This window comes from Cricetulus griseus, chromosome X (genome assembly GCF_003668045.3).
Source record: "Cricetulus griseus strain 17A/GY chromosome X, alternate assembly CriGri-PICRH-1.0, whole genome shotgun sequence".
Lineage (NCBI taxonomy): Eukaryota > Metazoa > Chordata > Mammalia > Rodentia > Cricetidae > Cricetulus > Cricetulus griseus.
The window spans coordinates 94,399,580-94,458,003 of record NC_048604.1 but is presented as its reverse complement, the minus strand read 5'-3'; the positions used below and the strand labels follow the sequence as shown (position 1 = coordinate 94,458,003).

The 58,424-nt window shown below is 39.3% G+C and overlaps 1 protein-coding gene and 1 non-coding gene across 2 annotated transcripts; one reads left to right on the top strand and one right to left on the bottom strand.

Moving 5' to 3' along the window:
- Positions 1–3,453: 3,453 nt before the first annotated feature.
- Map7d2 (MAP7 domain containing 2) lies at positions 3,454–49,763 on the bottom strand. Its single transcript, XM_035450258.1, has 13 exons — positions 49,390–49,763; positions 46,309–46,419; positions 38,319–38,473; positions 33,766–33,890; positions 20,421–20,719; positions 19,747–19,873; positions 13,449–13,653; positions 12,812–12,916; positions 11,480–11,536; positions 10,904–10,982; positions 10,219–10,405; positions 7,257–7,530; positions 3,454–4,673 (listed from the first exon to the last, which is right to left on the bottom strand). Exons 1-12 carry the CDS (start codon positions 49,484–49,486, stop codon positions 7,281–7,283), a joined length of 1,797 nt encoding a protein of 598 aa, XP_035306149.1. The 5' UTR covers positions 49,487–49,763; the 3' UTR covers positions 3,454–4,673; positions 7,257–7,280.
- LOC113837671 lies at positions 27,636–27,741 on the top strand. The gene has a single exon (XR_003488360.1). It is a non-coding gene; the product is annotated as a U6 spliceosomal RNA (small nuclear RNA).
- Positions 49,764–58,424: the final 8,661 nt, after the last annotated feature.

The following is a 58,424-nucleotide window of genomic DNA, read 5'->3' as shown; positions in this document are numbered from 1 at the left end:
TGTCTTGAAGCTACACAGACCACGCTAGCTCTCAACTGAAGAGATCTCACTGCCTCTGCTTCCTAAATGCTGGGATGAAAAGTATGTGCCATGGCCGGGTGGTGGTGGCACATGCTTTTAGTTCCAGAACTTGGGAGGCAGAGGCAGGAGGATGTCTTTGAGTTTGGGACCAGCCTAGTCTGCAAGAGCTAGTTTCAGGACCGCCTCCAAAGCCACAGAGAAAGCCTGGCTCAAAAAAAAAAAAAAAAAAAGGTATGTGCCATGATGCTCAGCTCAGTTTCTTAATAAAAGGTTTCAGGGAGAAGGCAGAAGTCCCTTTGTAACTAAGCATACTCAGAACTAGGACTCCCTACTTGCCATCAAAAACAGGGAAAAAGTGCTACTGGTGCCCTGGTCAGCTTTGCCTAGCTGGGTGGTGGTGGTGCACACCTTTAACCCTAGCACTTGGAAGGCAGTGACAGGCGGGATCTCTGTGACTTCAATGACAGCCTGGTCTACTGAATGAGTTCCAGGACAGGCTCCAAAACTACAGAGAAACCCCGTCTTGAAAAACCAAAACCAAACCAAAACAAAACAAAAAAACAAAACCAAACTAAACAACAACAACAACAAAAAACTGTCAGCTCTGCTGAATGCTACCTTTGGGGGGAAGTTACCATCTTATATCTAGCTCACAGCATGAACAAATCTTACCACCACATTGAACAACAAATCTTAGTTCATGCTGCGTGTCATTACAGCATATTAACACAGAATCCTAAAGCAGAGTGAACTTTTGTGCCCCACTTGCTTGATACAGCACATCCGAGAGCAATAGGCATCAGGATCGTCAGAAGAGGCCTACAAACTTTGTACCTAAATTTTGTTCCACTAAGCATTAAACGACAACTGGGATCCACATCTTAGATGCTGCTTTTTCATCTCTTCACTGTAACTTCTAGGCTCTCCTCCTACTCCATTCTAGAACCTAAACTTAGTTGACCCTCTGGAAGCACTAAGTCACCTATTACTTTTGTACAGGTATGAATGAGCAACTACCAGATTCATACAATATTAAATGCAAATGTACCTTCAGTCATGCTGGCTTCCACTATTTCCAATGCTATTCTAAATTCTCTATGAGACTATACTGTTTTTTTTTTTTTTAGAGCACTTAAAAAAAAAAGATTTATTTATTTATTTATTACGTATACAGTCTTCTGTCCGTATGCCAGCAGAGGGCACCAGATCTCATTCATGGTGGTTGTGAGCCACCATGTAGTTGCTGGAAATTGAACTCAGGCCCTCTGGAAGAGCAGTCAGTGCTCTTAACCGCTGAGCCATCTCTCCAGCCCCAGACTATACTGTTTTAAGTGACAAAAGTTTTATGCATTTTAAATTTTTCTGGGAGAAATCTCACTTAAGTTTCTTTCTTTGTTTTTTTGAGACAGGGTTTGTGTGTGTGTGTGTGTGTGTGTGTGTGTGTGTGTGTGTGTGTGTGGTGTAGTGTTTTAGACCAGGCTGGCTTTGAACTCACAGAGATCCACCTGCCTCTGCCACCCGAGTGCTGGGATTAAAGGTGTACCACCAATCCCTGGCTAAGTTTCTTAATTTTGTTTTCTTACATAAACTCTACAATTCTAGTTTTGTCCAAAAGAAATCCCTCTGAAAGGCCAAAATTCGAGTACCCCCTCCCAAAATTGATCATCTTCACATGCACAGATATTCCATCTATCCTAACATTCCTTGGTCAAGCTTCAGAAAGCTATTCCTTGGATATGTGGGCCATCGGATTGTAACATCTATCATCCTGATGACCCTCAGGGTTGATTCAGCTGATCTAGCTGCCTAGGCAGGTACCCTGTTCCTCTCTCACTAGTCCATGTTTCTCCCTCCTTAAGCTTCATGCTTGGATGACTGACGATAATGACTTTCCCTGATAGAGAACAGGTATAAAGCAGGGTATAGACCAGCTGTGCTTCTCTGGTAGAACGTCCAAATAAGTTCTCAAGAGGTATCTATTTCTAGGAATTTTATGGGATTTACAGGGATCCTTAAAAATTCTAACACATAAAAACCAAACTATTGAATTTTTCTTAATCATTTATTATTATTCAGTTGTTCCTTCCAGGGTTCTTGGGTGGAAGTTTATAGCAAAGGCTTCTTGTTTCTATTATTTCTAAAAAATTATCACTGTCTTTTGTGATCAGGACTCCTGAATAATGCTGAAAAGTGAATATTGGAGTTGCCTTGTGCTCTGCCCAAAATAAAGTGTATATACTTAAAAGCGGATTTATTTTTGTATTATTTCTAAATTTGATTTCTAAAAGCATTTAATAGGAAACATGTATATACACCATGAAAACAAGTAGAATATTCACAAACTAACAATTATTCTTAGGAATGACTGGTCACCACTGTCAGCCTCATAGCAGAGCTTCCCTTCATGGAGAGGAGACTTATAAGCTGGATGATGTAAACAAAAGTATCAGACTACAAGATTCACAAAGTTATACAAACAGTAAACAATTGCTGGTGAGAGCAGTCTCCTGATGGCTAACCTGTCTGCAACTGACTTGTAAGAACATTCTAAAACTCTAGGGATTGCATTTTTGAGAGTCATCACCATGCTGGGGTAGTTTTTTTATGTTATATACTTACCTTTCATTCTTCTGTGTGCCTGTAAATAACCTCTCACCCATACATCTGAAGGAACCCTAATAAACTCATTCATTCACCAAGAAAGACTTGGGTGTCTGTCATTGTCAGTGCTTATCTTGAGTAACCAGACACTTGTTCATGTCTCCCCAGGAAAAATCACACCACAAATACAAAAAATTCAGGTCTGTGTTTCCACATCCTTGAAAGTAAGAACCATTACAATCATCGGAATGCCAAACTGCTATGTCAAATTCTCATCAATTATACCACAATTAGCTATTTCTTCACTTAGCTAACAACTGCTTTCATCACTGCTTGTATGAAAGTACAGCAACCTAACCATTCTCTGATGTTCATCATGTTCTAGGGACAGGCCATCACCGAAACTGCATTGGGCTCCACTTGGCACTGACAACTGAGGAATTGTTAATGAATTTGACAGAGAAAGAACACCTACGAAGAAATCAATTGGCCTTTTTTCTCTACCTGGTTTCAGGTTTTAAAAATCTGAGTTGGTTTCAGTGAGTTTCTTTACTGAATGTACAGAAACAAAACACCAGCAAGTTATCAGACTCTTCAATGAAAATGTATTTAACATTAAACAGAATGTACACATCATGCAAATGAGGCATCATGTGATTACAATGGTGCTGTGAAGTACAATGGAGCTTAATGAAACAGACACTTAGCAAAATAAAGCTTTAAGAAAAAAGGACAGCTATTTTTTGGATGTCAGACCATGCTATCATCTGTGTGCTTGTCATAAAAGATATATATACTTTGATGTTCACCAATGTCAATAACACAATATTCTTAGAGGTATGCATTTTATTTAGACTATATCACATAAACATACATAGCTTTTGAGACTAATACATTCTTAAACAGTGCCAGCTTTAAAAGTACAGAACAAGATCACTACTGAGATTTGTTTATATCTCCTATTTGTAAACCTCAGAATTAACCATATTTTCAAAAGCTATAAGATACAAGTCAAAACAAAAAGTTCCAAAGAAAAGGTCATTTAATAGTAAAGCTATATTTCACCACAAGAAATGAAAATTTTAAATATAGCATTATATGGCATAAAATGTATGGAGTTATACATTCTAGTGTCATTTTTCCTTATTTAGACTTTTTAATGTTAAAGTCTATTAAAGTGACATACTGGGACCAACTTGGGGCCCCCTTTCAAAGCACTGTGACTCTTTCATTACAGTTAAGCAAACATAGGACCAAACAAAAGAAACATCCAAGATCCAATAGAAAAACAATAGCAAAACCATGAAAACAACCACCTGCAGGAGACTCGATTCATTCAGTTGAAAAGCCATTCAGTGGTTTTGGGCTGACAATTTGGAGATTTTAAAGGTATGACATGAAAGGGTCCTTGCTAGATTCAATTGCCCAAGTATGCATAAGGAGAATATGCATGAGGGGAAAGAAATAATTGCCACTGTTTAATTATTTATTCAATCAAACATTTCTTTAACGCCCAAAAAAGTAATGTGGGATAATGCTCTGCAGGTGATGAAGCTTAATAATAAAAATAAAATAACAGAAACCCGAGACGGGGAGAAAATGGCTAGATTTCTCTCCCACCAAAAAAGACAAGTATATAAGCAGCCCAGGTTGAGTACATGTTTAACTAGAGTGTGGATAAATAGAAGATTTTTATAGGAAGAGACATCTAAATGTTTATGTTTTCCAACTCTGGGAATGCAAGTGTCCTAAAGTGAGGTTCCCAGCCAGCATCACAAAGGTTATGATATTAGAGAAGGACAAGGAAGTGCTCTAGCAGCAGCTGAAGCTCATAAATAGAACCATAAAATGAAACTTTGCTAAAGCCCAACAAGGCAAAAATCTCAAGGTTTCTACCAAGAGAAGGCCAGTGTTTGCCAAACTACCTAGGAATACAGTTACATTCTGATCTAGTAATTTGGAATCCAGCGGTTAAGGGCGAAAGAAGCTTCTTCAAGTGGCCAGCAGCTCAGATTTAACTCCGACAGCTTCATGGGTAATCCAAACATCACCTGTGTCAATTCAAAAGCAAAACCAGGTAAAATTAAGGCAGAAACCAAGTATTTTGCACTCTTCTTTGGCTAATACACTATTTCTCAACAGAAATAGAGTAGCAGTTTTTACAGAATCATTCTTTTAGTATGGTCAAATGTTCCTCATATGGGAGATGTTTTGAGATTGTCTGCCCTTGAACGAAGAACAGTTCTTCACTGAGGAAGTAGGGCTAGTGCACAGTTTCAGGAAGGATGAGGTAGGAAAGAATGGGATATATTCCAAGCCATCAAGATTATCCTTACATCCAAACCTTAAAGTGTTTAATGTTTCAAGTACTGTGGCAAGCAATAAGCCACCTTTGGTTTAGAAGGATTTGGGAACTAGTCTAAAGCTCATTAGAATGCATAAGCAATGTCAATGAAGTGATTCAGTCAAGATTGTTTTTTTTTCTTTTGGCCATTTCTTTTAGCTAGGATATGGGAAAATATTAGAAGCCTTGAACCTGCTGTGCATAATGCATTTATTGGATAGTAAGGTAAGTGAATTGGATGGAAGTTAATTAAATCAAGGTATAGTAACAACAAAAGAAACCTCTTAATGAATATTAAACCATGTAACTGTCAAGGATACAGAATTCTCAGGTGAATTCGTGTTTTCAGTGTTCAAGAAAGTAGCCACTCTTTCAGAAGTTCAATATCATTCTAGTCTACATAGTGAGTTCAGTCTAGTCTATGTGAGATCTTCTCTCAAAATACTAAAAGTGGCTTGTCATGTGTTTCTTCTCCTGTGTCAAAGGGCTCCAGGGACTTTGCAGAGAACTGACTGAAGGAAGTTCTAGAGCTCACTGTCTAGACTACAGACTCTATAAGCAAGGACTGAGGTCAGGTGGAAATAAGCACACAGAATATAACTTTGTGGCCTTCCCACTCTATTACTGTATTTTATTTAAAAAAAACTAGACTAAACCAGTTTAGGCAACAAATTTTTGTTAGAATTCAGCACCATAAAAAATAAAGTGATGAAATTCTGAGAGCCTAAAAACTTTTTAAGAATCTATAATGGTGGGAGGGCTGGGAAGAAGACTTAGTAGGTAAAAGTGCTTGTTCTGTCAGCATCAGTATGAGTACAGACGCACAACACACACATAGAAGATGTACATGGCCATGGGCATCTGTAATCACAGAGTGGGTTAGGGGTGGAGCAGGAGGATTGCTGAAACTTATTGTTCAGATAGCCTAACCAAAAAAGGGGGGGGTGAGCTGCAGGTTTAGTGACAGACCCTGTCTCAGAGGAATAAGGTGGAGAGTAATAGATGAGGACATCTGTGCACACACAAGCAGGCACCATACACAAAAAATTAAAATAAAATGTCAGGAGCAATCAGAATTATGTACTTCTCCAAGAATGTGATTATAGATCCTAATTATGTTTGCATTGTTCAAATACACGTCCCAGGAGCTGGAGAGATGGCTCAATGATTAAGAGTGCTTAGTGCTATTGCACAGGACCTGAATTTGATTACCGTTACTCATGACAGCAGGTTTGCAACTGCCTGTAACTTCAGATCCAGGGGGAACATGATACCTCTGGCCTCCAAGGCCTTCACTCCTGTGTGTATGCACACACACAATTAAAAAAAAAACTCCTAAACTGAAGTAAATCAAATGTGAAATCTAAGTGTACACAACTGTGAAATGCATATAACTGATTAAAAACTGTCACATAAGAGTGACTGGTGTTGTTCAGTAGTAGAATATGAGCTTAGCATGTAAAATACATGAGGGAGAGGGAGGAAGAGAGAAAATGAAAAACCTCTAGGGGCCAAAAAGAGACTGAGCAATCAAGCAAGAGTGAGCATCAGAATGCCAGTGAGACAAAAGCTCTTTGGTGAACAACAACAACAACAAAAAGCTCAGTGGTGGGGGAAAACCTTCAGGACACAAAAATAAAGTTCTTTCCTCTCCCACCTCAACTGTGATCCCAAAACAGATGTCTGCTTGGAAGAATCCAGAATAGGTCAATAAAACAGCCGACCATTTGGCTCATCACTCAGTCTGTATGAGTGATTATAGGTAGAGTATAGGAAGTCACTTAAGAAAACTAAGAGGAGGGGCTGGAGAGATGGCTCAGCGGTTAAGAGGCCCTGAGTTCAATTCCCAGCAACCACATGGTGGCTCACAACCACCTTGAATGAAATCTGGTGCCCTCTGCTGGCCTGCAGGCAAAAGACTGTATACATAATAAATAAATAAATAAATAAATAAATAAATAAATCTTTAAAAAAAGAAAACTAAGAAGAGAGGTTCACTTTGGTAGAACTACCCTCAGCACTCATTCCTGGGCTCTAAAAAAGATTCTCCCTGAAATAGATTGGCCATCAAACCTTCTCAACAACAACATGAGTAGTATACTACATTAGAGACTCACTTAGAATATAAAGAAATTACTTAAAATCCTCACTATGTGTGTCTGGCAATAAATATTCATGTTTGTAATTTTCATATAAAATCAGTTGTCTAAGAGGCTAGGTGGCATTTATCCAATGTTTACAAATCTCAGCTGGGAAATTATAGATTTAGAGTATCATTAAAAAACTGTACCTTTCATTAAAGGAATGGTGTCTGTCAACAGAAGGTGTTCAGAGTAGTTTCTTGCCCAGGACTGTTAAATCCTTCGATGAGGTTTTTGTTACAGTCATCAAGGCTGAGATTTTCACTGGATTTCTTGGGGAACATGGGGGGTCCAGTAAAATCTAAAATATCCTGAAGCGCCCGTGCATTACCAGTTCCATTTTGGTCCAGAGACATCCCAGGAATCATTTCACTCACTGGTGAAAATTCTGGGATGGAGATAAGCTCTTCTTTGGAAACAGGACTAGAAGATATGAGGGAGACACAGAATGAGAGACAGAGAGGAGAGAGAACATGAGAATGAAACATGATGTGTTAATGTACTTCCTCGTTTTGTGTGGTTTTGCTATACTGCTCTTATGGAAAAGATGAGTTAAGAAAACAACAAGTGACTTCACATCTGGGAAGCTGGTAGACACAAGGTCCGTATAGATGAGAACAAGGAAAGTAGACCAGCAGGGCAGTGAAAAATAGAGCCCAGTACCTGAGGGCTGAAAGAAAAAAAAAAAACCTACAGGCACCACCACATTACTACAGAGAAGCAATGCCCTCCCAGAGCTTTTAGCTGGGATATTGCAAGAGCAAGTAAGGGCCAAAAGTCCAAAGTGAACTGAAAAGGGCCCTAATTTACACTGGATCCTTCTGGTGCTGCCCTTCCAGCAATGTTGTCTATGGTGAGCTGCTTTTCCTGTTCCTGGCCTCAGTTTCATCCCCCCTGTAACATGGAAAGAAGAGTTATTTCCTCCCACCACTCCTTTGAGATGTGAAGTAACTATGCTGAGAAGAGTTGATGCAGGGCCACATAAAGCATGTACTTAGTTAAGATTGGGAAATGGGAACATGGATCCCGCTGTCACCCTAGACAACTACAGACCCAATATTACCCACTGCCTCTTTTCTAAAACTAGGCTTCCAATTCACCCTGATTTATCTAGATGTACCCAGATGAGGCTTGCTTTTTTGTTATTTTCTTTCCCTAGAGTTGAGAGGAATTTCACTGCTGCTATCTTCTATAGGTCTAGCAAAGGAGCATATCCAGGTCCAGAAGACTAGCAGGTTAGGAATTAAGGGCCTTTCTCAGAAAGAATCTTAACATCTAAAGTAAGGCTGATGCCAGGCTCTTCTTACCTCATGAGATCTTAGAGAAGAATCTAGAAAAACCAGTAGATTTGTGTAAGCTCAAAGGATCCACTTCTCTCACACCTGAGCCAAGCTAAGGAACAGTAACTGACCTGGCAGCTTTGAGTATCTGGGCAAGCTGCCTTATTAAGTAGAAACATCTAGCCCCACCTACACCTTTCCCCACCATTCCCCTCATTTCAACTCCTCAAGAACACAGAGAAAATCTGGCATGTTGGCACATGCATAAAATATCATTAGTTAGGAGAATTAAAAGTTCAAGGTCACTGTGAGGTAAATAGTGACTTTTGAGGCCAGTCTGAGCTAAATGAAAAACCCACTGCTACCAGCATTAATGACAATAAAGAGCACGAGTAAGAGAATGCCACCATAAGCTTACATGTGGCTCCACTAGACACCTCTCTCTAAAGGAGAATTCAGTGTATAAATCCCATTCACTTTTATGAATCCTGGCTAATGGTGCCATGTCTTACCCCCTGAAAATCTCAAAACATAAAATAAACCTCACTTGGCTCCATATCGGTGTGTTAACCATTATGACTGCTTCAGTTTTACTCCGTTGGGAACAGAGTGGCACCAGTCAGGGGAAGGTTGTGAGGTGGTGTTGGGAGGTGTGGGGATATCCAGCTGACGGTTGGTGGGGAGCCTCACTATCAGTCTATACAGGATTTTCTATGCTGGTGATAGGGCTGTTGGAGCTTAGATTTTCATGTATTTGGTTAAAACCCAATGTGGATGAATGGGATATCAATTATCACTGTGTGTCACAGGCTGCTCATATCTACCCAAATAAAGCAGAGGGTTCATGGTTGATGAAAAAAGGATAATCTCTTAACAGGTAGGAGTTCTGGTAGAACTTCTATAAAATACTGCCCTACTCTTCTGACTTGAAGAGTCACCCTTTACTCCAACACCTCTACCTCAATCACAAGAAAATTATCTCTTTTTATCTCAGATTTATTTGCCATTTGGCAAACATACCAGTTTAAAAATATCTTAGGTTTTAGTAACTGAGAACAAATTAGTCCTTTTATTGGGTCTTTAATAACAAACTTGCCCCCCATTATCATTCTGTGGTAGAACCTTGCTATTCAGCACAGGCTGCTGTTGACCTGTTGGTTCTCCTGTCTTTGCCTCCAGAGTGTTTGGATTACAAGCATCTGCAACCATTCTCAGCATTAACTTAAAAGTTTACTTAAATGTGAGACCGTGGATACAGGAGACCCCATTTGTGGTTAGGCTACACCTCCTTTACTTGCAGGTGAACCTACTTCCCAGCTTCAGAGGGCTAGCTAGCCAAAGATTCACAGCTAGCCTTTCTATTGACAATTTCTTTTAACTGACAGGAGCCACTATGGCCACAATTACTCCTGCATCATCCAACATGCCCACACTGAATGACCAATATATATCACTATATAAAGTGATAAAAATGATGCCCTGGTGGAAAACCAGCCTGCAAATCTTCCAGGAGATTGAGAAGACATTTTTGCTTAGTGCCTTCCCTCCCTCCACAGTTGTCCTCCTGTAAATCATATGCCACAAAAACATTCTGCTTCTAGGATGCCAAACTCAAGACACTTATATTACACCAGTAACTGCTTTCCTGTATCAACAAAACCTGCTTTCGGGGTGATTTCATTATGGATGGGGGATATGGGTGAAGGGATAAAATAAAAAAGGTATATTGTAAAAAAAAAAACTAAAAGAAATGAAAAGGATGGAAAAAGATGGAGCAATTGCCAGTGATGGGCAAAGAGACCAAAATTAAATGCAAAATAAATGAACATACCTCACATCCATAGACTGAACTTCTTCAGTTGAATCATCAAGACTGTTTGATTTCCCATCAAGGCCCTCTAGATGAACAGGTGGCACAACTGGTTTAAGGCCATTAGAGAAAATGTCTTGGGGAAAGGTTTCTGGAGCAGCACGCTCTGAACTATTTACTTCCTGGCAGATGTTCAGTCCATTGATTTCTGTACAAGAACACAAAGTCTTCAGATGAATAAAAAATTTCAAATTTGATAAAGTGGCAGGGAACATATAACAAGGCAATTATTTTTCATCCTTTCTTACACCAGTAATACAATGGTTTTGTTGTTTTGTTTTGTTTGTGGAAAGAAGCATCAATAACTCCATTCAATCAGCTTCACAAAGGAGAAGAGAATATCATCTCATTATCAGTGTCTGCAGGGCCTCAGTTCAAGAGATAATCCAGGTCTTAGTAATACCTGATATACAGTCAAGGTCCCTTGAAAGCATCCTGAACCAATCAGTTATTAAAGCAGGTGAGGACGGCAGTGGCTTCCCAAATGGAGCCAATAGCACTTATACTGGAAAGATGTCTCAGCAAACAAAACTGCCAGCAGCCACTTCCTTGGGACCTAGATGCACTACCCTGACCCCCAGCCCCAGCAGAAAGGTTCACTAGTCCTCATCACCTAAAGGAACCAAACACCAGACTTCACACTTACCTATTTTGTTGGGGACAACTGGTTTTGTCTTATTTTCCACATCTGCCAGAGGCTCAATCTCCACTTTGGGGTCTTCCTTCTAGAAATAAACAGAAGGTGGATGATTAGGAAAGAGTGGGGAAAGGAAGAAAAAACAAAAAAGTAGCCAATAAAAATAACTATAGAAAGGAAACAAAAGTTAAAAAACAAGTCAATGGCAGTAACTGGAGAAGAAATTAGGAAGGTGATGAAGTTTGAAAGATTGACATTATACAGAAAAAAAAAACCTTTATAAAAAAGCACCAGGGAGTATTCAGAACCCTCTGTGACAGAGCAGGAAGTGATTTTTGATGCTCTATTTCTCTTAATAATTAAGTCACTTCAAACTACTCTGTCTTTCCTTGTATTACCACCCCAATGCTCTGAGGGAATCTCTGAAATTCCTCTTTCCTTTAAGGTCTCAGTTCCTTCCTGATCCTTGCCTTGAACAGAACAGGAAAAGTCTACTTTTTCTAGGCATTTGTCTCAAACCTTCAATGTCACTAAACATATTCTGCTGTTCTTCTCCACCGACATAATGGTTATCTGAATTCCTACCTTCACTTCTAGAGATGCATCACTCTTCCTTGTTCTCTTCATGATTTCATCTATTCTCTGTGTGGGAGATATAAGAGAATAAAAATATTTTAAGAATTAAGCAAATTAAGAATTAATTTTTTAAAAAGCTGGCTCCTAATACAGATCTAGAATTAACATATAGTTTGTATATCAGCTTTCTCCCTCTCTTTAAATAAAAAACTTACCATTTGCCATTCAAGGGGACTGCTATAGAAAGCTAAGTTGAACAGTAGTAACTCAGGAAGTGTCACAGATCTCTTAGCTCCTAGATCAACAGCAATATAAAGCCCACATTGGGCCTAGGACAGCACAAAAACAGGTCTTCATAGTCAGTCTCCTTAACTCAACTTGATATGTAAGTACATTAAGTTTAAAAGTAATAAATCATTCAATTGAAAGACAAAAACTGTTAAATTAGATTCACATAGCAAGTCCTGACTATATGTTGTTTACAAAGGACAATCATAAACACACATGTTCAAAGAAAATATGGAAAAAGATTTACCATCAAGACATTAATCATAAAAAGGCTGCCAAAGGAAATTTTAAGGAATATTATTAGAACCAACACTGGGCGTGTTGGCACATGCCTTTAGTCCCAACACTCAGGAGGCAGAGACAAGCAGTTTTTTTTTTTTCATTTGGTTTTTCGAGACAGGGTTTCTCTGTGGCTTTGGAGGCTGTCCTGGAACTAGCTCTTGTAGACCAGGCTGGTCTCCAACTCACAGAGATCCACCTGCCTCTGCCTCCCGAGAGCTGGGATTAAAGGTGTGTGCCACCAAGGCCCGGCGACAAGCAGATTTTTAAGTTTGAGGCTAGCCTCATCTATAGAGCCAGTTCTAGGACAGCCAACACTTTGAGAAAAAAAAAAGAGAGAACTAAAACAGGAATTTCATAATCAAACTGTCAATGCAAAAAGAAAATGTAACTATCTGATATGTATATGCAAATAACATAGGGCTTTAATACTCTGTGTGTGTGTGTGTGTGTGTGTGTGTGTGTGTGTGTGTGTGTGTGTGTGTGTGTGTGTATGTGTGTGTAATAAAACTGACAGAAATGAAAGGTGAGATGGGGAAATTCAAAATCATAAAAAGAACTCGATTGATTTTAGGGCTGAGGGTTGTTGAACAAATGAACTTATATGTGATCAACAAGCACTCTTACCATTGGGCTATATCCCCAGCCCACTAATGAAGTTTTCTAATCACTACTTTCTCAGTAACCAATAGAACATGATGACAAAAAAATAATAAAGACATAGATTGGATTCGCTTCCTGGTTCTTACATCCTCCTGATCCCTCAACTCTTACCTTCTTCCTCTCCAGTCGTTCTTGTTCAATCTGCAGCAAAATCTTTTCTCTTCCTAAACGCATCTGTTTAGTTGCCTCCTGTCCCTTTGCTTCTGCTGCTTCTTTCTGAAAGAAACAAATAAACAAAAAGATAGTTTTCACACATGATGAAGGTCCCCGTGTTTGTGGACAGGCCAGGAAATGTGCACATTTGCAGACAATCCCAGAAGTTAATTCCCACAAGGAGCAGTATTCCACAATAAAGAGTAGTGTTAGTAAGTGAATTGTCCAGTTCCCTCACTCCTCCTGAGCTTTAGCCTTAGAGGTAAAAAAGGCACTGAGCTATATTCATCAATATACTTATACTGACTTTATTACCATACCAGCTCCGTGGGATTTTTCTTCCGAATAAACCAGTGGCACCCAAATTCTTATTCCAATATCTACCTCCAGTAGAGAAATCCAAGCTCACATGGCACACATTAATAACTTCACTTTATTCCACATAAGTTATGTTAATAACCAGAACAGGGTGTTTGGTAAAAAAAAAAAACAAACTTCAAGTTATTACTATGTGTCATTCAAATTGAACAAATTTTGTCCAATATTAAGTAAAGCCATTGAAAAACAAGAAAAAGTCTGAGACCTCAGACTGTACCTGCTTTTCAATCATGGCTTTTTCTTGTTTTTCCTTTTCTTGCTTTTCTTTTGACAGCAGCTCCTCTTCAGCCTTCTGTTTTGCCTCCTCTTCTGCCTTTCTTTTTTCTTCTTCCTGTTGCTTCTTTTCCTCTTCTTGCTTACGGGCTTCCTCTAGGCGCAGCCTTTCCTCTTCTGCCTTTCTTTTCAATTCCTCTTTTTCCAGTCTTTTGAGAACAAAAACACTGTTAGGGGACGACACACCCCACAGGCAAAGCACCAACAGACCATGTGCTAACCACAGCAGGTAAAGCTCAGCCCCCCCCCTCTCTCTCTCTTTCTCTCTCTCTCTCTCACACACACACACACACACACACACAGAGGGAGAGAGAGAGAGAGAGAGAGAGAGAGAGAGAGAGAGAGAGAGAGAGAGAGAGAGAAAGAAAGAGAGGAGAGAGCACAAGAGCAAGCAAGCGAGACAGAGTGTTATAGTAACATCCTTATGATTCAAAATCTCCTTAAACTTCATTGTCACTAAAAACATAAATTCCTTCCCACATCCCTACCAGCCTCTGCTTATCCTTTCCTCAGTGCATCCATGAAAATTCCATTTCCTTACTGAGAAGATTCTCTCTTACATCCACTTTACTTCCCTTGAAAGTAGTTCAAAGCTAGCACCAAAAGTCTGGCTTCCCGTGTGAAATTAAGTATTTCACAATTTTCAGGTATGAACCTTCTCCCTTTAAGAGCAATTTCATCCTTTCCCACCAGCCCTCTACCACAGGCCACCCAAACGCACCACATTTGTCACTGTCAATAAGCTACCTCTACATGCTAGTTTCTTTGTATAGTAGAAAACTTTTGTCTTTTACTAATCTTTTTCTAGAGTTCACCAAACCTGTGAGTAGTTCTGTCATCCTCCTGATCCTTGTTATCATACCCATCCAAGCCCGGTCCTCCTTCCTTACCAAACAGAAAGTGTTATCATTCAGTCGTTAAGGATATCCCTTGTCTTGGTCATTGGCAACTGGGTGAGACTCTTCGTATAATGGCCCCCATCTCTCAATTTCTAACACTTCACACACTCTCTTAATTCGCTCATTGTCATAGTTTGCCCACACCAGTGATGTGCTGGGTCTGGAATTGTTTACTCTTGTGGATGAATATATGGGTTTCACTGTTCATTATTCATGTGTTTTAAGTTTTCATTTAAAAAGCTTCATCTTTATCATCAATCTTTGATCTGATCTGAACCCATACTTCTGCCTCTTTGGTGAGCTTCCCTGGTGAGCACTGTACAAACAACTTCTACCTTCTTTCCCTCAGGATCTCCCCTGATGTCTCTGGTCCCTACCTGAGCATTCCTGTGATGACAGATGCTACTGTGTTTCCTGATTCCCAGACTGGGTGGTCCTTAGGATCACTCATGCCCTTCCCTGGATTCCCAGACTGACTAGAGAAAGGCACAAACTGATTGATCTTGTGTTCCTTAGTATCAACTGATTTTTTAGTCTTTCTTTGGATTCTATATGGATAATCACTTTTTGTCAACCTTTATCACCATTATAGACAGTATTACAACTACTTTACAGAGAAAATTGGGGCCACTTCATCTTGTTTCTTAAACCACTCATTCATTCACTGTGTTATGACCGAGAAAATTCCCTGCTCGTTCTGACTAATATGTAAAGTACTGTAGTAGAATGTGGTAGAAGGTAGTAGAATGCTACTATCACTTGTGCAATTAATTCCAACCCCTTCCCATTGCTCTTACTTCTTTTGCTAGTTCCCACTCATTCCTATGCCAGTTTTGCCATTCTATATACAACTTTTCGTGGGCTACAAAAATACTCAGGTCTCAGGCATCCCAATCCACCTTCTTAAATTCTCTCCCACCTGCCTTCTGCTTATGACTACCCTCTTACCTCTTTTAGGATGGTTCATGTCTTTATGCCCATCTTCTTAATAATTTATCTCCAAAAATCTGTTTATTGACTAAGCCCCAAGTCAAATATAGTCTTTCTTAAACCTCAATATGTTTTGCATTAGCCTGACAACACTGAATTTTCTTCCCTCTTGAGGCCCTCTTATAGCATCTGGCCACATGAGGTGGTACTGTCCTGTCTCCCTCCTACCTCTACCTTACCTTGTTGCTATACATTGGAAGGCCAGTGTCTGCCCTAGCTTGCACCCAAACCACCTGCTACCTAGAGACTTAGCCAGCCAGAAGCCAGGTATGAACATCACTATAGACTTCTGCCTGTAGTTTCAGGCCTGTGCTCTTATTTAGACAATGACTTCAGGCTGGCTTTGTGGCCTGATCATTCTTCAAATATTCTTTGCTATGGGCCCCTAACAGCCATGTAATCTATTTTGTAATCCCAGGAAGTTCTCCTGTTTGCCAGGCTGTGTAAATATCTCCTCCAGTCTGGATCTAGGATATCAAGTTGCTTGCCCCAACTCTAAGAATCTCATTGTATATCTTGGACCATCCCCAAGTCCAGAGGCTGTGACTGCTATGTGGGCTTCTGAGAGCTCTGGTATCACAGCCATCTGGAACTGGACCAGCTTTTTACTCTCTTAGGGCCTAGTTGCCAAAACACCTACTCAGCCCTTTCTTTAATGGGAGTCTCCCAGAACCATGATTTGGACAGTGTTTCCCTCAATAGCTGGTGACAATAACTGGGCTTTCCAGAGTTTAGCACAAATATCTTTATTTTTGCTACAATTTCTCAGCTGGTAGTCACATTTCTGTGACTTTAACTATTGAAACTAAACAAAACAGATGTGAGGATGGTCCTATTCCAAGATATGTCTGCTGTGTTCCAGCCCCAGGCTGTCTGGTACTTTCCTTTCTCACCTCACATGTGGCACTAACAAAGCTTCACCTTCTGGCAAGAGAGAGGAAAACTGATTTGGGGTTAAGTGTATTTATTTCAGTTTTACCTAGGCCACAGGCTTCTGTTTTATTTCCAACTACCAGTGTGTTCTGCAGGCAACTATGTTCATATAAAATCAGATGGTTAATTTTTTAGCTTTTCAGACTGATTTTTTTCTTTTCTATGCTCTTATTGGGTATGCCATCCTCTTAAATACTTCAAATCGAACCTTAACACCCTTTCCAAATCTGTCCCTTTCTTTTTACTTGTGTAACTCTGTATACTCCCGTTTCTTTTGCCTTCACCATGCAATTTTAGCCCTTGAGTCCACTTAACCCACTGCTGTCACTGATGGCCTTTTACTTGAGCTTCTTCCTCTTCACTGAGCACCAAGCAACAGTGATCCATGACTGTTCTCTGGCCTTTTAAAGTATTAACTAGAAAAGGGAGACAGCCTGTGGACAAATGAAGCTATATTAGTCAGCTAGAAGCCAAGCTCAAAGAGGGAGAAGATCAGCTCCCTCCCCTGTACAGGTCCAGAAAGGCCACTGAAGTGACTTGACCTGAGAAAGAAAGATACATGATGTGCAAGGAGCATGAGTTCATGTGGAGGCATAGCGCAAGCAAGGCTTTTGTGGGGTGGAGCTGCATACTAGAGTGTACTGCAGAGGGATGCAGGCTGGCCTAGAGAGAAAAAAGACAGAGGAGCAAGGAGAAGACAGTCCATGGAAGACTTGTTGGCAGGTTTGGATAAATCCTGTAATCAAGACTCATTAGCAAGGACAAACACATTTATTTAATTAAAGTCACTCTGGAAACAGCACAAACAGTGGACAAGCTCTGGAACACTCAGTCAAGATTCAACAGACACAGTCTAGCTCACCTATCTGGTGCTGGTGGAGCATGGAGAGAATAGAAATGCTAATATGAGAGCCAATGAAGACTTACCTAACAATTGATGTAATGTGAAGGGCAATGGAAATGTTGAAAGCAGCTCTGAGATGTCTAACTTTGGGATGGTATGGAGTGCATGAAATGAAAAAGCAATGAGTGATGTATACTAATTTATAACTTCAAGATGCTGAATTTGATGTAAATATGGGACACACTAAAAATATATACTTGGAAATATATGTTTTCCCTTATAGAAAATTCTAGCCAACAGAACTTTCTTAGACAAGGAAATGATTTATAAAATTATGTTGTTTATCCTGGTAACTACTAGCCATGTGTGGCTATAAACAATGATATGTATCCTATAAGGCTAAGGAAATGAAATTTCCTCAATTTACAGTTACATATATGTAGGCACTATGGTGTAAGACAATTCAGCTTTAGATTAAATTCAGAGCATAAGCACAGATTCAGGAGTCTTTAGTATGTTCCAGAAAGTATAGAAACAAACAAAGCTACACTTAGCTTCAAAAACAGGTGATAAACACAGGGTAAATGGAAAATGAAATCAGGGAGATGAGAACAAGTTCACTTAACACACCACTGTACGAACTGTCATCCATAAATATTCTGAAGCCAGAGGAAATTAGAAGTATGACAGGAACAATAGCCAGCAACACTGTGTCTAGGGAGGACTTGTCAAACTAAGAGCTGGTCAAGGACTAAGGGGTTGGAGTCCAGACAATATTTAAGGGGACTTAACAGGTAAGATGCAGGAGAGACAAGAAAAGCAAGGATAAGCTCTACAGGGCGAAATGAAGCATCAAATTAAGAATCTGGTAATGAAAGGATGGTGTATGGAAGTGTGAACGGTATGAGTTGGGAAAATAAATACAGGAATGTAATCAATTCTTTCTGTAGCTGGACTGTGAAGGAAATGAGAGAGAACAAAGTATCTGGAAGGTAAATAACTTTCCTTTTTTAGGTACACAGCAACAATCATATCACTCACCTGCTCAGGGGGTGTTTATTTCTGTGGCTACCTTTACCAAGCCTATCATTTTATTTTTTATTTTTTAAAATGCTTTTATTTATTATGTATACAACATTCTGGTTCCATGTATATCTGCACACCAGAAGAGGGCACCAGATCTCATTACAGATGGTTGTGAGTCACCATGTGGTTGCTGGGAATTGAACTCAGGACCTCTAGAAGAGCAGTCGGTGCTCTTAACCTCTGAGCCATCTCTCCAGCCCCAAGCCTATCATTTTAAATCCCATGATTACATTACCTATTACTTCCCCTTCACATAGCTTTCAGCCCACCCAAACCAGCCTGAATACACCATCCAACAATAACAAAACATGTAGATATTGATTAAAAAAAGCTGGAGTAAGAAATGTTCAGAGATGTTCAGAATTTGAAGGGACCTATCCCCCAACTGTAAACAAAACAAAACAAAACAAAACAAAACAAAACATTTAATCAGAAACTACACTCCAGGCAGTGTTGGCATACACTTAGGAGGCAAGTGGATTTCTGAGCTCAAAGGCAGCCTGGTCTACCGAGGGAATTTCAGGATAGCCAGGCTATACAGAGAAACCCTGTCTTGAAAGAAAATGGATAAAAAAGAAACCACAAAGATTTTACAGGATTAATAAAGACTATTTTATTTGTTATCTTAAATTCGGTGCTGGCATTCAAGTGCTACAGCACTGCTTGCTTCCTGTCTCATTCCTTAAATGGTACCAGATAGTACCCTGTGATCATCCCAAGAGCATCTTTTCTCCTTGTAGGGATAAAATTGACCTTGTCCTTTAACCATGTGTTTGTTTCCTTTCTGAACACAACGATCAGAAAAAGCAGGACTGCCTGTATCACATCAAAGTGTCCTGGTATTATTGCCACAGTGGCTTTCAAACATTGATGAATTGCTGAAGTAGAATGCTAAAGTAGAATGAGATTAGGGCCAGGATATTTTCACCATGTTCCGTGAACACTTCTTTTAGATACTCTCCAACATTTAGAAACCACTGCAATGATATCCTTTGTCTTGCTCTAGGAGTGGCTTTTCACATGCCTCATTCTCATGAGCTAGGGGGTTGGGCCTTCTCTCTACCTTCTTATCTATGGGACTCTGACAAATTCTTTTCCCTCCCTGACTTTAGAGCATGAGTTAGGATCATCTAGAAAGCAGAGTCAACATCTCTATATCCAGAATCTTCTGTCTTTCCAGGGAGACTCAATCTATCATCAAGTTTAAACTCTCCTCATAGCTCCACTAGAGTTGCCTTTAAATTTGTCTCCTTATCCAAGAAAGGAAAGGAAGGTACCTGTAACAGTTAGATCCTGGAAATGTGAGTTTCTAGGTCCTCAGAAAAGAGCAAAGTTCTGTCATCGTTAATGACATATAGCTTTGTGAAGTCCACATAATCTTGATTCCTATACTTCTGTCTAGGTTTTGGCAACACAAAAAATAGAAAGGCAAGCCAATCTTTCCAACCCCATCTTTACATTGGATCAAACAAGTCTGCGTTCCTGTATACCTCTCTTGTTCTTCCTTCTCCAGTCGTTCGTGCTCCTCTTGTTCCTTCTGTAGCCGAGCCTTACGTCTCTTTTCAGCTAGGATCTTTGCAGCCTCCCCTGCATCAGTGGTGCCTGCTGTGGGTTTTCCTGAGGCAGACAGACAAGTAGTAGCAAAATAAAAACATCAGGGGAAATGAACGCAATGATTCCACTCATATAGAAGTGGACACAAAACTATTTAACTCGGTGTAGTGATGACAAACACTGCAAAACAGTGTTATAATTAATCACTAAGCAGAAGAAGCTACAATGGGATACCTGTGACCCTGGGTGTGTTTATGTCTCAGTAGGGGCAGGAAACAGTGGAGGACAGAGCTACAGGCAAGTTCCACAACACTACATGTCAGGCTAGTGCTCTGTTGTGCAGAAGTGTGCATATAGACTGTATGTGGCCCATCTTTGCACTCCTATGAGGTTCCACAGTCATAAGCAGAGTCAAAGCCTAGGTCTCCTCAGAAAGAAAGGAGGATGAGAAGATGATGAGAAAACCAGAGGAAACAGTACAAGGGGATGAAGCTGTCCTAGGGGGAAACCCCTTCTCCCCGAAACATGAGAGAATGACATATAGATCAGGACAGAGGAAGAACAATGAGGGGAAGGCCAAGGCCAACTGGCAACATCAATATAGGTTTACCTGCACTGTGCTCAGCCTTCCCTCCTGTGGCAGAATGCTTCTCAGTGGCATGCTTATCAGCTACATACTTCTCAGTAGCATATTTGTCAATCATGTGCTTCTCTAGGGTTTCTTCTCTGGGTAGGCCAGTGGTTTGCAGACCAGTGACACCTTCCTTTTCCTTATTGCTCTTCTCCTTCTCTGCCTTCTTCTTGATTGTTTCTTCACTGGGAATGGGAGGAAAGCGATACTTCACAGGAGACCCTATATATGGGGGCTTCACTGTCTTTGGAGACTGTGGGTATGCTTTTGAAGTTGTCCTGGAAAACCAAAATAAGGCATAAAATACACTGAAGTTGACCATAAAACTCTTGGTAAATTTTGTTCCAAGAAACTGAATAACTGCATTCTTCTATAGAAACAAATATAGGGCTTAATATATACCCCCAAAGTCATCCCCCCCCAAAACATGATATCTATAAGATGGTCCTGGAAGAAAGAGATATATTGTAAGAAATCCAGCTGGTAATAACATGTCCTAAATTCATTTTTGTTTGTGACAATGTTTAAGATGATAACATGGTTTGGATATGATTAGTCATGTAAAGTGTGTGTGTGTGTGTGTGTGTGTGTGTGTCTGTCCATGCCACAGTGCACATGTGAGGTGAGAGGACAGAGGACAGAGGACAATTTTGTGGAGTCAGTTCACTCCTTCCATCTTTATGTGGACTCCTGGCATCAAAACTCCAGTTTCCAGACTTGTGTCGCAAATGTTTTTATGCAATGAATCAGCTCACAGGCCTCAAGCTATACTTTCTGGGACTGGATTATTTACTATAAGGATAGGTTAGAATGTGGACCAGCCTTTCCTGTCTTACACAGACATGCCCTTTCATATATGCCTACTTTTCTTCTTTTCTACCATGCAGCATGAGTACCTCACTGGAAGCTAAACAAACGCAGGTACTATGTTCTTCAACTACTATGCCTCCAAAAATTATGATCCAAAACAAATCTTTTTTATGAAACACCAAGATTCAAGCATTTTGTTATTATAATACAAAACAAGGTAAGATAGATTATTAGGCATTTCCCTATATCCTCTTTTTAGGTAAACACTAGAGTCGGATTCGGTTTCAACATATAGCAATACACAAGCTTGCTTCATTTTATTTATTTATTTATTTTAAGCTTTATTATCAGAAAAAAAACACATACCAAAATTAATCAGACTGAAAGACTATATAACTTAATTAATTTCTATACAGTTAGAACAACCATTTGGAACCGAAGCTCTGGAGATAGCTCCATGTATTAAAACTGTGAAAAGACATATAACACAACATTACAAAAGGTAGCACATAGCCCAGGCTGGCCCTCAACTTACTATGTATAGCACACTGGTCTTGAACTTCAGATCTTCCTGCCTTAGCTTCCCATGTGCTAGGATTACAACTGTGAGCCAACACCCAGCCCATCATAACCATCTTTTAAGGTACAGCTGTATAACAATAGGTACATCCATACTGTTATTTAACAATTGCTGCCATCCATTTCCATTAAACAATCACCCATTCTCTCAGTCCCTGGTAACCATTATTCTCTTCTACTTTCTGTTTCTGTGAACTTGTTTATTTCAGGAATCTTACTCATGAGTGGAATCGTATATTTGTCCTTTTATGTATGGTTTATTTAAGTAAGCAGAATTCTTTCATGTTCCCTGCTCTTTTTTATTTTGTTTCATTGTTTTGAGAGAGGGTCTCATGTAGTATCAGCTGGCCTCAAACTCACTGTGTAGCTAAGGATGACCTTGAACTCTCATTCTTCCCACCTCTACTTCTCAAGTACTGGAATTACAGGCATGCTCCACTATGCCTGGCTCAATCCTAGATGCTTTTAAAATTTTCATTCTCTCTCTCTCTCTCTCTCTCTCTCTCTCTCTCTCTCTCTCTCTCTCTCTGTGTGTGTGTGGTGTGTGTGTGTGTGTGTGTGTGTGTGTGTGTAGGTCACAGAAATTCTTGTAGGAGTCAGTCAGTTCTCTTCTTACAAAATGTGGGTACCAGGGATCAAACTCAGGTTTTCAGCTTTGGTGGATATCACCTTTATCCATTGAGAGATCTCACTGAGATCCTAGTATGTTCTCTTTAGATTTATCAAAATATAAACACTCAATGGCTACTGGATATTGGTGATGTTTTAACAGATAACAAAATAAAAATCTAAATGATCCTCTTAGATAAGAATGAACCAGGATAAAATGCAGTAGTGTGTTCTGGTAATCTCTGTCACATCAAATCCAGTAGATTCTGTGTGACAAGTTTCACAGACTGAGGTGTTAACTTCAAAAGATGGAGGTCTCCTGGAACTGGTGAAACTCTCGGCCAGAGAAAAATATTGGGCTGTGATTCTCATGGCAATTTCTGTTTGTTCTTCTATTCCTTTTTCATATTAACAAAATGTCCCTAAAAACCTATGCTGTCATTTTAAACCAAAGAAATAGATAAAAAAATAACCCATCCCCTGAGATGGGGGCACTGGCCATGACCTCATCTCCGGAAAAAAACAGAGCTTTCCAAATCATTCACATCATTCACATAAGTACAAATAGTAAAAACCTTCCCAACAATAAAATTTCATATGGCTGTACATGTGTCATTGAGAGTGGGCTTAAGTTTCTGGTAAAGAAAGCTTTTAATAAAAAAGAGTTTAAATAGTTAAAATAGCTCAATATTTCAAAAACTCACAAGAACTAGGTAATAGATGTTAAACAATAACTGATGATAAAAATTTATTAATTTGATTTAAGAAATATATGGTTAACCCTGGATGATTTTATGTTTTGGATTTCTGCGTCACTGTGCCAAGTAACAATAATGTCATATGTTTGGGTTTGCTTTAAAAAAAAATCCCCTAAGAAAATATCTCTATAAAAAAGCCTTGTTTGAGAACTGAAAAATACACTCAGATTCAAACTGCCTCTGTGTTTGTTTCTGTTTGTCACTGCCGAATCCTTACCCACCTAGTCTTCGAGGACCCTAATCCTAGGGACTACCATACCTTGCTGGGCTAGTCTGTGGGAAATCCTAAGATTTAGGAGGATGAGGCAGGAGAATTTTTGAGATGATGATGCCTCAAAAATAGTAATATGAACCAAAATCAGGATGATAAACTTGTATTGGTTAGTTTTATGTCAACCTGACACGAGATAGGGTCATTTGGGAAGAAGGAATCTCTATATTGCTTTGGAGCCTGTCTGGAACTCGCTCTGTAAACCAGGCTGGCCTCGAACTCACAGAGATCCGCCTGCCTCTGCTTCCTGAGTGCTGGGAGTAAAGGCGTGTGCCACCAATGCCCTGCCAGGAAGAAGGAATCTCAATTGAGAAAATGTCCCTACTAGATTGGCCAAGGACAAGCCTCTGAGGCATTTTCTTGATTTATGATTGCTGTGTGATGCCCTAACTCACTGTGGGTGTGCCATCCCTGTGATATGCAAGTCATGATGAGCAAGACATTAAGCAGCATCCCTCTATGTCCTCTGTATCAGCTCCTGCTTCCAGGTTCCTGCCCCAACTTCTCTCAGTGATGGACTGTGAAGTCTAAGTATAATCAAAATAAACCCCTTCCTACCAAAGTTGTTTTGGTCTTGGTGTTTTATCATAGCCTAACTAAGACAAACTGTAATGGGAAAACATGCTTTATTTTTGTTCTCTCATGTTGACAGTGCTGTAACTGTGCACTGTTTTTCTAGAAGCTACAAAACTTATGTTTTAGTTCATAGAATATATATAAACATAGCAGAAAGTCTAGCCACGTGTTTTTCTGTGCCGTCACTAAGGACTGTAAGTACATTATTAAACAGGCAGATCCTCATTTGTCCTCCACCTTGGAAAGCCTCTGTCTGCTTTCTCAAGGTGACAATGGCCTTCTGAGGTACACATTTTTCAGAGCTGTAAAGCACTACATGTTTGTCATAACAAGTGAGAGTAACTGAGAGAGATTTGGTCTAATGTTCTACCACAATCAACACATATTACTTGCTCCCCAGAACATTATGCGGGTGTCATGGATGCCTTCAGTCCAACAAGAGTAAAGGCAAAGGGGTGGATATCAGATTAGATGGGAGAAGTCACAGTAAAAAAAAAATGATATGGTGGATGGACAGAAACATTTTCTCCTCCTATAGACATCTCTACCTTGATTCATTAAGGAGTCATTTTTAGTAATGGAAAACTGGCAAAACTGTCTATTTTTTTCCTTGCACTCATCTGACTCCCCAGGGAGTAAGATAAGAGTTTTCTAATCAGTGAGACTAAGCAAGGAGTTGGACATAAACAACCTGATCATTGTAGTTCTCTTGCTACAGGGAGTTCTCTTGACCTGCAGGGAGCCTTTACACTGGGATTCTCTAAGTAGTATGAAAAGTGATGAGTCCTGCCTCAGGGGCCTTCAGTACACAGGTACCTGTGCCCATGAATGAATACATAGATGTTTTCTGCAAACACTACTCTAACTAGCAGGGATCCCTACAACTGGACTGTGAGAAATGGGAAAGTCTGTGATGATTAATATTTATTGTCAACTTGATTAGATTTAGAATCAACATAAAAATGTACCTCTGGGTATGATGATGAGGATGTTTCAAAAAAATTTTAATTGAAAGGGGAAACCCCACTCTTTAAAAAAAAAAAAAAAAAACAGGGCTTCTCTGTATAGCTCTGGGTGTCCTGGAATTCACTCTGTAAACCCAGCTGGCTTTGAACTCAGAGATAAACCTGCCTCTGCCTCCCAAGTGCTGGATTAAAGGTGTGTACCACCACCACCTGTCAAAAAACCCACTCTTAATATAGATGGCACTATCAATGACGTGGGGTACTGAACAAAAAGGAGAAAATGAGGAGCTGAGTACTAGCAATTATCTCTCTGCTTCCTGACTATGGATGCAATGTAACCAACTGCTTCACCACCATGATAGACTGTACCTTCAAATTGTGGACCAAAATCAACCTTTCCTTAAGTTGCTTTTGCCAGTTATTTTGCCATAATTATGAGAAAAGTAACTAATACAAAGCCTGAACTGGTCCCAAGCTTAGCAGCGATAAAGTTACCATCAGAATGCCAACATGACATTCTTGTCTGCATTAAATGGCTCACTGATGCAAAGATGAGGTCACATTCTCTATCTCTATCTGGCAGAAGTCTATAGTTTGTCAGATCCATAATGGTCATATGGAAGTTAACATCACACCACTGACTATAAGGTTCTGTTATAAGTAAAACTGGATCAAGCACTCATGACTACACATTAAAAATAAACAAACAACCACCCTTCTACTTGTGAAGTGAGAATAGGTTATGTGGGATAAAATTCAAGAAGGCTGTTTATAGTTCCCCATCCCAACCCCCATTAACAAAGAGAATATGCTAACACACACACACACACACACACACACACACACACACACACACACACACACACAGAGAGAGAGAGAGAGAGAGAGAGAGAGAGAGAGAGAGAGAGAGAGAGAGAGAGAGAGAGAGAGAGAAAGACAGAGAGACAGAGAGAGAGTTCTCAATTATATAGAAATTCGAAGACATCTTGCCTCTATATATGCTTATATGGATTTAGCATCCTGCTGGCCACTATGCAAGAGGAGCACATCTTAAACAAGACACAGTTGGTCTGGCAGGTTCCATGGTTCTAGACAGGTTGACTCATAGTACTGCAAGCCAAGGGAAACCTGGCAATACTAATTTTTTTTAGTTTTCAGATATATGTACTTTAGCTAAAGAAAGAAATTAAACATAAATTAATTGGAAGAAGTCATCATTCTTTTTGTAGAGCTTTATTTTAAAGTTATCTCCATACCTACTTATTCAAAGCCAATTTAATTGTCAGTGATGTAGGCAGGAATCTGCTATTAGCCACAAATTTTATAAGAAAACCAGTACTGAGAGCCTAAGTGACTTTTCCCACAGGGAATGGCACCCAAGTATTGATATTTTTTTTTTAGTATTTAGTTTTAGTTTGCTACTTTAATTTTCAGGTTCAATAATAGTGTAATAGGGAATTTAAAAAGTATGCTTGAAGGAGGCCTTCTTGTAGCATACAACAGGATTATATAGCTTTGTTAAGTTGCATGAATAGCAAAAAGATAGTAACAAACACCTCTGTAAGTACAATGGCAAGAATAACTCTCTGGAGACAGCTTCACACTTCTGAACATGAATGGACTGCAAAGTGGGACCACAAAGGAATCACCACACATACTCCTGGAATCTAGTTTTATTTTCTTCAATGCTATTTAAGGCCAAGTATGAACACAATCTACATCCTGGCTAGGAGACAGGCTAGGAGAACTCAGCCAACAGTCTAAAATTTATTACTTTTCAGAGAGAAAAAGAAAACCTATGTATACTACCTTACCACACAAACTAACACTATGGTATAAAGATACTAGCAAGGATTCAACACCTCTGCCATAGGGTTTCTGTCCAAATGCAGGATCTGAATCTAACCTCAATTAAATACCAAACCAACCTAAATCAAAGGCCAGCCCTCAAATGAACTAGCTTATAAGTGAAGATCATGAAAAAAGGAAGACTAAGGATAAGTTAAGAGACCAAAGAGCTTCATGCTGGCACTCAAAAAGTTTTATATTTCAGATTTTTAGGTCATGGACTTGTAAAGTCTATGGAAATATTCGAAAAGCTTGAGTAACTCTTACCATGTGAAGTATTTTTTTCCTTAAGCAATATGAATGTACTAAAAACAGAGACATGTTAAGCTCCTGCTAGGCAAAAAGAAACAAAGACAGTCCACATCACTATCATAATGACCAAAACCAACTTAGAATATTTTACACAGAACTGGAAGCGTAAGTAGTATATTAAGATTCAGAAGCAGAAACGGGCTAGTGAAACACAGTTTTGGCCACACTTGATTTCTTCTCTCTAGATTTCATCTATGTTCCATATACTACTTTTAGAGTGTAGCTGAAGCCAAGTCTTTTGGAACTCAGAGACATATCTGACAATACAAACAATGAAAAGAAACAACCACTTAAAAGAGTAATGCTAGTAGTATACATAACTATCTAACTGTGGCTTGATTTACCTGAGATCAAGGAGGTCACATGAGTAGCCTGAAATTTGGGATCCAAATTCAAAAAGGGTAACAAGACCCCCTCTCAAAGCTAATCATTTTTAGTGTGCTTTTAATGTTACATCATGGTGCTCACTTTGGCAGCACATGGTTCATAAAAAAATTGGAACAATACAGAGAAGATTGGCATGGCCCTTGCCCAAGGATGACTCTCAAATCTGTGAAGTGTTCCATATTTTTACACAGTTTTCTGTATAGGTTCCACATACCAAAATTAAATCAAGACCAAATAAACAATTTAAATAGACCTATAGCCCATAAGGAAATAGAAGCAGTCATTAAAAGTTTTCCAACCAAAAAAAAAAAAAAAAAAAAAAAAAAAAAGCCCAGAACAAGATGGCTTCAGGGCAGAATTGAAAAGAAAAGCTAACTCCAATACTCCTCAAATTGTTCCACACAATAGAAACAGAAGGAACAGCCATGTGTTGGTGGCACTTGCCTTTAATCACAACACTAAGGAGGCAGAGGCAGGCAGATAGATCTCTGTGAGTTTGGGGCCAGCCTGGTCTACAGAGCTAGTTCCAGGACAGGCTCCAAAACTACACCTGTCTTCAAAAGAGACAACCTGTCTTCAAAAAACCAAAACAACAACAACAACAAAAACAGAAGGAACATTGCCAAACTCCTTTTATGAGCTACAGTAACCCTTATACCTAAACCACACAAAGATTCAACAAAGAAAGTACTTTAGACTAATCTCCCTTATGAACATCAATGCAAAACTACTCAATAAAATACTGGCAAACCGAATCCAAAAACACATCAGAAAAATTATCCATCATGATCAAGTAGGCTTCATCCCAGAGATGCAGGGATGGTTCAACATATGAAAATCCATCCATGTAATCCACCATATAAACAAACTGAAAGAGAAAAAAACATGCTTATCTCATTAGATGCTGAAAAAGCCTTCAACAAAATCCAATATCTTTTTTCATAATAAAGGACTTGAAGAGATCAGGGTTACAAGGAACATACCTAAACATAATAAGAGCAATATAAGCAAGTTGACAAAACATCAAATTAAACAGAGAGAAACTCAGATCAATTCCACTAAAATCATGAACATTAACTAAAAAAATACTAGTAGCCCTTCTATATACAGAAGATAAGCAGGCTGAGAAAGAAATCAGAGAAACATCACCCTTTATAATAGCCACAAATATAAAATATCTTGGGGTAACTCTAACCAAACAAGTGAAAGGCCTGTATGACAAGAACTTTAAGTCTTTGAAGAAAGAAATTGAAGATATCAGAAAATGGAAAGATCAACCATGCTCTTGGATAGGTAGGATCAACATCATGAAAATGTCAATCCTATCAAAAGCAGTCTACAGATTCAATGCAATACCCATCAAAATCTCAGCAAAATTCTTCACAGACCTTGAAAAACAATACTCAATTTCATATGTAAGAACAAAAAACCCAGAATAGCTAAAACAATCCTGAACAATAAAGGAACTTATGGAGGCATCACCACCCCTGTCTTCAAACTCTACTATAGAGTTATAGTAATAAAATCAGCTTGGTATTAGCATAAATACAGACAGGTAGACCAATGAAATCAAATTGTAGACCCGTGCACACCTATGAACAACTGATTTTTGACAAAGAAGCTAAAATTATAAAATTGAAAAAAGAAAGTATTTTCAAAAATGGTGCTGGCATAACTGGATGCTGACGTGTAGAAGATTACAAATAGATCCCTATCTATCACCATGCACAAAACACAAGGCCAAATGAATCAAAGACCTTAACATAAAACCAACCACACTGAACCTGATAGAAGAGAAAGTCAGAAGTCTCGTTGAACACACTGGCAAAGGAGACGACTTCCTAAACATAACACCAGTAGCACAGACACTGAGAGCAACAACGAATAAATGGGACCTCCTGAAACTGAGAAGCTTCTGTAAGGCAAAGGACACAGTAAACAAGACAAAATGGCAGCCTACAGAATGGGAAAAGGTCTTCATCTGACAGAGGGTTGATTTCCAAAATATATAAGAAACTCAAGACGCTAGTCACCAAAACACCAAATAACCCAATAAAAAATGGGGTATAGAACTAAACAGGATTCTCATCAGAAGAATCTTAAATGGCCAAAAGACACTTAGAGAAATGTTCAACATCCTTAGCCATCAGGGAAATGCAAATCAAAACAACTCTGAGATACCATCTTACACCTGTCAGAATGGCCAAGATCAAAAACACCATGCTGGAGAGGATATGGAGACAGAGGAACAGTCTTCCATTGCTGGTGGGAGTGCAAACTTGTACAGCCACTTTGGAAATCAGTACGGCAGTTTCTCAGAAAATTGGGAATCAATCTATCTCAACAGCCAGCAATACCACTTTTGTGCATATACCCAAAGGATACACTCACACCACAAAATCATTTGCTCAACTATGTTCATAGCAGCATTATTCATAATAGCCAGAACCTGGAAACAACCTAGATGCCCCTCATCAGAGTAATGATTAAAGAAAATGTGGTACATTTAATGGAGTACTACTCCATAGTTAAAATCAAACCAAACAAACAAACAAAAAAACAGCAACAATGACATCTTGAAATTTGCAAGCAAATGGACAGAACTAAAGAGCAACATGCTGAGTGAGGTAACCTAGACCCAGAAAGACAAATATACTATGTACTCACTCATCGATGGATATTAGACATAAAGCAAAGGCCAACCAGCCTACAGGCCACAACCCCAGAGAACCTATATAACAAAGAAGACCCCAAGAGAGACATACATGGATCTGCCTAGGAAGGGGAAAAGACAAGATCTTCTGAGTAAACTGGGAGTGTGGAGGGTGGAATGGGAGAGGGAGAAGGGAAGGAAAGTAGAGAAAAATGTATAGCTCAATAAAAAAATAAGCAAAAGCCACATCACTAACGTGACTTTGAAAAATCCTGTGTGGCCCTTCCTTGTCTGATCCCCCTTTTCCCTCATTCAAAAATGCCAGTATCATCCTGAATTTTATGTCTGCCATATCATTTTCATGAAAACTCATTTTACCCATATTTAATTCTGAAGAACATTGTTTAGGTAGTATATCTAGGAACTAAAAATAAGTGGAATGTATTATTGACATTCCTCTTTAACTTGCTTTTTCCACTCATTTTAACATTCCTGAGATCCACCCATGTGGTTGTAGGCAGTCATGACCAATGTTTTTCATTACTGTATAGTTTGGCTGAATTTTCTTAAATAATTTATGTTCAACACATGTGAGCTCCCATTATTTTCTAGACCAGTCCATAAGCACCGTGATTCAGTCACTAATTTTCATCCAATGGAAGCCTATCTTTCTGGGAATTTTATTTTTATTTATTTGGGGAGAGGGCTTTCAATATGTAGCCTATGCTGGCTCAGGCTGGCCTAGAATTTATGTGATCCTTCTCTCTTACCACCCAAACACTATGATTATAGATGTGTGCCACCAAAATATCTGTTTTTCAGTACTGGGAGCATTTCAGGGGTGAGGTAGAAACCTAGTGCAATGGAAACTCCATGGAATCTATGAGGGTGACCCTAGCAAAGATTCTTAGCAATAGGGGATAGGGAGCCTGAACTGGTTGTCTCCTCTAACCAGAAAAGGCTTCCAGCAGTGGGACTGGGACACCAATCCAGCCACAAAACCTTTGACCTACAATCTGTCCTGTCTGCAAGGGTAAAGGTGGCACAGAACTTGTGGAAAGGGCCAACTCATAACTGGTACAACTTGAAACCTATGCCATGAGAGGGAGCCCATGCCTGACACTGCCTGGATGGCCAGGAACTAGAGACTGGATAGCCCAAGACCTATGATAGAATCAAATACAACTGGCAAAACAAATCAATGAAATGATTCCTAATGATACTCTGTTACTAATGATACTCATAGACCAGAGTCTAGCCCAAATTTTATCAGTGAGACTTCATCCAGCAACTGCTGGGAGCAGATGCAGAGACCTACAGCCAAATATTAGGTTGAGGGAACTTGAGGAATCCAATGGAAGAGGGGGAAGAAGGATTGTAGGAGCCAGAGGGGTCAAGGACCCCAGAAGAAATGGTCCACAGAATCAACTAAGTAGGGCTCATAGGAGCTCCCAGAAACTAAGCTGACAATCAGGGAGCCTGTATATGCTTGACCTAGGTCCTCTGTATATATGGCATAGTTGTGTAATTTGATGTTCTTATGGGACTCCTAACAGTGGGAACAGGAGCTGTCTCTGACTCTTTTGCCTCCCTTTCAGACCCTTGCCCTCCTACTGGGTTGCCTCATCTAACCTTAACACAAGGGGTGTGCCTAATCTCATTATAACTTGTTATGCCATGCTTGTTTTGTTGACATCCTTGGGAGGTCTGCTCTTTTCTTAAGGGAAAAGAAGGAGTAGATATGAGGGAGGGGAACCTGTGGTAAGGTGTAATGTAGGAGAGAATGAATTAATTAATTTAAAAAGGTAAAACCAAGAAACACTTGCTTCTCTTTAGACCTCTCAACAGTTGTTAATTTTTTCATTTATTTTACATACCAGTTTCCCCTCCCTCCTCTCTTCCCATTCCCTTCCCCCACCTACTGTCTATTGCCCTCATCCATTCTTCCTCTATTTAGACCTCTCAGCTCTTTCACAATAGTTAAGCATTCTTTTCTATCTGTTTTATGTTTTTTTTTCTTTTTTGGTTTTTTTTTTTTTTCGAGACAGGGTTTCTCTGTGGCTTTCGAGGCTGTCCTGGAACTAGCTCTTGTAGACCAGGCTGGTCTCGAACTCACAGAGATCTGCCTGCCTCTGCCTACCAAGTGCTGGGATTAAAGGCGTGCGCCACCAACGCCTGGCTCTGTTTTATGTTTTATTTTCTTTGCTTACTTTTAGGTTAATCATTCTTAATAGGAAGTTCTGAAATCTAAAATGCTCCATATTTCAAAGCTTTAATCCCAGCACATGGGTGGCAGAGTCAGGTGGATCTCTATGAGTTCAAGGCCAGCCTGGTCTCCAGAGCGAGTGCCAGGATAGGCTCCAAAGCTACACAGAGAAACCCTGTCTCCAAAAACCAAAAAAAAAAAAAAAATCTTTTAGTAACTTAGGACAGTGATCACAAATTTGATTTTCATTTACATTGTCCTTGTTGAGTTTATCCATCCCTAATAAAACATATTTTATTTTAAAATGTTGGGCTATTCCAGTTGCAGAGAGGGAAGAGTGATGAGCAAAGGGGTCAAGACCAGGCTGGAGAAATCCACAGAAACAGCTGACCTGAACTAGGGGGACCTCAAGGATCCCAGACAGATAGCTGAGAAACCAGACCTCCTGAATGTGGGTGTCACTGAGGAGGCCTTTGTAATCTATGGGGCCTCTGGTAGTGGATCAGTATTTATCCCTAGCATATGAATGGACTTTGGGAGCCCTCTCCACATAGAGGGATACTCTCTCAGCCTAGACACACGGGGGAAGGGCCTAGGCCCTATTCCAAAGGATATGACAGACTTTGAAGATCCCCATGGAAGGATTCAACCTCCCTGGGGAGCAGAAAGAGGATGGGATGGGGGGTTGGTGGGGGGGCAGGGGAGGAGGGAAGGAGGAAGGAACTGGGACTGACATGTAAAACAAGTTTGTTTCTAATTTAAATTTTAAAAAATCTGAAAAAAATGTTGGGCTATGTGGTAACATATACCTATTATCCCAACATTGTAGAAGCAGAGGTAGAAAGATCAGGTCAAAGACATCCTTGGTTATATGAGACTCTGTCTCCAAACCAGAATTGCTAACCACCAGTTATCTGTTAAAGAGACAAACAGTGAGACAGTAAGATGAGTAGGAAAGGAGATGGTAAGCAGGTGCCTATGCACAATGCAGTCACTTCAATCCAGAACTAGACATAGTACAATCAAAAGAGAAAGGATAATGCCAGGGGAAATAAAGAAGACAAAAATTGAATTGAAGGACCTAAAGAGAAAATGCTGACCATATCATTTTGGCAAATATGAGCCCTATATATGTTACCAAGCAACAAACTTACAAATGGTCCATCATTTATCCAGAAGATACATAAGTGTGTAAACACATACCCCAAAGGCAGACATCTGTCCTGCTCACCCCTTCTTGTTGGTCATGCTTTTGGCAGAACAGAAGCCACAGTGTTGGATGGAACCAAACCAAACTAAATTAAATCGACTGTCAACCATCAGAGTTCTGGCAAGGGAAGATATGCTTACTTGGATTTCACAGGAGAAGATGACCTCTTAGAAATGGCTTCAGGAGGCTCACATCTTCTCAGTGGGGACCCAAGACCCCCAGTGGAAACAGAAGTTGTCACTCGTCCCTTCTTCACTTTCTCGATCTGTAGGAAGGAAAGGGAAGGTGGAAATTATGTAATTATAATCTCAAAAAATAAAATAACTTAAAACATTAAATTCAAATAAATATAAAATATACACTTATTATAAAACCTTTACCAGAAGAAAGTGATTTTAATATCCACGATGCTTAATTGTAAACTCTGAGGCATACATGGTATAATGCAGAGTGCAAAACATAAATTTCTCTCTATTTTTCCCCTGACCTGCCTTAGTAGATGGAAAAGGGCATTATGGACTGGCCTATAGAAAGAGCTTTACCCTCTTTCCTTACTACACTTTCCTGTAACAAGTCCTCATTTAGCCCCCACAAATGGCAACCTTCTTCCACAAATAATCCACTTTACAGAAAATCTAAGAGTCATAAACACTAGCTCCTATCTCAGGGCAACCATGAATTTGAAAAGAATATATGCTATTACAAAGTATTTAACAGAGCTAAGGATGTAAGATAAGTGGTGGACTGTGTAACATGTAAATTCCTGGACTTGCTATCCAAGACTTCAAATAATAAATAAAATTTAAAATGTTCAATAGTAATATGGTAGTTTTAACATAATTTTTTTGGTTTTTCAAGGCAGGGTTTCTCTGTGGCTTTGGAGGCTGTCCTGGAACTAGTTCTTGTAGACCAGGCTGGTCTCGAACTCACAGCAATCCACTTGCCTCTGCCTCCTGAGTTTCAGACCCAAGAAACCTATGAGTGAAGACATATTTGTTTTTATTTAAACTGCCAAGGCACTTTTGGGTACTTTTCTATGCAGCAAACGGCAACACAAATGAGTATGGCATATATAATTTCTAAATAAATACATAGAATTGAGGGTACCTGCTTAATGGCCCTTTTTACCAACAGTGTCCATATGACATAAAAAAATAAATTCAACACCGTGGAGGAGCAGACACCAGGAAATAATCAAATTGAGAACAATACAAAGAATCAATATAACGAAGAGTTGGTTCTTCGAGAAAATCAACAAGATACACAAACCTTTATCCAAACTTACCAAACAGCAGAGAGTGAACATGCAAATTAATAAAATCAGGAATGAAAAGGGGGACATAACAACAGACACAGAGAATTTACAGAGAATCATCAGGCCATACTTCAAAAACCTATATTCCTCAAAATTCAAAAATCTAAAGGAAATGGACAATTTTCTGGACAGATTTCACTTACCAATATTAAGTCAAGAACAGATAAACAACTTAAATAGACCCATAACCCCAATGAAATAGAAACAGTCATCAAAAGTCTCCCAAACAAAAAAGCCCAGGGTGAGATGGCTTCAGTGCAGAATTCTACCAGAAATTCAAGGTACAGCTAATACCACTTCTCCTCAAAGTATTCCACACAATAGAAGCAGAAGGGTCATTGCCAATCTCTTTTTATGAGGCTTCAATAACCTTGATACCCAAGCCACACAAAGACACAACTAAGAAAGAGAACTACAGACCAATATCCCTCATGAATATTGATGCAAAAATTCTCAATAAAATACTGGCAAATCGAATCCAAGAACACATCAGAGAAATCATCCACCACGATCAAGTAGGCTTCATCCCAGGGATACAAGGATGGTTCAACATACAAAAATCCATCAATGTAATCCACCATATAAACAGACTGAGGAAAAAAAACACACAATCATCTCATTAGATGCTGAAAAAGCCTTTGACAAAATCCAACACCCCTTCATGATAAAGGTCTTGGAGAAATCAGGGATAACAGGAACATACCTCAACATAATAAAAGCAATATACAGCAACAGCTGACATAAAATTAAATGGAGAGAAAATCAATGCAATTCCTCTAAAATCATGGACAAGACAAGTCTATCCACTCTCTCCATACCTCTTCAATATTGTCCTTGAAGTTCTAGCTAGAGCAACAAAAGAATACAAGGGAATACACATCAGAAAGGAAGTAGCCAAACTCTCACTATTTACAGATGATATGATAGTCTACATAAGTGACCCAAAAAACTCTACCAGGGAACTCCTACAGCTGATACACACCTTCAGCAAAGTGGCAGGATGCAAGATTAACTCAAAAAAATCTGTAGCCCTACTATATACGGATGACACATTGGTGGAGAAAGAAATCAGAGAAACATCACCTTTTACAATTGCCACATACAACATAAAATATCTTGGGGTAACACTACCCAAAAATGTTAAAGACCTGTACCATAAGAATTTTGAGTCTCTAAAAAAAGAAATTAAAGAAGATACCAGAAAATGGAAAGATATCCCATGCTCTTGGATAGGTAGGATCAACAAAGTAAAAATGGCAATCTTGCCAAAAGCAATCTACAGATTCAGTGCAATCCCCATCAAAATCCCAACACAATTCTTCACAGACCTTGAAAGAACAATTCTCAACTTTATATTGAGAAACAAAAGACCCAGGATAGCCAAAACTACCCTGTACAATATGGAGGCATCACCATCCCTGTCTTCAATCTCTATTACAGAGCTATAGTCCTGAAAACAGCTTGGTGTTGGCACAAAAATAGACAGGTAGACCAATGGAATATAGTTGAAAACCCTGATATTAACCCAGACACCTACGAACACCTGAGTTTTGACAAACAATCCAAATTTATATGCTGGAACAAAGAGAACATCTTCAACAAATGGTGCTGGCGTAACTGGATTGCGGACATGTAGAAGACTACAGATAGACCCAAGCCTATCACCATGCACAAAACTTAAGTCAAAATGGATCAAAGACCTCAACATAAACCCAGCCACACTAACCCTATTAGAAGACAAAGTGGGAAATACCCTTGAATTAATTGGTACAGGAGACTGCTTCCTGAACATTACACCAGTAGCATAGACATTGAAATCAACAATTGATAAATGGTACCTCCTGAAACTGAGAAGCTTCTGTAAGGCAAAGGACACAGTCAACAAGGCAAAACGCCAGCCCACAGACTGGGAAAAGATATTCACCAACCCCACATCTGACAGAGGGCTGATCTCCAAAATATACAAAGAACTAAAGAAGCTAGTCTCCAAAACACCAAACAATCCAATTAAAAAGTAGGGTACAGAACTAAATAGACAATTCTCAATGGAGGAATCTAAAGTGTCTGAAAGACACATAAGAAAGTGTTCAACTTCCTTAGCCATCAGGGAAATGGAAATCAAAACAACTCTGAGATACCATCTTACTCCTGTCAGAATGGCCAAAATCAAAAACACCAAGGATGGTTTATGCTGGAGAGGATGTGGAGAAAGGGGAACACTTCTCCACTGCTGGTGGGAGTGCCAACTTGTACAGCCACTTTGGAAATCAGTATGGCGCCTCCTCAAGGAAATGGGAATCAGTCTACCACAAGATCCAGCAATTCCACTCTTAGGCATATACCCAAAAGAAGCACATTTCATTACAACAAGGACATCTGTTCAACGATGTTCATAACAGCACTATTTGTAATAGCCAGAAACTGGAAACAACCTGGATGCCCCTATACCAAAGAATGGATAGAGAAAATGTGATACATTTACACAATGGAGTACTACTCAGCAGAAGAAAAACAATGGAATCTTGAAATTTGCAGGAAAATGGATGGAACTCGAAGAAACCATTCTTCAAGAGGTAACCCAATCACAAAAAGACAAACATGATATGTAGTCACTCATATGTGGATTTTAGACATAGAGTAAAGGATTACCAGCCTACAATCCACACTGCCAGAGAATCTAGTAAACAAGGAGGACCCTAAGAGAGACATGCATGGTCCCCTGGAAAAGGGGAAAGGGTCGAGATCCCCTGATCAAATTGAGAGCATGGGAGGAGCGGTGAGGGAGCTACAAGGATGAGAAGGGAAGAAGAGGAAGGATGCAGAGATCATGAGGGTTGCAGAAAGGTTGAGTCAGGGGAAGAATAGAAGAAAGGATATGTGATAGGTAGGGCTTTAGTTGGATGGGTGGTAGGGCAGGATGGGAGGGAGAAGGGAGGGAACTGGGATTGTCATGTAATACAATCTTGTTTCTAATTCAAATAAAACATGATTTAAAAACACATTCAAAGGCTGTTGTGAGTGAATGTTGACCTAGAACCTCAGTTTTAGTTATGTCCAGAGGCAAGACTCCTAGAGGAGGAGCCTTGAGGAAGCAGAGAAGACCCCTAAAATACTCCTTCTGACTTGTGTCCTCTGAAAGAAAGGCTGTATTATCCAAACAATATTATTAGTAATCTGATACAAGACATTAAGATTCAGGGGGATGCAAATGTTTGATAATTTCCCAAAGTTTGATTTAAAAAAAACTTAAACCAAATGTATCCTTTAAACAGTCCCTGAAGACTGACAGAAACTGAGACCCCAGGTCAATGGTAGGAACAATCACACTGTCAGACAAATTACAGTACAGAAAGAGTGAGAGAGAGCATTTAAACCTACCTGAGAAGACTCTGCTCCTGCCACGACTCCCTTCCCAGCATCTCCCATGCCAGATGTAGGTGTACCCTTCTTTCTCTCAGTGGTCCGGGTTGGAGAGGACTTGTATGAAGATTTGAGAGGGCTGCCAAGAGCTACATGAGGACAGGCATGGAATACTAGAGAGTTACAGCATAATAGCCAGAAAATACAGGAAACACAGATGGAAAGGGCAGGAGAATCAGAGGTTGAAAAGAAAATATTTCTTTAAAAATGTAATGTGTAATCCACATTTTTGAAATATGCTTTTTCTACTGTATACAGAATAGATTTCATCTTATATGACTCCCAAGATTCAAGAGTCAAGTTCATTTGAGGGGTTAAAAGTGTACTTTGGAGCTAAGCAGACTTTACTGCAGGATTACCATGGGCAGGGTACTTACTGACTCTAAGACTCAGTTTCCTTACACAGGAAGAACACAGAAGTCCTGACTACTGCCTTTGTGGGTTTGCTTACAAGATTGCTCTTTGGCTAGTATCTAGGAGCTTAGATTTTAGGATGGTTTGTATCATTCACTTATGAGTGCTAAAAACCCATTTGTACAAATAATACATTCTAAGTGTGTGAAGTTTGAGTGTTTGCTTAGTAAAGATTGCCCACATGACTAGTTCCTAATAAAAGCCCAAGGCACTGAATCTTTAGAGTGCTTCTTCAGTAGACAACAATTTATATGTACAGTCATATGTTATATGAAGCATATCCTGTATGACTGTTATAGGAGATCCTTAGAAACTTATACCTGTTTTCCTCTGTAGTTCTCATACACTCTTCCCTTTGTTAACTTGGTTGTGTATCTTGCTATTATAATAAATCATAGCCATCACCTATGAGTCCTCTGAGTTCTACTAATGCATCACAAAACCTTGGTGTTGGGGTGGGGGCAGAAACAGTTACATCAGAGGTAGAATTGCTACAATGACTCCAATTCACAAAAATGAAGTAAAAATGTTTGGAAAAAGGGTGATGGAGGAGTGAACCTGTGGTACTTGTATACCTATGGAGTTGTTGGCTATCATATGAAACAGCTAGATGTTGTGAGAGGTGAAAATTACCTACAGAATTTGAAGATAACTACTGAAACTCCAAGAGTGCTGCTTCAGGGGATTTCTTGGCTACTTTTGGACAAGCTACCTAAATTGAGGTTAAGAATCACAGTCAGAGAGTGGTTTTTGTTTTCCCCTTCAATGGAAATGGGAAAAAGACAACCTTTTCTTGGTTTTGTCATCAGTAGGTTGATTGGAACTGAGTACTGAAACCAGAACAAGTTTCAAACTAGTGAGTTTTTACTATGATTTTTGTCTAGGAATAGAGACTGAAAAGAATCAACTTCGAGAAGAGGGATACTTTAGAGTTTTAAAATTCAATTAGAGACTACTGTAAACACATCCCTCATTTGGTGTCTAAACTGTGAAACGAAACATTCTGAATACTGCTGGACTACCTCAGTTATATATAAATGTCCATGGGACAGGTCTCTGATGGCACCAGCCAAAAAATCCAAGCTGTTCTTCAGAGCTATAATTCTGATGCAGAGCCTGGGTATGTTCTTGTAAAGCAACAGTCTGGGAAAGGTTGTCAAGATGCATCATTGCTGTTTTCTGTTCAATTTTTTTTAAAGTAGCTGTGGTTTATAACAATGGACTTAGGGCCTGACTCTACTTAATTTACCTTTTCCTAGTACACACACCTAAGGTAAACTTTCTTCCAGGTAGCTGTCCCAAGAAAACAGAATGATTGTTTTTACACTGGTCACTGGATAAATGACTAAGCTAAAAAAATAGGAAGTTACATAAACCTACTTTTAAGTTCTTTGAAAATTTAGTATTTTACTTTGAATTATCCCTAAACATGGTGTATCATTCTGATTAAGCTGAATTAAATATTTCTTTATTTTCTTCTCCTCTTCCTCTCCCACTCATAAAAATGTTTTGACTGATGAATAGAATACAAACAAAACTCAGCTTGTAGTGGCATGGAGGACACTATCACAAAGATATCTGCAATCTGTTTTCCAGAATTGCTCGTGGAAGTTCTTTCTTCCAGAAGAAGCTTCCCATAATGCCCGTGTAAGCTGCTATGAGCACAGATTTCTGAGTCCAGACTGCACATAAGTGTATGACTCAGTAAGCTGTGGTGGGGCAATTTTGATATAATTCCAATAGAGCACATTAATATACTATCTACACTTATCAGGAAGATGAGCCAGTACCACCAGCAGAAGGGGGCTTTGGAACTGGTAGCCTCAGGCACTACCTCTGGAATCACAGACTGAAATGAATTACTCCCACTGTACTAAGCACTCTGGGGCACGGTGAGAGGCACAAAAGTGCGAGGTCACATTGGGGGTGTTTCTTGATAATGAATCTTCTGCTTCAAGTGCCCTGAAGTTCTTAGCTTCTTGTTTTCCATAGGAACCCATGAGCCCTCGAGAATGGTACTACTTCTAGTATGTGCCCTTAATGTCATAACATTGCCTCAGACATGGAAGTTGGTCAGGTAAACTTCTACTTACTGGCCAGAGCTGTGCTTGGGCCAGATGAAAAATATTCAGAAGGGACCAGGAAGCAATCTGGCTAAGACATACCTTTAAGGTTAATAGGATTTTATTCTATTTCTAAGCCCAGGTTACCAAAAGGTTACAAGTAAGATCAATGCAACAGGCCTGCTTCATCTTCTGTATGGATCCTATTGGTTGAAGACTCCATGGCAATGAGTCAAGGGTATAGACTATTCAGAAGACAGTGTTAAGATTAGGCTGCTGTTCTTGGAAAGACCAGCTCCTAAAGTGGGTATCTGAACAATAATACCTGGGAATTTGACTTGATCAAGGTTCCCACCATTAGTGGTGTATAATTTATTATGTCTTAACTGTATGTAAAAAACAATCCAAATATCTACTTTCACTGGGCAAGGAGTTCACATGGTTAGAACCCTGTAAAAATTCAGCATCAACAAGCTTCCCTGGGGGCTGGAGAGGTGGCTCAGAGGTTAAGAGCACTGGCTGCTCTTCCAGAGGTACTGAGTTCAGTTCCCAGCAACCACATGGTGGCTCATAACCATTTATCATAAGATCTAGTGCTCTCTTCTGGCCTGCAGGCATACATGCAGGCAGAACACTGTATAATAAATAAACTTAAAAAAAGCTTCCCTGGTTGGCAGTTAATCATTGTCTTAACTCCATGAAACACATCCTCAGTGACTATACTGGAGAAACTCTGGAAGCTTGTGCCTTGTCTTTCCTAGACTTTTTGTCCCTAGTTGTTTTCCCCTTTTTGGATTTTTATGTATACCCTTTCATCATAATAAATAAAAGAGGTGAATATATATGTATGCTGAATCTTTTGAGCAAATCATCAAACCTGGGCTTAGTCTTAGAGACCCCTGAAACATTTCTCTTTCTCAAAATGAGGGTACTTCATACTTGCTAAGAATTTGGGGGGATGTTGTTGAGGTAGAATCGGCATATATAATTCCCCCTTTAAATGTCCAGTTCAGTGTTGTTTTTTAGTATATTCACAATCATAGCCACAATCATAACTATAACTCCAAATAATTTTAAGGCTCCCAAATGAAACCTTTTACCCATTAAGCAGTCACTAACCTTTCTTTGTAAAACATATCCTAACCACTTAAGAGGTTTTATAGCCAGACATAGTGACACATACTGGCAATCTCAACACTTGGGAGATGGAGGCAGAAGGATCAGGAGTTCAAGGCCAGCTTCAACTATATAGCAAGTTTGAGATCAGCCTGGACTACATGAGATTTTTGTCCCTACCCCACCCCAAAGAAACAAGCAATAAGAATAGATCCTATGTAACTTGATGTCATTTTCACCAAACATACTATGTTGGGAATGAAGACCAGAGTCAACCTTATGTGGACATTGTGCTGCTCATCTGCAAATGAAGAAAATGCTTGCCCTAAATCTTGACATCATGATATAATCATATTTTGTGAAGGAAGGCCAGTGTTTGTCAGACTTTAATGTGCAGGTTAGGGAGGATCTCAGAGCTGGCCTTTCTACAAAGTTCCCATTGCTGATCCATGGATCACGTTTTTAAGTAGCAAGGCTCTAAACATTCTTTGGGCTCTTACTCTGTGCCAACCAGTGTGCTATCTTATTAATACTATGATCTCATTTAATCCTCATGATAATTTAACATTAAATATTAAATTTTTGAAACATGCTCTTGCTATGTTACCCAGACTGGCCTTAAACTTATGATCTTCCCACTTTGGCCTCCTAAGTAACTGGCATTACAAGCTTTCATGACCATACTTAGCTTTCATTACAATAAATAAAAAACAAAAACTCCCATTTTATATATGAGCAATAATGAGTGGTAGAGCAGCTGTAAGATCTATATGCTACTTTTCTAAATGATCTAAGAAAAGTCTACTAACTTCTATAGCCCACCAAGTTGATTTTCTACCTGATTCACATGTCACCAGTCATAGCATAATTTACTCACCTATATATTATTCAGTTTTAAAACAAACAGCAATAGCAAAATACTGTCAAGCAGAAAATGCTATTAACCATTGAAAGCATTTCACAAAGCCAGAAAATGAGAAGCAAAATGCAAAAATTCAAGAATGAATCCAAGGCTGATAAAAACTGTTTCAGGCATTTTCTTTGACTTCACAGCTTGGCTTCTTTTACCTCAGTCACTGGCCTGCTCTGAGAACATGTATGTACTTCTGTTTCTGGCTAAAGAAGCCTGTGTGGGTGTCAGCATTCTTGAAACAAGAAAGGTTTCCATGGAACAAAGGTGCATGCGATGAGCTGAGGGACAGAATTAAATTAAAATTTTTAAGAAGCAGAATTAAAGTTAAAGAAAATGTTTAAACAAGATAGTGCATGGTGGCATTTAACATGATGGCAGAACAAATGTGGAAATAAAAATAATTCTAACAAAGGATGGCTTTGGAGTTTTTCCTAGTAAAATCAAAAAAGTAAGACATCACTTAAGAGCTTAGGAAAGTTCATTCATTCTCTTGTGGCACTAGAATTAATTTAACACAATATTACAGTGACCTGAGCTATATGTAATGGTACATAACCTATAATCACAGCATTTGGGGACTGAAGCAGGAGAATCCTGAGTTTGATGCTAGCCTGAGCTACACAGTAAAGATCTGTCTCAAAAACAAAATAAAGCAAGACAAAACAAACAAACAAAAAAAAACAAGCACAGTGACCTCTATTAGTTAAGAGAATTAACTCCCTTCCAAAAGTTATATGGACTCACTTACTCAGTAAGTATATCTAACACTAGAAAAAGAAAGATTACATCTACAAAAAAGAGAAAGACTACAAAACCTCATTTTAGACTTTATTGAAGACCTGCTCTTTTCTTAAGAAACAGAGGGAGAATGGATCTCAAGGAGGGGGAGGTCAGTAGGAGCGTGGAGGAGTGGAGGGAGGGGAAACTGTGGTCAGGATGTATTATATGAGAGAAGAATCTATTTTCAATTAAAAAATTTAAAAATATATAAATAAATATTTTAAAACACTAATGTTTTAAAATGAAAAGTGTCATCCTGTAACAGTACAAAAATAAACACTTTCCTATCTTCTGAATTTTTTTAAGGGCAAAATTATACAAACAGTAGAAAAATAATAGCCAACTGATTATCAGCTTTAATGAAAGACAGTAGGTAGGATTCATGATCCAAAATTCAGTGACCATTGGATGTGATGATTTATACCTAGCATTTGGGAGGTAGTAATATCAGGAGTTCAAGGTCAGTCTGGAGTATAGAATGAGATCCTGCCTGAAAAATCTATGCCAAAACAACAAAAAACTCAAAAAATGAAAAGGAAAAATAAAATCTATTAACTAAAATGTTTTGGTTTGAGGATATGATATATGACAATGGATATTGTTTGGATATCTATTTAGTAAATGGTATGGAGACTGAAGATTTTCAATTTAGAACACACAAGCAGATAATTTAGTTGTCAACCATGATACAGCATGTTTATGTTTGCATGTTCATCAATGTAAAGTAATGAATTTGAGAAAATATGGAATATGTTCACTAGAGGAATAGTCATAGAGTTAAAAGTGTTATGTATTTTCAAACCCTTCCTTCCTTCCATGTTTCTAGAGGTTACCATGAATGGGCACCAAAAAATCAGCAGCATTATGACACTTATGGGGACTCTGCTATACACATCATACCTCTGGAATGGAGGGAAAAGTCAATGCCAGTGAATGACAATGAGGAAGGCCCACCATCCTCTTCCAAGTCACAAACCTCCTCTGGATCATCCCCTTGGTGATGATCTGACAACCTTAATAGTCTTCCAGTACCTGACTTTCTTCAGTGCTTTAGGATATGCATGTTACATAAGAAAAGCCCTCTCTTTCTTAACCTATGCACAATAAAAAGAAAAAATTCAGGCCTCCAACAACTCTTCTGAGCCTCCATTAGAACACAGATGCTGTTACATCTACTCAGGTTCTGGAAATGGTTATGTCTGTCTGTCTGTCTGTCTGTCTGTCTGTCTGTCTATCTATCTATCTATCTATCTATCTATTCCAAATCAAAACGCTGCCTAAAAGGTCATTCATGCTTTTCCTTTTTAAAAAAAGGGGTCCTTTGGGGAGCTGGTAGGGGAGGAGGGGAGAGGGAACTGGGATTGACAAGTAATACAAGCTTATTTCTAATTCAAATAAAAAATGGAAAAATAAAAGGGGGTCCTCTGCATGGATTTCCTCGGGAAGGAGAAATAGATGAGATATCCTGGGTAAACTGGGAGCAGGAAGGGGTGGAAGGCAGGGGATAGGTGGATGGGAACACGAGGGATCAGGTTGGTTGAGCTGGGGGCAGAACTGAGGGGGAGAGCAATGAAAGAGATATCTTGATAGAGGGGGCCATTTGGGGGTTAGGGAGAAACCTGGTACCAGGGCAATTCCCAGGAATCCACAAGGATGACCCCAGCTAAGACTCCTTGCAATATTAGAGAGGGTGCCTGAACTGGCCTTCCCCTGTAATCATATTGGTAAATACCCTAATCGTCATCAGAGAGCCTTCATCCAGTACCTGATGAAAGCAAATGCAGAGGGGGGTATGTGTCAAGGTCATGACAGGGGAACCCACAGACACAGTTGACCTGAGCTCTTGGGAGCACATGGACCCTGGACCAACAGTTAGGGAGCCTGCATGGGACTGACCTAGGCCCTCTGCATGAGGGTGACAGTTGTGTAGCTTTGTCTGATTGTGGAGATACTAGCAGTGGAATAAGATCTGTCCCTGGTATATGAGCTGGCTTTTTGGAACATATTTCCCCCTGCTGGGATGCCTCACCCAGCCTTGATGCAAGGAGAGGAGTTTGGTCCTGCCTCAACTTGATATGCCAAGCTTTGTTGGCTCCCATGGGAGGCCTGAGCCTTTCTGAACAAAGGAGGAATGGTAGGCGGGGGAGATGGGAGGTGGGGGGAGGGAATGGGAAGAGAGAAGGGAGGGGAAACTGTGGTTGGTATGTAAAATAAATGAAAAAAGTTCTCATTATTACTGTACTTCTGTTTTCATTTATAAGCTAGATAGACCTACAAACCATGAATGACTTCAGAGTCCCATTTTTTTTCCATAATATCAAATCCCCCAGATAACACTAATCAATTCTGCTCTTTCTGGCTAATCAATTATATTACATCACTGACCCAGCAAGTGCTTTAAAAACAAAACAAAGCAACCTTCCTCCATGCTCTGTGGAATAGGTTCTTGCAGATTGGGAGACTATAAATTCCTATCAATCAACAATGACCTTTGTTTACAGAACAATACCACTTTCTAAAGTCTTGTTAGCCAGACCCTAGAGGTTAAGACAGTGGTATTATTTGCAGAAGGCTTGAGAGGAGGCTTTCACAAAGGGCACTATTAAGACATTCACACCAGAAAGAAGCAAACTGGAGAGACAAGGTCTACCCATTCACTTGCCTCGGTCTGGGGAATAAGATATTGCCGCGGTGGATGAAGACAGGCGTTTACTCATAGGAGGCTCCGTCTGCTTTGGCAAATTCATGGTTGATGTTGAAAGTTTGTCACATGCTGCAGAGAAATGCATTAAAGACATTGGTTTTCATATCACTGTAGCCTGTGAATACAAATCTCAAAGTGTCCTTCCTGTCCTCATCCACACACATTCAGTGGTGCTCCGTTGCAGCATAGCACACTGCTTCCATTATCTTAATCTGGAAACATCCATGCTACAACAGCCACTGGTTTGCAATTTCTTCACTGTGCTTTTCTCTTTAAATGTTCAAACTCACTCAGATACTCAGCTAAAATGATATTAATCCCACCTTGGGCTTTTTGCGTCTGGATTTTTAAATATATCTGCATCAAACAAAAACAAAACTAACCTAGCTAGACCCAGGGACAACTGTTCCTAGAAATATCTAATACCTTGACTAAAACTATATGTGCTGAAACATAACTTTTCCTGGAGGTTATTTGAGGCTCAGGTTGGAAAAAGAATGTAATTTGTATTGCAAGGAGTTGTGTTTAAAGTAGCACTAGCTTCAGCAGTTGCTGATTTTCCTATTTTTAAGAGATACCATCAAAATGGCTCTTTGCAAATGCTTTAACAATACAGTAAGGATTTAAACATTTGACCCTCTATTTGTTCTCATGTTCCAATCAATGTTTTAGATTAGCTTCTAAGTTAAATCATTACAAGCAACAGAAAAGTGCTAACAGTGCCTGTGAAGCTATGCTACAACACAAGGCAAATGTAAAATTATGTATGCATTACTGATGAGAAAGCTAACTCCTAATATTTCCAAAATTTAACTTATGTTTTCAAATGAGAGAATTCCTTTTATATGGCAATTTCCGCCCACCAAGTGGCAATCTTAAATCATTTTAACTAAGCTAAAATCAAAATATAACATATTTTAATTGAGGATACATAAAATACTTGAAATAATGTTTTAAATTTTAACACTCACTGTTTGATTTTAATTACTTTAAATTTCTGGAAAAATAAGCAACCACTAGAAATTATAAAACCATGTATATATCTGTACACTTTTCCCCCTTTGCCTCAGGCTCTGATATGGTTTGTCACAGTGTCTAGAAATTCAATACTTGTGTCAGGGATGTTGCTCAGTGTTGGTGTGCTTGCTTAGCATAGGTAACACCAGGGGTTCCCCAGGGAAGTAGGGGAGGAAGAGAGATTATTTTGTTTAACATGGATTGTTCTATGGTTTAAGTTTTTTAAAATACAGCATTAAAATATTATCTAATCTTGATATTTTTGGCATTCCCATAAATTTTATGTCTGAGTCACTCACCTCACCTTATTACTCGCCTTAGGTGTAGTAATACTCTTTTCTCACCTTTCCAGGGGGGGGGAGACCAAATCTCAACCCATGAAGCAAAATCTGTGATACTTAACACTACCAATGTTATTCTGTGTCAGAGGAAAGTCAAAAATCAAAGATATTTATTTCTACAAATAATATGCCTCTCTATATTGCTGATAAATATCACATCCCTTCTATTTCTCATTTTCAGTTTATCATTAAAATTTACAGTATTTCTAAAGTCATTACTAAATGCAAACTAAGTTTTGCTCTTAAGATTTCTCCATGTTTCTAAAACAGACAGCCTTTTAGACAGAGATAGAGTTAGGTACAAAGCCAAGTTGTCTAATTATGTGAATTCTCCATGTTAGTACTGATAAATTCCCTACCACTACCAGAAATCTGTCACATTAACCAAGCTCAAGTATTCTACTTAGAAATTTGTGTGATTTCTGGTCATTCACTAAAGTAATGAAAGTGTCTTGCTACTTGCTACCTAAAACAAGATGACCAATGAGACTGTTAAATGTCTAAATGCACAAAAGTCCAATACTGATGAGAGTTTTTTTAAGGCAGAAGTTAGTGAGCTGAGGATGAAATGTCTCCAGGACACTAAGATATAAGGCATGCAGCTCTAAGAACAAAAACATATGAGCATGTCATTCACAGATCTAGAGAAAAAGTCATGACAGGTCAGATTAAGAAATCAATTGTGAAAGTACTTGAGACAGACACAGTGATGGAGGAGGGTGATCAGAACAGTTATCACAAAACACTATGGTATGGTGATGCTCGGGTATACCGTTGGTGGACTCGGCAGCAGCTGTAGTGGTCCCTGTGTCCGAAGGGAGGGTGCTGGCTGCTAAAGTTAGAGGAAGGGGTGGGGTATTTTCTGATTCACCTACACAGAAAAAATCAGAGCAAAGAGAGGTAAAAGAAAAAGTTCCAATTTGTTGTTGCACTTTAGTTTTTAATAAAGAATTAGAAAAGTAATAAATTAGTTATTGCCTTCTCAAAAGAATAAAGAAAAGGTGTATTCACTGCCTAATGATTAATAGAACAAGATGTAAAAGTCAAGAGATGGTAATTTAAATATCTGCTCTCAAAAAGAGTTAGTACACAACTCCTGCTTAACAGAATACTGAGATCACTGAAACATACTATGACACTGAAAAGAGGAAAAAGTCATCCTGATATTAGTAATAATCCATACATTTAGGCATTTGAAAATTTAAAGATGATTATGAATTGGATAATGAAGTAAATAAATTGCTTTAAAATGAAATCAAAAGAGCAACAAAAAATCATAATGAAGAAGGAAAATGCCCAGCCCTTCTTTGAGAGTAATTGCTGTGCCTTTTCCAGTCACATCTAGGGCTGTGACTGTGCCTCCTGCCATTTCCCTCTCCTGAAATGAAATTATTTTTGTATCTGCATGCTTAGTTCAGCTATAAGGCTCTGTATTTGTTTCCTTTGCTTTTCTTTTGCTCTTTCCCAAAGCCCAGTATTCATGCTTCAGCTATCTGATAGCAAGAAGAATGACAACTCCCTTTATGAGAAATGCATACACACACAGGACGCATGGCAGTTTAAGCATCTGAAAAGGTGCCTGTAAAGCCGTGCACAGCATCTTCCAAATCCTGCAGCCATCCAGTCATGTCCGTGATCTCCCCATAGGGGCCCTGCAATGCAGAGATAGCATTAGACTCACCATCACGTCCTCCAGGCCCTGAAGCTGGTGATCCTGCCCATGAACACTTCTTTTTCAGCTCTAGCTGCTGTGTACGCTCCAGGGACCGGCGCATCATCGCTTCCAGGCGTTCCTGCCCAAATCCCAAAAATCAGATAGCATAGAATATCAACAGATAACAATATCAACCACTCAGCTGTACTGCACTAATACTGCACTAATGCCTTAGTGCTCTGGATGAGTCACCAAATGGGGCTTTCTGTGCTCAGCATCCTAAACCCAGACACATGTGCTCTCTTCACTACACCAGTGCCTTCTGGTGGGTGGAGAGTAAACAATACAGCTAGGCTACTGCTGGCTTCTCCAACCACAGACTGTGAACACTGTGTCCTGTCCTGTCCTCTCTCCTCTCCTCCCTGGGGAGAAGCTGTTGCTATGCCAGCTCTTGATTTGCTTATGAATAATGCTTAATATGCATTAACTCTTTGAAGCCTGTCTCAAATCTGATTAAGAGAACTGAAATTCGGTCCCAATATCAAATATAGCCTTTCTAATTGAAAACTTGAGAAAATTTAAGTTGAAGTATAATTTTAATTTTCAACCTTGTATATAGCTTTTGAGGACAGCATTTGACTTTGAAACATATTTTATTAAGCCCCATTTCCATCTTTGAACTCCTTTTCTACATTGTAATGCTTTTCTTCTCATATTACTCTTAAGATAATATTCCACAGACCAAGATTTGACAAGGGTACAGAAACTTCTGACTACAAAAATACTCAATGCCTTGCCACAGTTAGGCGTATGTCTGTAGGTGGGGTGGTAGCAGGTACTAAGTAATTTTAACTAGAAAATAAAAACAGTTACCAGGCTTCTCTCTTAAAAGGAGGGTTTATCAAATTACCCATATTAACCAAAGTGTTTCTTTCATAAACTTGTTCTTGACAGCGAAGCAAAGGTGTTTTAATTCTGCACCCCCACTAGCTCAATGACAATGCAAATACTAGCTCCTATCCTTGCCTCTACAGAGAAGCCTGAGGTAAGGCTGTTCATTACATTACAGTGTTCTTGGACTAGACTAACCCTCTATTAGATTCCAAATACATATCTAGGACTTTTGTGGCTTAATAAAAACAAGCAAGAAAAATTAATTTATGTAGGACAGCAAAAACTGAGTAATCATGACTTAAGCATCAGTGTTCTAGTTTGGAGTCAGGCACTCTCCAATCATGAGTGTGCATTTCTTGGATGTCCTATCCTGATGAGCTTGGGCCATTAAGCTCTGATGATGAACACTAGTGTTCTTCCAGATAAAAACTGGAAGTAGAAGGGAACAGAACTTTACCACCTGATGAGTGAAATATGGCTACCCAAGACGAAGACTAAATAGTATTTCATTATACAAATTTAACAATAAGTATTTAACTAGCAGCGTAATTTGTTTTAAATATTTTGCCCTAGAATAAATTTAGTTCAGGATGAGTTTTGGTAGATTTTCTTTCTACATGTCAGAAGGACCTCATAAGAAGGTCACTAATCTATTAAGGTGCACAGTCAGAACAAAGACCTCTAAAGCCAGCCTTATCACTGAACAGCTATTTAGGAGGCAGAATTATAAACGACTGCTTCTCTTCTAGAGCCAGACATATCCCTGAAAAACTTAGGCAATAAAACCTTTAGACAATCTATTCATGCTGACCATCCTCAATTTTTTGAGCTGCTCCAGATTACAACACCAGAAGCTTATTCTTTTGGACTTTGAGTAGATTTGTGTCCATGCTTTACCCCTCTAACCATTTTACATTTCTGGGCTTCGATTTCCTCACCTATAAAATGAAGATAATATCACTTACATCACCATGTCATATAAGGTAAATGGCTATATCTAGTACCTGAGGTGTTTAAGGCTTTAATAAGTGCTAAATGAATCTGAATTCAAAAGAAGATTAATAAGACAGTTTAGAACAGTTGCTTTCAAACTTCAGTGTGGAAGCATCAAAACCCCATGAAGGACTTGGGAATTATTCCTAGGATTTCTCAGTAATCTGAGGGTAGTATCTTCTTATATTTATTTCTGGCAGTACTGAGGATTACAACTCAAGGCCTTGTGCATGTTAAACAAACAATGAATTACAGCTAGCTCAAGAATTTACAATTATGACTGCTTCTAACTAATAGGTCCTACTAAGGACCTCACTCTTGGAACCACTATTTACAGATAAAAGATTGAGCATGAGAAAGCAAGGGAAATAAAATTTACTAACACTAGAAAAACAGTATTCATAAACACTAGAACTTCATAGTGCCTACTAAGCTGTAGTTCTCCTGAGTATCACTGGTAACCAACAGAGGTTGGTGAAGGGCAAGGCATATTCTTGTCCCTTCAGTATGTTCTACAGTGTGGGCTTATAAGAAGAAAGGAGTGGAAGAAGGGAATCTTAACCCTTGACCTCTTTAGTTCTGGCTGATTAGATGACTAGACCAATCTGGAAAACTGTGACCAATAGTGACCACTGAACTGGCCAAGCTGGATAAAAAATTCACTAGAGCATTTGGGAAAATTGTATGTTTACACATAGAAGAATGAAACTAGATCCTAGCTTTCACTCTGCACAAAAAAAGTTAAAAATGGGGCTGGAGAGATTGTTCAGAGGTTAAGAGCACCGACTGCTCTTCCAGAGGTCCTGAGTTCAATTCCCAGCAACCACATGGTGGCTCACAACCATCCGTTATGAGATCTGGTGCCCTCTTCTGGTGTACAGATATACATGGAAGCAGAATGTTGTATACATAATAAATAAATAAAATCTTTTTTATAAAAGTTAAAAATGGATCAAAGATCGCAACTTAAAACCCCAAACTGAAACTTCTAGAGGAAAACCTAATGAAACTACTTCAAGATTTAGGAATAGGCAAGGATTTTCCAGAAAGGACTCCAGTGGCTCATTAAAACAATCACAAAAATGATAAATGATATCTTAGCAAACTGAAAACTTTCTTCAGAGCAAAGGAAACAATTCTCAGAGTGAAGAGACTGCTTACAAAATGGGAGACAATCTTCAAAGACTATACATCTGACAGGGGCTTAATATCAAGAATATATAAAGAACTACTAAACTTAAACAACCCATCACCCCAATTATCCAATTAATTAACAGGCAAATGAATTAAACAGACAATTCTCAAAAAAATTGAAATGGCCAATAAATATTTGTAAAATATTCAATATCCTTAGTCATTAGGGAAATGTCAACTGAATCTTCATTGTAATTCTATCTTATCATAGAAGGATTGGCTATCATTAAGAAAACCAATTACACCAGGCATTTGGGACTGAAGAGGCAGGCTGATCTCTGTGAGTTCCAGGCCAGCCTGGTCTACAGAGCTAGTTCCAGAACAGGCCCCAGAGCCACACAGAGAAACCCTGTCTCCAAAAACAAAATTATAACAAATTCTGGCAAGGATGTTGGGGAAAGGATCCCCTTTTATACTGTTACCAGAAATGAAAATGGGTATAGCCACCATGGAAGTTAGAATGAAAATTCCTCAAAAAAAAATGAAACTACAACTGTATGAATGACCCAGTTTTATCACTAGTGCACACATACCTGGAGGACTCTAGTTAGCACAACACAGGGATACTTGCATATCCATGTTTACAGCTGCAATATTTACAATAGCCAAGATAGTCAACCACCCTAGATATCTATTAATAGATGAATAGATCAAGATAATATGGCAGTTGGGAGAAAGAAAGGAACTAGAGCAAAAAAGTGCCATAATGCATCCACAGAGATGGCTCAGTGTTTTATTAGAGTATGATCTGCTTTGCAGAAGATCCAGGTTTGGTTCCCAGTATCTATGTCAGGTGGCTCACAACTGCCTATAACTCCAGCTCCAGGAGAATCTGGAAACATTTCTGGTCTTCACAGGTCAGATGCATGCACTACTCCCCACATACACATAAATAAAAATCAAAACAAAGTATTTTTATAAAGTGTCATAATGAAACCCATTAATTTATATGCAACTTAAAAGTTAAATTAAAAGGCAAGTGATGACAAAAGCAACTGTGGTATTTATATACAAATGGACTTTTCAAAGATTTTATTTTATATGTGTAAGTATTTTGCCTGAAGGTACAGAAGAACACTGTATGTGTACCTGGTGCCCATATGGTTGAGAATATATATAAGTGCTAGGAATCTAATTTGAGTCCTCTGCAAGAGCAGCTAGTGCTCTTAACCACTGAGCGATCTTTCCAGCTCCCACAGTGGAGTTTTATTGGGTAATAATGAAGAATGGAATTATGTCACTTGTAGGAAAATTGCTAGAACAAAAGATCATGATAAGCAAAACAAGACAGTCTCAGAAAGACACATTTTTCTCATACATAAAAACTAGATTTAAAAGCCGGGTGTTGGTGGCGCACACCTTTAATCCCAGCACTCGGGAGGCAGAGGCAGGTGGATCTCTGTGAGTTCAAGACCAGCCTGGTCTACAAGAGCTAGTTCCAGGACAGCCTCCAAAGCCACAGAGAAACCCTGTCTTGAAAAACAAAACAAAACAAAAAAACCCCACAAAAAGTAGATTTAAATATAAATACATATATACATAAATATACAAGACATAAAAGTAGAAGGGGAATGAAGGGAAAGAATAATTATAAAAAGAGATGGGGGAACAACAGAGGATGATGTGGGAAAATAAATAAAAAATATCACACTTCTTTCAGATGTGGAATTTGTATTAAATTACACACATGCACATTCATAATACATACATACATACATACATACATATATGCAACATGAAATTAGAAAAAGGTCTATTGGGGAAGTAGGAGTAGGGAAAGGTAGTGAGGAAATAAATATGACCAAGACACACACACACACACACACACACACACACACACACACACACACACATATATATATATTATATATATATATATATACATACACACACACATACATATAAGCAGTGTGAAAATGAAACCCATAAGTTCCATGTTAACTAAAATTAAAATTAGTAAAAAATGTCAAGAAAAGTCCTCTAGTACAGAATGATCTAGACACTGTTGCCTGGTAGTTAGGTGAGGGAGGGGGGAGGAGAAGGGGAAGGAGGAGGGGAGGGGAAAGGAGGGAAGGGGAGAGAGACAGAGACAAAGAGCAAGTGCTATACCTTTCCTACTGCTTTTACTGTATGTGTTCATGGGTGGCACTGTAAAGACAATCACCCAGTGGTCCACTCAGGCTTCACAGGAGGGCTCCTCTCTACAAACAAACAAATTAGCTACTAAGCAATAACAGTGTGAGTTTAGATGTGTCAACCTAACTTGAAGCTACTCTTTGAAAGAAGATTTTCTTAGTTATTTGTTTCACACAAACAAGGAACAGAGTTGTTCTTTCTCTAAATCCCACCTTACAAGGGCAATTAGTCAAGAAGCTACACTGAATGAAGATTAGGTAAGCAAACTGAATTGTCCACCAAAACTTCCAAGAACTTGTTCTAACAGCTTAGTTATGAAGGTATGTGGCATATGGGATGCCACAGGAAGTGAAGGTGGCTTCTACCAAGCAAATTAGTTTGTTTAAGGACAGGTTCTCAAATGAATAGTGGACATGGCGCCCTCCATAGGACAACTGATGTCACTGCTACATTCCTGCCAATTCTCAAGACCTCCAAGAGTCAGGGTATTGGTTTTGCCTTATAGAAAATGGAATGTCATGCCAGCTGATCTGGTCTTGATGTATATGAATCATTTGTGGTTTCACTTCAGGGTAATTTCTGAAATTTGGTTCTGACCATTCTTAAAGCCCTAGTGTTGTACTAAGGGATACTGAGATCACCCACTTTTGCATTGTGACACATAAGATTTGAACAGTATCATGGCCATCAAAGGAATATGAAACAGGGAAGGGCTGCATGGAAGAGAGGAGCTGACAGACTTATGATCTTCTAAATATCAGACCCAGAGAGGTAAGACTCCTGCAACACTTTCCAATAGGCTAGAGAAGCAAAATGGCCTATATCAGATGGATAATCTTTCCACTGAAGTGTTTTCTTGGTTGACAGAGACAGAACATGACTGAAAGAACTTAAATGCGGTACTGAGGGAAAAATTAAGATTCTAGAGCCAGGTGTTGAACATTTAACAGCCCTCTCTAAGAACCACAGAGTTGATCACAGAAGGCTTCCCTTTGAGATCTTCCACAGTGAAGAATCCCACTGCCCTAAAGATCACTCATGAAAACACTAAGTTTTTGTATCAGCAGTATACTAACCCTGATGTGGTTAACTGGTTAGTCTATGTGTGGAAAATCCCTAAGCTACACCTGGATCTCCTGAGTCCCTGAGGGTGGGAGCAGGTGACAAAGACAAGCTTCTGCTACACAACCTGCTGAAGCTGTGCCACGTAAATCCAAGGAAGAAGAGAAAAGTAATTTCAGGTTGCATTCATGCTGACAATAGGTCAGGTTATATCCTCTACAACATTGTGGGTAAAATAAATCACAGAACCAGAAAACATCCAGAAGTTAAACTACTAAAGGTTAAGCTGTATCAAGACCAACTATCTAACATAATACCTCCTCATCAACAAGGAGTATGAGACTGACTGACAACATTAAGTGATGTTCTATAAAGGAAAATTATGCACTGGAATTGCCTCCAAAGTGGACCCCTGTGACACTGCAGGATGTGCTGAAGCATGAGAAGCATCTAAGCTGACACTTCATAGTGTTCCTTTCTGGAAGAATTAGTTACAAGCTTTCTCTTGAATCAGCAATCCAGAAGGATGTCAAGAATTAAAATAGGAAGGTCAGGGAGAAAGGGGACAAATTCTAAGTCATCAAGGAATGGAGGATGGGAAAGGAAGAAAATGGGTAAGTCCAGTGACTCATGAAAAACATACAGGCTAAGAATGGATAAATCTATCTTAGGTTACCCAAACAGCTTCTTATACACTGGCTCCTCCTGCCAATATTGAGGATTGAACCTAGGCATACACATTTGTCCTAGTCTCCTAAATAGCTAGGATTACAGACCTGTACAACCAGGCCTATGTGAATTTGTTTTGTTTTCTTTTTTGGATTTTTATCCAGAATATTTTAAATATTTTATTGAAACATGGTCTTATAAAGTCTGGGTTAGTCTCAAACTGTCTATGAAACCAAGAATAAACTTGAAATTCTGAGCCTTCAGTTTCTATTTTAATGTGGCTTACTTTTTTAATAGTACATAGAATGTTTCATGTATTCTGGAGCTCTATCTCGACCTTGCCTCCACCAAAGTCAGCTGAAATAACTGGAGAGTCTCACATTTCTAGTGATTACTCTGTACTAGGTACTTTCTGGGTACTTATACAAGTCACCTTCTTTAGTCCCTGTAACTTTGTTTGGGTCTGAGAAAACAGAGGTGGGAGGGGGTTATATGACTTGTTCTAGTTGCCAGTTGCTTAGTGATATGAATGAGGCATAAAATGAGAGCAGAAAAGGCCACAGCAGACTGAAGCCAGCAACAGTGAACTACAGGGAGCAGCCTTGCTTAGACCTTTACCTGCTAAGAAAAACAAATAAATCACCATAAATAGATGTCACTTTACAGGCAAAGGTGCATCTCAATATATGTGGTTCAGTCCATGGTCAATGTTCATATGTCCTCTTTAAAATTAAATGAAAGTGAAAGTGGACTCTGGCTAGGGAAGCAGGTAGGCTGACTAGAGATCTTCACCACTCCATTTGCTCTTCCAAATCCAATCCTCTAGTTTCATCCCCAGCTCTGCTGCAGTCTCCCTTCCAAAAGGCCCCCATATCCAGTGGACCACAAAGATCTTCCCCTCCTAGTTTCCCTCCCTTTAATCATTGTTTTTTATCCCAGCCCCCACCTCCAGCATGCACTCCCTGGGAACTGACAAGTCACTCTCACCAGGTTGGTTAACTTCAGATCTTCTTCCTCTATTCCTCCAAGTCCAATCCCCAAGTCTCATCCCCGTCTCTGTAGCAGATGTGCTGTGATCTTTCCTCACTCTCTGCCCCCATTCCCAGTGAACTTAGCAGATCCTTATAGAACACACTTTTCTTCCCTCCTGTAGGCCCCTACAGGTACTGTCCCCGCCCATCCCCATTCCTAAGTGTGAGCTCCCAATCCTCAGAAATACATTTTACCTGAAACTCCCAGAGGTCACACCCTATCAAGATCCCAGAAGAATTTCCTACCAGGCAACACACAGCCACAACTCTCTCCTAAGAACCAAAAAGGGCAATAGAAACCAGGCACAAAAAAAAAACCACCCAACAAAGACAAGACCAAATGTCAACACCTAGATTTACAATCATCTCAATTCTAAATGTCTAGACACCAGCATAAAAACACAATCATATGTCTTCACTAGAGCCCAGCAACCCTATCACAGCAGACCCTAAGAAATGCAATATAGCTGAAGCATAAGACAAGAATTTCAAAACAACCAGTATGAATACATTAGAGATCCTTAAAGAGGAAATGAAATCTATGAAAACACAAATAAACAGTGGAGAGATAAGAATAAAACAGTTTAAGACGTGAAAGTGGAAACAGAATCAATAAGGAAAACCCAAACTGGAGGTAATTTGGAAAGGAAAAATGTAGGAACTGTTGGGGAATATTATTTTAAGGTGTATTACTTTTATGTTGCATTTGTTTAACTCTGTGAAGCTGTGTTACTGTGCCTGTCTAAAACACCTGATGGTCTGATAAAGAGCTGAATTGCCAATAGCGAGGCAGGAGAGAGGAATAGGTGGGGTTGGCAGGCAGAGAGGATGAATATGAGGAAAAATCTGGGAGAAAAAGACCTGAGGATCAGGGAAGGAGAGAGAAAGGAGGAGACTTCAGGGGCCAGACATGGAGTAAGAAGGAGAGAAATTGTATACAGGAATAGAGAAAGATAAAAGCCCCAGGCCAAAGATAGATGGGATTGAAGGGACCAGACCCTCACCCAGCCCCCTGCTTTAGCAGCCATGACAGGCTGCAGATAAGACCCAGCAAGACAAAGGCCTCTGAATCAGCAGCATGTA

Coding starts and splice junctions, on each gene's coding strand:
- Map7d2 (XM_035450258.1), bottom strand. CDS start 49,486: ATGATGCGCCGGTCCCTGGAGCGTACACAGCAGCTAGAGCTGAAAAAG. Junction 46,420..49,389: donor AGGGCCTGGAGGACGTGATG/GTGAGTCTAATG, acceptor ATTTCTCTGCAG/CATGTGACAAACTTTCAACA. Junction 12,917..13,448: donor AAGCCATGATTGAAAAGCAG/GTACAGTCTGAG, acceptor TGTTTCTTTCAG/AAAGAAGCAGCAGAAGCAAA.